At 43.3% G+C, this 57,160-nt stretch overlaps 1 protein-coding gene, 1 long non-coding RNA gene and 1 other non-coding gene across 4 annotated transcripts; 2 read left to right on the top strand and 1 right to left on the bottom strand.

Moving 5' to 3' along the window:
• Positions 1–17,673: 17,673 nt before the first annotated feature.
• LOC136754035 (uncharacterized) lies at positions 17,674–24,911 on the bottom strand. Its single transcript, XR_010817501.1, has 2 exons — positions 24,804–24,911; positions 17,674–18,355 (listed from the first exon to the last, which is right to left on the bottom strand). It is a non-coding gene; the product is annotated as an uncharacterized LOC136754035 (long non-coding RNA).
• A 5,203-nt stretch (positions 24,912–30,114) lies between these two features.
• Positions 30,115–30,186, top strand: trnaa-cgc (transfer RNA alanine (anticodon CGC)). Its single transcript has one exon. It is a non-coding gene; the product is annotated as a tRNA-Ala (tRNA).
• A 768-nt stretch (positions 30,187–30,954) lies between these two features.
• Positions 30,955–52,885, top strand: nr4a1 (nuclear receptor subfamily 4, group A, member 1). Of its 2 annotated transcripts, none has more exons than XM_066708233.1 (7): positions 30,955–31,729; positions 47,333–48,111; positions 48,651–48,780; positions 48,941–49,104; positions 49,742–49,944; positions 50,212–50,390; positions 50,542–52,885. In XM_066708233.1, exons 2-7 carry the CDS (start codon positions 47,335–47,337, stop codon positions 50,796–50,798), a joined length of 1,710 nt encoding a protein of 569 aa, XP_066564330.1. In that variant the 5' UTR covers positions 30,955–31,729; positions 47,333–47,334; the 3' UTR covers positions 50,799–52,885. The 2 variants fall into 2 exon arrangements, with proteins under 2 accessions (XP_066564330.1, XP_066564329.1); XM_066708232.1 differs by lacking the exon at positions 30,955–31,729 and adding an exon at positions 43,223–43,377.
• The last annotated feature ends 4,275 nt before the right edge of the window (positions 52,886–57,160 follow it).

Here is a 57,160-nt window from a genome sequence, read left to right as displayed (position 1 = left end):
AGTAAGTGATGCCACAAAAACTCGCTTTGCCCCCCCCACTTGCTTACATCATGGAATAAATATGCCATAACTGTCAGTGTACACATGGGTACACACAGGGTGATTACACATTTATCGAGTGATAAACATACACGTCTGTGATTAGAGTCATTTTAATGCCTGGTGTGCACAAACACATACAGCCTAGTTATTGTGTAGCTACTATGGGGCGCACCATTATGAGTTTGCCCCCTCCACCCTCCCCATCCTATGAAAAGCAACTGCCACCTCTTCCCCCCCCTAGCAAGAGATCTCTGGTGCCCCCAACTCAGGTTTTGAAGAACCTCCATCACTTTAGTTTTCTAGACACTTCTCTTTCTTAATTTTCTTCTTTTTTTGTAGTAGTAGTGGTAGTGGTGGGCAAGAACCAAGGTCTTAAACTGGATGTGTCTACCCTTAAATCAGCAATTTCTATAGACTGGGAACACAAGATAGTTACTGCTGAATGAAGCCACAGTTAGGGGAACTCTGGCCTTGCGTAAAAATGCTCCTGAGTTATTAATGATTTCTCAATGAAGCAAGGCATTGCCGGTGTGCGACAGTGGAAAACAGAGCCGGTGTTGATATAGGGTGCTGATCAATGTGTAATGAAATGGAGGCTGGCATTGTCACAGGTACACAACAGCCCACTCCCGCTGCCAACCTAAATTTCAGATCTGGAGGTGTTTGTTGTTTGTTTGTTTGTTTTTCCATGACGTGAATTATTTTAAGCAAAATTTATTTTAGGCGCTGATGCAGTCTTATTTTCATCTCTTCATATACGCTATCATAGTTAGTGTGTGATTGGTTCCTCTATTTAAAGGCATATTATCAGTCACCAACACGAGTTCAGCTTCCTGTTCTAGGGGTTCTGTGTCAGACTCTGCTCACAAGTTGCAGTTGCCTTGCTAAAACAAAACTTGCTGCAAACTGGGAGAGGAAAAGGTGTGAGGAAGCATTTTGGTGTTGCGCTCTAGAGTTGTACCAATGACCCCAAAAAAAGAGGTATAGTGCAAACACTAAATTTGCTTCTGGGATGCGTTGCCTGCATTCCAGACCAACACCGATTTAAAAACGACATCTTACCAGAGCTGACAAAGCAATGTCCCAACAAATTCTCTGCCACAAATACACACGGCAATCCTTTTCCTGTTCCTGCTGACTGAGCCCAGCCACGGCACACACTGTGTGGTTTGAGAGCTGCGTTTGGTTTCTTGAATCGGTGAATGGCAAGGTTAGCATTGATGCCTGTTTACAGTAAACGTACTCAGCACTTGTTGACTAGAGCAACAGAAACCGGGGTGGGGTTTTTCTTGTTTTGTTTCTTCATGAATCGGCAGTGTGTCTTACAGTGAAATTAGCAGCAGATGGAGAAAAGCCAGTTGTGCTTTTCCTTCTCTTAACTGACAGGTGCTGGGTGGGGGGGTTGGGATTGTTCAGCTGTGGTTTACCAGCAAATCTGACTACAGACTCCTCATGCCAACCACACTGACATGCTTGCTGTGTTGTGGTTTGCCAGGCCCTGTGTTTGAGCCTATCAGCATCGATCAGGAGTTATGAGTGATCAGCACAGCCCTTCAGACTTTTCTGATACTGTGCAATCTACCAAGTCAGACCCCTGCTGTTTGCTATCAGTCATTAAGTTACCAGGCTGACTTTGACCAAGGTAACCCCCCGTTCAATAAGAGTGACACACCAAATAGGTTTCCTGCTGTTGGTCTCACCCACAGTCTCTGTTAATGACTTGCTTTAAAGCATGACTAAATACCATTATTATTATTATTATTATTATTATTATTATTATTATTATTATTATAAATACCAGTAATCAGGTTCAGAATAAGGCACTGTGTACTAAACTGAGGCTATTTTTGCGCAGCTGATGCAATCGTGGAGATAGGGCAGTGACAGGCTCACGTGCACCACCATCCCTGTAGCATTGGCCTATAAATACTGGCATTCAGTGTTTTTCAAGTCTGTACAGTTTAGCTGTAGCTGACAGTTTATAGACGAGAATAACACATCAACTAGAAAAAGAAACTGTGGTAAGTTCTAAAGAGAACAATATCATGTCTTCAGCTCTTTTATAATGTGAACGGCATTTGAAAATGTCTAGGACAGTTTTTGTGGCACCACTGTATTGTACAACAGACGCCCGTGTAAACAGGAATATCTCTAGCCCCTTTCACACTAGCCTCCTCTACCCTGGTCGACCCTATCCAGGTTACGACAGTAAAATTTCACACCACAGTTTCAATAGGATCTCTGATCACTGCAGGAAGTCCACAGTGCGCCATGCCTTTCGTCTCAATCTACCCAGGTCAGCGCTGACAGGTTGGCTGACCCACCACACAAGGCGGGCTGCTCTTGACCCGCGTCGACGCACTTTCTGCTCGTGTCCATCCTTTCACACTGACGATCAGAACCTGGGTGGGTGCGCCGCTGTGAAAGGGGCTTAACACTGGGAGGGTGCAGAGGTAAGGGTAGCCTAGTATGACAATTTCAACATTTACTACATACCTGTCCTGTCAGTTGGATATTTTCTCAAAGTGTGTGTGCGTGTGCCTGTGTGTGTGGGGGGGTAGGTTAAAATGATGCAATCTGACACATTCTACAGGCCTACAGTCCAGTTTGTTTGGCTTATATCCTGGATTCTAACGTAGCTAAAACGCGACTGTTATGCAAAATGTAAGAGTGTCAGACAGAGCACTCAGCATTAATAGAGCAGTACTCTTGCAGTAGCCAAACCTGGCTTTTGCATCAGAGCTTTATCTGTAGCTGCTTCCTCCCACACTATCTAACCTGCCTGCTCTGTATTACAGATAATAACACTGAGAGATTGCAGTGGGGGCAGTGGCCTCTGACTGACAGTGTAAACCCAAACCCGGCATTCAAAACAATTCCATATTGTATCTGGATAAGTTGGAAGAAAGCTGTGGAGTTGTTTTTTGTATTTTTTTAAATTTTGCTTAGGCTTTGTTTAGGTTTTTTGTTTTTCACCCAGCATTTATGAAAGCCGTCACAGTCATTTACTATCCAGTTTGCACTGGAATTGTGTTACTGGTTGCTTCTTTCATGCTGTGTCAAACATGTATGTATTATCTGGCTGTGGTCCAGACATACAGATCTTTTTTGTTTTTTAATTATCATTATTCTGCTCAAATGAGGACATGAATAGCAAGAGTCCACACCAGTCATCTCTAGCCCAGCTCCTGAAGAGACCCAGCGTCAAACTAAATCAATTGCTAAAGACTGGGGACCAGTGAACATTATAGATTGGGACTGAGAAAAGCCTGTATTGCAAAAGACCACTCCAAAGACTCAGTGTATTGCCATTGTAATAGAAATGGTGCAATGTGTTGTAATCGTAACATTTGCATGGCCTGTATTTGTTTGTCTGTTTGTTTATTTAATAAATCCTGTCTCTGCATGTTAAAAGACTACTGAAGTGGCTTACTTCCTTAATTAAGTTGAAATGAAAGGCTAAGTGGCCTAACTTGTAGTACCAACAGAAGTGTTACATAGTCAAGTCCTGAAGACTTTTCAAATGCTGCCAACTCTGATCAATCGTATTCACAATCTTGCCTAATTTTCAATTTGACAATTGAAACTATAAAATAGTGATTGCCTTGCCTGGGGATCTGCAGGAGTTCAAATCCCTCATTTTCAAATACTGTCCGCCTGAAGGATTCCCTCTCTGCTTATATTCAGAGTGATATTTTGGATTTGGCCCTTCAAATGTCAGGAACCGCATCGGACTCCAACACAGGGGGTTCAGCCATAACTTGCATGCCAAGATTTGAACAGGGTGTGCTCAAATTAAATACGTTCCATGTTCTATTAACAAAATGCTCCCCCTTCGGCTTTTCCATTTTTAACTCTTGTGTCAGGTGGAAGACGTTCACGTGTTTCTGAACGCTAGCAGCTGAGCGTCATGGCAACTTCATTCTCGGTGGCTGTCTGTCATGTCGAGCATGCAGTTTTACTTCACAGTGGAAAACAAATGAAGCACAAGGCCGCCTCAGATACGCGTTCAACAATTACTTTTAATCGCAACAGTGAGAAAAGGGTGGGGGGGGGCTTGTCAGAAAAAAGGATGTGAGAGGGTGCAATACAACTGTACCGGTAAGAAAATTAAGTTACTTTCACCCCTGATGGCAACAGCCAAGTCAAATACATATCTCCGGAGATATTAAATATTTGATCAGTAATGACAACTTGCGATCTAACAACCATGGGCAGAGGCAGATGTTGAGCATGACAGATGGGGAGTGGAAATTGGGGGGTGGAGGTGGAGGGGGGAGGGCTAATGGTGAGGCGTTATCTGTAAGCTTTGTCTTTTGTATTAGTTTTCCTGTGCAGCAGCAGATGTGCAAATATTGACCTCCCTCCCTGGCTGGCAGTCTTGTGCAATTCCCCTTTGGCCAAACCAGCAGGAAGTTCTCTCCCTGTGGGGAACAGGTGGATGTATCATCGCTTTGCTGCACTGCTGAGGGTGTGCGTGATTTCTTTTAGGAAAGAGACCTCTGTTGTCGCTATCAGAAACAGGGATGGGCAACAACATCTCTTGAAGGCCACAGCACTCTACGGTTGACCTTCTGCCCCAGATCGTCATTACTCAATTGAACGGTGTATTTGTTTCAGGTGTAAATCGGTGGCTAATTATAAAGGGGGCTATCGAGACACCTGCAGGACCCCAGCTCTCAAAGTCTAGATCTGCCCACTCGGTGCAATTGAGAGCAATTAAAAATAGGCTGGGGACAATTATTTCAGTCAATCAGTGGCTAAGTTATTGAAAGGAGTATGAGAGGTTGAATTGGGCTCTCCTCTCATTGTCACTTGTCATATTTTCTACATGCTGAGACAGGTTCCAGTCAAGGACATGAGCAGCATCCAGTTGGTATTTAAAATCCCTATAGCTTGTAATTGAATCATTAGATGATGATATTGTGTCAAGATACTTTATATCCTGATCCTGGAGTACCCCTGTATCGGCAGGTTTTTGTTCCAGCGTACTTACTTAAGATATTGCTTTATTGGATCTATTTCAGGCCGGGTTTTAATGTGCCTGAGAGCTCAGCTGGATCAAAAGCCAGAAGATACACAGGTAAACCCCTACCCTACCCCCTCCAGGACTTGGAAAGGAATCTAAATGCTTCATATTTGTTTGCAGGGAAGGTGGGCAACAACCCCAGTCATCTTACGACGTAGTGTAAGAGGGATCCACCACTGTGCCAGATTCAGAAATCTGTGTTGCACTTAAAGGCTTTTAAAGGATGAGCCACTCTTATGCTGTATTTGTCTATTTTCTGGCTGACTGGGCACTTTTCCCCATCATACAACAGCTGGCTCACCCTGGCCTGTATCACAACACTGAGTGTGTGTGTGTCGCAGAGAGGACTACCCTCTGAGAGCGGGCAGGGGTTACTGTGGTGCTGAGTGCCGAGACTTAGCGCCTGAAACCACGGAACAGCTGCAGGGAACCCGTATCAATCTGCGCCTTCATGGACCCCAGTTACAGAAATGCATCCACCTGCCAGTGGGACAAGGGAATTCTTCCCAGACAAGTGACGTGTTTGTGTATATTCATTTTGCTGGATTGCTGGGTGCGTATCAGACGCCAAGCTGTTCAGCACTGTAAACGCAGTTTGCCTCTCAGCCCCTTAACTAATGTAACCCAACACCAAAAGCCCATATTGTTGCTTACAGGTTGACATTTTGTAAGAGTTGAATTGGCATATTTTTGGTAAACCTTTCTTTACTTGTAAATAACATAAAGGCATCAGAAGAACACAGGGATCTTTTAAGAGTTACAATATATATATATATATATATATATATATATATATATATATATATATATATATACATATATATATTTCTTCATATTTCATTATTAATAATTTAAATTGGCTAATTGCCATAATGCCACCCTAGTTACATTATCCTTAGATGTATGCCCCTATATGATGTCGTAAGTTTAGGGTCAATTGTAAAAACTTACCCTGTCTATAAAACTGACTAGGGAGAGACACTAATATGTTATACTCAATAAAGCACACATTTAGTGAGTGTGTGTGTGTGCGCACTGTTTCTTGGCTGCATTTCAAGTGCAAATATCCAGTTCAAGTAAAAGGAAAGGGCTGATTAATTAGGGGGAGTTTTTTTTAAACATAACTTTTAGAAAGTAAGACGTGATAACCACATCTGCTGCACAACTCATCTTGGTGGCAACGTCACTTCCTCACTCACACCACCGAGCCTCAGACACTTTAACGTGAAGCAGCCTTTGATGCGTTTTATCAGGAACTAAACACAAACTTTCCCCGGTTCTTATAAACTCAAGACAGGTATTTCCCTCAGTGTGCACAAAGTCTTTATGTCATAATGTATGTAGGCCTACTTGTGTCTTCGAGGCCTCTGAAAATGATGTCATCAGAATTAGGTCAATGTATCCTTTTCTGTCAAGTCCATTAATTAGCAACAAAGGAATGAAGCTGAGCTGACAGGTTTTAAGCCGAAAACAATGGAGGTCGGCACCACGTTGTGGAGTTGAGCAAATCCGCATCAATTAGCCAACACAGAAATTGGAGATTGCTTCGTTTTTAATCTAATCTAGTGTTTGTAATCTGTGTGAATGATGCAGGAGCTTCTGCTTCAGAACCACGAATCAGCGCAAGATGTCTGGGACATAAGCACAGCTGACGTCAGTGGTTTGATGGTCAAGAAAAATAATGAACACTGCATTTGTTCCTCAGAGCTGTGTATTAATTACTTAACAAAAAACAATTATATATTTAACTGGAAATGTAAATGGCTATCACTGCATTGTATATTCAATATGTTCCTGTTTTTTATTTTGTCTTATATATTTTTTATTGGCAGGTTAACTACCACTAACAACAGTGACTTTCTCCCCTCACGTTTTGCAGAGAAAGGGAGAAAAACTGCAGGGGAGTTGAGATCTATAATGTCTTTCTGTTTAATTTCTCTGCAATCAATCTGCCCCTGTGGTGTTAAACAAAAACAGGCAGAAAGCTAGCAGAGGTTAATGACCTTTAATACTGTACAGCTGGTAACTGGAGAGGGAATGTGGCCAACTGAAATCAGTCAAATGACACTGTCATAACTAGTATTGCTGTAAAAACAACACTTTCCCTCCATTTTAAACATGCTACCATTAAAGTAATGACCTGGCTTTGTGTGTCTATAATTATTATATATAGCGTTATTTAACCTAATGTAATTTAATAACAAAGAATTTATACATTTTGTACATTCTGTTGAAGATCTCAGTAAAATGAAGTATCTTACCCAAGGAAATGAATGTCTGATATATTAAATCATTATTCAAAACTGAAACACCCATGAGGAACTTGATTGTGATCAAACAAAATAAATGTGTGTGTATGTGTGTGTGTGTATGTTTGTGCATGTGTGTGCATGTATGTGTCGTGTGATTGTTTACCCTGATCGCCAGTGCAGTCTTTTTATATTTTCTTGTTATTTTCACAACACTTCAAAAGCATTCTGAAAAAAGGGAGTTCCAGACTGAACTGTAGTTGTTTTGGTGGGTTTATTTCTTTCTTTCTTATTTTTTTCAGTCAATGCCAACTTGTGGTTTCCTGAAGGAAACAATGGCAGATATTACAGTGTATTTTGGGAAACAGTGTCTTTGTTTCAAATAAGGATCTTGATGAACCGGAGAAGATCTAAGTAAGAGAAGGGGGAGGGGGCTGGCCTGCATGTGTTCACCTGTCCCGATCACAGTCTTGTGCTGTTCTTGTTATCAGTGTGTTTTTAATGCTTAGGCAAAACAACACACTGTACTTTGTCCTGCCAGTAAAGCCCATTTTTAATTTGTTTACATTGAATATAAGTTGTTTAACATTCTCCCCCCCTTCCTACATGCTGTGTTGACTAATCAGTGGCCTAATCCTGACAATGGTCATTATTTAATCGTTTTCATATGGGACTTATAACCTCAATGGTCTGTAACACTATACAAAATAATTAGTAAATTAGCTAATTGGGTTTTAGACCTTCTTCTAATGAATTGCTTTGTTTTAATTAAATAAATAAAAACTCTCTGTGAACTGTCCGTGAATAGTCTCTGAATTGGGGTCAAACTGTTAAGCGCACTCCATGAACTCTCTATATCTGAACTGAAACTGTCTCATCCCATCTGCACAACATAAATTGCTTACTTGAATCCTGGGCCTATCTACTCAACTCATGTCTCTGTATACTGCTTCTGTTCCTTTTACAGATTTTTGAAGCCCAACACCCAGAAATATACTTCAGCAATTGAACATACACAATCTAATGTTAGTTTAATGATGTAGACCGTGTCTGATGACCAAAGTGGACCAAAGTGGACCAAACTTAGCATCCGCTCTACAGTTCAGTGCGACTGCCAGGCATATCGAGTTCACAAGCCAAGTTTGTGTGCAAAAGTGAGGCTTACTAGCTCCCTCTAGTGGCAAATATATTCCCCCTTTATCTCACTCACTGGCAGAGTTGATAAGCAGATATGGATGTCTGGGATCAAAATAGTGACTTCTGGACTCACAAACACCTGACTGTGGCTGCGCTACTGAGCTCTATAGGTCAATATGGTCTTGTTCAAATCAGTCTTAAGGGGAACCACATTTCTTTTTTTTTTGATCAGCATTTTGTGTACTGTTTTGTCAAAGATTTAAAGTTGTGAACTGGTCATTTAGTGTGCTCTCATGAGGAAAAACAAACAAACAAGAAAAAAAACTAAAAACATTTTGATCCATGCACCCACCAGACTTTGTGCAGAGACCTGCTTCCTGTTCTCAGTCATGATTCTATTTCACACTTTCTCCTCCTGTGTGTGTTGCAGAATGGGAGGTCACAAATGTTGCGGTTTGGTTTTGTCTGTCGTTTTGTTTTTTAAGAGTTTGTGGCATGAGGGTGGCATGAGTTGCATCATGTTTCTAACTCCTGAGAGGGCTTTCTTTTATTGAAACATATCCTCACAGTGTCAAAGAGTTACAGCACACACTTCCCACTGAGTTATACAAAGCCTTATGCAGCAATGGTATTAAAGCATCATTAGACACAAATATCTTGAACTTTTGTTCCACACTCCCGCAACCCTCTGTGTAAAGATGTGTCTCCTGTTTTCAGATTTAAAGACACTTTCTCGCAATTTCCACTCTCTCTCTCAGGTTTTTGCCAGTGGAGAAAAAAAAATCCTAAATAGACACAGAAGACAAAGAAAAACAACAATCAACAACCCCCCCCGATGAACCGGCCATTGAGCAGAGAAGCTGGGCCGTGTTTTCCCTCATTAACACAATTGCATTGGGGGGCAGTTGCTGAGGCTTGCAGGGGTCAAAGGTCAGTCACTCCCCAGCAGGGCATGGGGCAGGAGAAAGTGAAGCGGCATCTCAGGCAGAATTAACAGATTCCTGACTCCATGTGTGCACGTGTGTCTGTCTCTGACAGCTGAGAATCTTACAGGGGAAGGAAATCAGTGTCGCAACCTTTGGGAAAGTAATGGTACGACATTGATATATGTCCCCTCTGCCCTATCAATATATCCCCTTCAATTGGACCCCCCGCTCTGGGATTACAACATGTTTCAATTAAGTACCCAAGAGCTCAGACTCCTGCTGTAGAAGGACAGAATTTTGATTTTTTAAATCTTAAGCAGGACAATGGTCCTATAACTGGACTGTCATTGAACTGTGATTGATCGGCTCTATGAATTACAAACTACACCACTGTAAATCAGCCGAGGTCTGGATGGTTGGGGCTTGTTTGTGCCTGTGATCTAGTAGCTGCTTATCCTTGAGGACGTTGGTCAGCATGCTGGTATTTCACTGATAAAATGTGTTGCAAAACAAGCTACTTAAATCTTAATCTGTGTGTATTTTCATTATTTTGGCTTTGGAAGATCATCTGGCTTCACCAGCAGCTGGGTGGTGGGGTGTTAGAGGTATATGTTGGGGTATATGTTCAGTTTTGAGAGGCTCTACTGATTGTAATTGACTGGAGAGCTCAATACTTTTTTCCATATTCAGGGGGATGTTTCAGTTTATGTCTCAAAGTCCCTTAAATCAGTACTCTGAGGTGGAAGAGATCTGGGGATTGAACGCAGGCAGTGTTGAGGGACACGTGGAAAGGGAATGAGATGCACACAGCTGGGGACAGCTTTGGACAGTTGTTGAATGCATGGGATCTTCCTAGAAATTCAACAATGTGGGGAGAAAAAATAATAATAGAAAGAAACCGGATGGGCTAAAATATTCTTGTTCTTATTCTTTTCCGGTGCTTGTAAATGAAAAGGGAAAAAAAACACTCTTGATTCTTTACTGGAAATGATGAACAGCAAAACTATGTCATGGTCAGGATCATCTAAAGGTTTTGTGACATCACTTAAAAATACATCTCTTTCCCTCCCTCCTTTCCACTGTCTCTCCCTCTCTCACTTTGTTTTGATTCAATTCCGGGGATTTCTATTTGCTGTGTGTTCCCTGGTAGGAAGCTACAGGGAGGAGAGTGAGAGAGCTAGGCTTTTGAAATCGGAGTGGATTGTTTTTTCCTGTTGGCCGGGAGAGAGAGAGGTTTTAGATCAGGGACATCCGCTGTTGGAGAGAACTTGCAGAGGGAGGCCAGGAGCGAGGGAGGGATGGAGAAACAGAAAGAGAGGGGGTGAGAAGGAGATTGCCTTCCAGCCAGCCACTTGCAAGGAACAGCTTGAAGTACTCAGTCGCTCGGCACGTCTGGAATCGCTTCTGAGGTTGTGTTTGAGGGGATGGGGGCTGGGGGGGAGTTATGAGTTGTTCCCTGTGCATGTGCATGTATGTTTTTGTATAATTGAATTCTTGTGTTGCCAGTACTCACGGAAGGTGACTGTTCAAGAACTTGTTTGGCTCCAGCTCTGGAAAGCTCTGGTGGTAGAAGGATCGCTTTGTCTGCAACGCTGCTACAGACTGGAGATCTGGGAAGACCATAAAGAAGGATACGAAACCAATGCATCTCCGTTCAGGCCTGACTTGTTCCCCATGGTGTGGTGTTGACAATGAACCGGGCGAACAGAACTGGGCAGCTTGTTCCATCCCTGCCACCCACTCCTCGCAACTCTTTGTGTCATGAATTAACTAACTATGAAACTATTTGAGGCCAAACTGTGTCGAGGGAAAAAATAGAGAGTTGCCCAATGATGGTGTTAAATAAGCATATAATACCTTTATTCAGCAGAAGCTGTAAGCCCTTTGCACATCTAGCTTTATATACTCAGCAAAAAAAGAAACGTCCCTTTTTCAGGACACTGTATTTTAAAGATAATTTTGTAAAAATTCAAATAAATTTACAGATCTTTATTGTAAAGGGTTTAAACAATGTTTTCCATGCTTGTTTAATGAACCATAAACAATTAATGAACATGCACCTGTGGAACGGTTGTTAAGACACTAACAGCTTACAGACAGTAGGCAATTAAGGTCACAGTTATTAAAACTTAGGACACTAAAGAAACCTTTCTACTGACTCTGAAAAACACCAAAAGAAAGATGCCCAGGGTCCCTGCTCATCTGCGTGAACGTGCCTTAGGCATGCTGCAAGGAGGCATGAGGACTGCAGATGTGGCCAGGGCAATAAATTGCAATGTCCGTACTGTGAGACGCCTAAGACAGCTCTACAGGGAGACAGGAAGCACAGCTGATCATCCTCGCAGTGGCAGATCACGTGTAACACCTGATCGGTACATCCGAATATCACACCTGTGGGACAGGTACAGGATGGCAACAACAACTGCCCGAGTCACACCAGGAACATTACAATCCCTCCATCAGTGCTCAGACTGTCCGCAATAGGCTGAGAGGGCTGGATTGAGGGCTTGTAGGCCTGTTGTAAGGCAGGTCCTTACCAGACATCACCGGCAACAACGTCGCCTACGGGCACAAACCCACCTTCGCTGGACGTGATTTCCTGCAAGACAGGAATGTCAGTGTTCTGCCATGGCCAGCGAAGAGCCCGGATCTCAATCCCATTGAGCACGTCTGGGACCTGTTGGATCGGAGGGTGAGGGCTAGGGCCATTCCCCCCAGAATTGTTTGGGAACTTGCAAGTGCCTTGGTGGAAGAGTGGGGTAACATCTCACAGCAAGAACTGGCAAATCTGGTGCAGTCCATGAGCAGGAGATGCACTGCAGTACTTAATGCAGCTGGTGGCCACACGAGATACTGACTGTTACTTTTGTTTTTGACCCCCCCCCCTTTGTTCAGGGACACATTATTCAATTTCTGTTAGTCACATGTCTGTGAAACTTGTTCAGTTTATGTCTTAGTTGTTGAATCTTTTTATGTTCATACAAAAAGAGAGGACATTTCTTTTTTTGCTGAGTATATATCAGAACATGTCTTCCAGGCAGTTGGTCTAAGAGAGGAAACTGCTGAAATAGGGGGTCTCAGTAGACAGAAAACACAGGGAAAGATTCCCTGGAGAGAGAGAAAGTGCCTGGGTATTTTGTCATGTATTTTTGCCTTCTTTCTCTATGCCAGCCCATCAGGAGGTGAGCTAGGGGGGCAGGGGGTGGGCTTTTGTGTGCGTGTCTGTGTCTGTGTGTCTTTCTGTCTTTCTCAGTGTGTGTCTACTGTGTGTGAATGGGATTGGTTCCTCGTCCATCAGTCCAGACAGTCTGCAAATGATTTTAGCTACACAGAGAAAGTGTGTGTACAATACAAGGCATGGACTTAGAACAACATACACAAATAGAGACACACCAGGAGGAAGTGAGGTTACTGTCCTCCCAGCGAGGACAAAGGGCAGCTATTTTCAGAGCGGCGCCGAGGCGAGAAGAAGACAAATGACGCAAGCAGCAAAACGACAAGGGGGTGAGAGAACACGAGGATAGAAGAGGAAGTGAGGAACCTCGGATCAGTTGAGTAACCTAGGCAACAGTTCAGAACAAGACCCTAAAAAGAGGAACCACACCACAGTGTTGTTTTCGAGTTTCCAGTCCCTTTTTGGAGCACTCTGTAAGTGTGTGTGTGTGTGTGTGTGTGTGTACGTCTGATCTCTGTGCTGATATCAATGATTAATTCCTTCCACAATCTTAAATCTGTCACAAGGATGGACAACTGGGGAGTAGGAAGGGGAGAAGGGACAAATTAGTGGGCATTTTTCTGGAGTTGTTCAATTGAACCCTTTCCCTTCACACTTCGCCCTAAAACTCTGACAAAGCTGGCTACATTCCAGATATGCTTGTAACAATATACCCCTGATTGTGTGTGACACTGAAATTCTTCCCCCCAGTATTTTCCTCATTCTGGGATTTCTTAGATCCTACCAGGCCAAAATCTACAATTTTTTCAAGGGTTGGGAGACCTCTATACCATGAGTTGGTCCAGACCATTTTCTCTGCAGTGTGACCCAATCTCCATGCGGGCCACTGCCAATTCATCACTGGAGGGCAACTGTAAGTAACAACATCACAGGCTGTGTTTACATAACAGTGTCAGTGGGGCCAAATGCCGTACTTTAAGTGACATGTTTTAAAGAGCTACGGTTGAGTGACAACTGTGTAATCCATGTCAATTTAGCCCAGAAGGGCTAGCAGTATTTCTCAGTGATGGAGCTGCTATCCAAGCTTTCCAGTTGTCATGCAGGTTGCCCTTAGAAGGCACTTCAAGCAGAACGCTTCTACTCCGAGAACACCATGGAACTAAGCCGCACTAAACACACACACACAGAAAACAACACGGAATTTATGATGTTTTTATTCCATCTTTTCTGATATAATTATTGGAGAGGTCGGCGCTGCTCAAAACCCGGAGGTCTCCTCTTTCCCCTCGCAGGAGCCCGACCCCAAACGACTTGTAGACAGACAGGGCAGAGATCAGCTACATTATGTCCGAAGATATAATCTCAAGTGCTGTCTAGGATCACAAAGAAATTTCATTTTTTTTAGCAGCATGGAGTAAAATCCACATACAGAAACAATTACTGCTTACAGTTAATATCTGAGTGTATTAAAAACTTGCTGAAAACAGATTTCACAGGTGTTGTTGTTCTTTGTTTTTAAAACAAAACACAAACCAAACCCACAATCGCTCTGCCTCCTCCCATAAGAGGGGATGGACTTCACAATGGCCAGGTTTTAAAAAAAGCTCTGGAACGCGTCCGACACGGCACGGAGGCAAGCCAGTGGAAACGAGGCATTCATTTGCCAGGTGAAATACATCTGTGGTTTGGATGTGGAGCAGGGGACTGATGTGGAACACATCTGCATCACAGATAAGAACTTCCTAGCTAAAGGATTTCATATGGGCAATGTAAAAACAAAATTGAATGCATATATACTGAATATATATTTTTAACTATTAACTTTTTCCCTGTGTATTCTCTGATTAGTTAATATTTTGGGGGATGAATGTAGTTAATTAAATGTCATTTTAAAACATTTTGACAACATTCCCTGAAGTCTATGAATTTGTATTGCCACATCTTGTTATACTGCATTGACCTTTTCTTGGCAATGTTGCCACAACGTAATTTGGGTACGCTGGGTGGTTCAGATTTTGTTAATAATTCAAAAAGGCTGAGCAGGATGCATACAATTTGTACAAAGATATCGAGGGGGGGGACAACAAAGCTGCTTACTTGAGTAATATGATATACTGCACCACAATGTACAGCACCACTGGCTGGGGAAGTAAACGTGGCATCAGTCGTCCAGGGTAAGCACCTGGAAGAGGGTGATGCTGCTCTGGAACAAGTTGCCGAAGCATCAGGCTCCGAGTCGTAGAATATCTGCCTGAAGATCATGGCAAACGAGACCGGGGGAGTGACAGGTGTCAAGGTCTTGCAGGCGACTCTGGAGACGCCTATGTCGGCTCGGTTTCAGAGGGCATAGCGATTTATACACCCCAGACTTACAATGGAAACCCACCCCCCACAGTATGGAATAGCCAGGGAGTTGCACTGAAAAGGCGGTGTTTAGTGAGGATGGAGGGATGTGAAGCAATGCATGCTGGGAAAGTCACATCTGAGGCCTGTATTTATATGTGCTTTGGGCAGGATTATTTATTTTTTAACTCCAATATTTCAGGGTATATACATATACACAATGCTGCTGTAGTTGGAAGTTGTCACACACTTCCTTTGAAAAAAATATTCTGTACATTTTGATAATAGTGTTTAGCCTGCAGGATAAAATGTTTTGCTTCTGACCAATTATTATTAGTAGTAGTAGTAGTAGTAGTAGTAGTAGTAGTAGTAGTGTAATAGTACTAGTAGTAGTATTACAGTTCATGCAGTATTTCTGTAAAGATCTGACTGCCACTACACAGAAATCAATGAAAGATGCAACCAAATCTCAAGATTAACAGTAAAGACGTAAAGTCTTCTGTGACGCTGTTTCCTATTGGTAGAGGAGTCCTGTGTTGCTGTAAGGACAGAGAGGACGGTGAACATCATCATGATGATTGTCCCCAAGGACTGGAGGGACTGCAGTCAGATAGACATCAGGGTCTGGAGGGAATCCACAAATCTGGAGGGACGTCACAGAGGCAGAGCCCGTTAGTGAGCACAGCAGGACACGTGAGACAAGAGAGACACTGCGCAAAGAGTCAGAGTCCAGCACATTGAAGAGGAGATCAAATATATACCCACAACAGATAGAGGAGGAGCAGTAAAGGGAGAGAGGGGAGGCCGAGGAGCAGAGTCCGGGAAAGAGGGAATGGCAGAAAGGAGGGAGTGGAATGGTAGTGGTTTCAGTTCCCTGCAGTTTTGAATCTAAATATCAATTTGGCATACTAGTCTTTCTCTGCTTTCAATGTAATTCATTGAATTACTGTACAAATACAACATTGCATTTTGTTGCAACTAAAGAACTGCTCTACTATTTTATATAGTATATTATCTCTAACTGTGTATTTCAATGGGCAACCTAAGGAAACAGCCACTAACTGCTAAATCATTTCCTATGGGTTACAATGCCTAGGAAAACAGAGACTGAAAAGATGAGTCTTCAGCCATGATTTGAAGGCTGAGACAGAATTACATAGACTGGAAGATGGTTCCAGTTTCGGGTCCTGTAACTAAATGCTCTACCACTTGCAGTTTTCTTGTGTATTTTAAGAAGGACTAAATAACCTGAAAACAAACTGAAAAATACATATTTAATTTAATCTTGTAAAAGGCAACACAGTCATTATAACAGTCATTATTTATAGGATATGAAGTTTTTACAAGCAACCATTGGCAATTCTGGCCCCTCTCATTCACCTGTCCTTAGGATTAAGATATGATCCCTCGCTTCTCTGCCAGTAAAGGTGTATTTGCGTCCCAGGGTGGTCAGTCTGTAAACTTGTTCCCTTGTGAAATTGAACAACCCCCCCCCCATATATATATATATATATACAGTGAGGGAAAAAAGTATTTGATCCCCTGCTGATGTTGTACGTTTGACCACTGACAAAGAAATGATCAGTCTATAATTTTAATGGTAGGTGTATTTTAACAGTGAGAGACAGAATAACAGCAAAGAAATCCAGAAAAACGCATTTAAAAAAGTTATACATTTATTTGCATGTTAATTAGGGAAATAAGTATTTGATCCCCTATCAATCGGCAAGATTTCTGGCTCCCATGTGTCTTTTATACAGGTAACGAGCTGAGATTAGGAGCACTCTCTTAAAGGGAGAGCTCCTAATCTCAGCTCGTTACCTGTATAAAAGACACCTGTCCACAGAAGCAATCAATCAATCAGATTCCAAACTCTCCACCATGGCCAAGACCAAAGAGCTGTCCAAGGATGTCAGGGACAAGATTGTAGACCTACACAAGGCTGGAATGGGCTACAAGACCATCGCCAAGCAGCTTGGTGAGAAGGTGACAACAGTTGGTGCGATTATTCGCAAATGGAAGAAACACAAAATAACTGTCAGTCTCCCTCGGTCTGGGGCTCCATGCAAGATCTCACCTCGTGGAGTTTCAATGATCATGAGAACGGTGAGGAATCAGCCCAGAACTACACGGGAGGTTCTTGTTAATGATCTCAAGGCAGCTGGGACCATAGTCACCAAGAAAACAATTGGTAACACACTACGCCGTGAAGGACTGAAATCCTGCAGCACCCGCAAGGTCCCCCTGCTCAAGAAAGCACATGTACAGGCCCGTCTGAAGTTTGCCAATGAACATCTGAATGATTCAGAGGAGAACTGGGTGAAAGTGTTGTGGTCAGATGAGACCAAAATCGAGCTCTTTGGCATCAACTCAGCTCGCCGTATTTGGACGAGGAGGAATGACCCCAAGAACACCATCCCCACCGTCAAACATAGAGGTGAAAACATTATGCTTTGGGGGTGTTTTTCTGCTGAGGGGACAGGACAACTGCACCGCATCAAAGGGACGATGGACGGGGCCATGTACCGTCAAATCTTGGGTGAGAACCTCCTTCCCTCAGCCAGGGCATTGAAAATGGGTCGTGGATCGGTATTCCAGCATGACAATGACCCAAAACACACAGCCAAGGCAACAAAGGAGTGGCTCAAGAAGAAGCACATTAAGGTCCTGGATTGGCCTAGCCAGTCTCCAGACCTTAATCCCATAGAAAATATATATATATATATATATATATATGTATGTATAATATATATAAATGTATGTATATATGTCTATTATTTCCACTTTTTAATTCCTGGAATTCCACAGCCATTCAACAGTCAATCAACAGAATTTAACAGTCATCCTTCATTTTCAAAAACTGTTCTACACTGTGAGATCAGGATCAAATTATTCTGGAAATCCTGAAACTCTTTCATTTCCCTGAAGTTACAGCAATTCTCAATTTTAAGTCCATCAATGATGAAATGTAGGCTGTAGTAGGGCTGTGGCAGTGACATATTTTTAGTACCAATAAAGACAAAGTAGTGATGATTTATTAACAATGGATGTACTTTTCCCATGTGGGCATTGGCAGCTTTGCCCGCCTTTCTAAGGTACGAGGGTACCCTCTCAGTGTCAATGCTTCTCTATCGGCAAAGGCATATTTGAGTCCCAGGTTGGTCACATTAGAAGCTCACTCCTTTTCTCACTGTGCCTGTTTTTCTGTGCCATTATGCTGGAGGAGATAGTTGCTGAAGTGACCCTGAGGTTCAGAGATTGGGCCTGGCTGGGCTGGTTGTAGCCAGGGGTGGTAGTTGGTCCTGCCATCTTTGGCCCATGAGGAGTCTGGGTGATGCGTGTGGCGCGGAGCTTCAGCAACTTCACCCTCTTGCTGACTCCAGTGTCACACACATCATTCCTCCTTTTCCTTGCTTTCCTCTTTTCCTCTCCTCCCATGTCATTTTGTCATTCTCTATGAAGGAATACAAAAAGAATATTGTTAGCAATTGATCAAATGTGCACTTTTACAAATAACACTACACTGATTTGTAATCTTATTTATACGTATAAAAACAAAACTGTTGTAGTTAATTTAATCCCATGACAAGAGTAATGTGGTATTGATCAATTAACCATGGCTACTGGAGCCTGATATCTCTGATGGCGTGTGTGTCTTAGTGTTCCCATATCATTTGTATATATAAATCAGGAGAATGACCAAGGAAAACAAGCTAAGAATAAACCTACACTATTCCTTAAAATAATCTACCAAGCAGCATTTTCAATTTCATACCTTGTCCTGGATCTTGTAGGAACGTTTCCTCCTGGAAATGTGTTTGGAAATGCATCTTTGCATTTTTGAGATTTCACGAATGGATCGACCCCTCACTTCTCTGGGCAGGCCGAGAGACGTGTTGAAGATTTTACTCATGTTATTGGGTATAGCTATAAGCCTATGTGTATACAAATAAGCAAACTATAAAACAAAGAAATCGAATTAAAAAAAGACGTTACAAATACAGCGTGACTCTGGTTTCTTTCACCCTCAGTATTATACAGTATTATATGCTGTCTGCTGGTGGACTAAACCATTCAACACAGGGAACGATACGTGGGGGGTGGGGGTGTTACGCGTGATTAATAACAATGAACAATCACTTGAATATTAATTTATTTGTAGATTAATTGTGGTTATTTACATAAAGTATGAAGATCGTGTATAATTGTATTAGTGATGTTAAATATTTTCGACTGATCTCCCAGTCAATCAACGCGATGTGTTTAATATAGCTGACAGTGGACTGAACTACATTGACGACTGCAGTGTTTCATGCATACATTAGGCCCGGGCTTCATAAGATTGATGAATATCAATATCAATATCAATACCCCATATATCCAAAACCCAAGTGTCCTTTATACAACATCGGTTTCACTAACACTTCTTGAATTGACGTTCCTTGGTTTTGAATATGGGTTTTGCAATTATGCTGCCTTAACTTGTAATAATCAAACTATATTATTATATTATTATAAAGTTTTATTGTAATGTATGAAGTCACATTGGTGCGATTGTTCTCCAGAACATTTAATAATATATGTATATATATTGAAAGCGGTCAAATATTGTTTACTGTTTACTCCCGCGCTTTAAGCAACCAAGATGGCGGACAGAAATCTCTCTCAAAATCAGCGGTTTGCACATCTAGTGCTATATATATCGATGGTGAAAACTGAAATATGGCGGGGAAGTACAGTTCAAGACATATCATATTTTATATGAATAAATATAATATATCTGAAACTCTTTCCATACATTTGGACATAAGTCTAGCATTCCCCTTTCAGTGGTCTAGTCTCTGATCCATTTCCAAGCCTTCGCATCCATCCATCCATCTAGCCATCCATTCATTCATACAGACAATACACAAAGTTCAGACTCTCCTTTTAGGCCACAAAAGCCAATTCCCCTTTGTGAGATTTAATACTCCGATGGCACAATACACACTCATGCATTCATATTAGAAATATGTGACTCTCATATATATATACAATAACTGCCTTGATTGCCTTGGTTTCTACTGAACAGATAAAGAGGGTTTACAGAAAAATAAAACACACATCTTTATGACCAAACCTGTGTCACTCTGTAAGGATTATTTGACTTTCCAAGGAACGTGGCAAGAAAAATGTTGTCATTTCCTTGTGTGTCACAATAACAAGCTACTTCTCTCAGCAATGGTCTGTGACTGGGAGCCATCTAGATGTTACGGCCGAATCTGATACACCTGCTCCTAGCTCTGCTGTCACTAACAGTGACACGATGGTCATGGACAGGTGCAATGAAAACCGGGCCTCCACAGGAAATGTGCTTACAAAAGAAAATCAGTGCTACAGCACCCTGTTCTTGGTGCTGAAAAAACAGCATCAAATATGGCATGTTTTCTTATTTCTTATTTGTAAATGTTTTCTTTCTTGTACATATAGACCTGCTTGATTCAATATACAGTGATAGTAATGCTTATTTGTTGGGTTTGTATAGTCTATGATTTGGTAAGGACATGGTCCGCCCCCCATGTGTAAACCCTTGCTCCGCCCCTGTCTGTTAACAGAGCTGGCTGAACTTTAAGCTTGCTTAGGAGAGTGGAAAATCCAGAGTTTATGCTAAGTTATCCTGAAACTTAGCCAGCTAACCTAGTTATCCATGTACAAAGAACGGACCCCAGGACTGTAGAAGAAAATAAACAGGATCTGTCATGTTTAGACTACAGCCAGTCTGTGGCACAGGTTTGTTTGAAACTTTGCCAGAGATGCCTGATCTTAAAATATGATGGGGAACAACCCTGCAGGACCCTTCAGTGCATGCTCTCTCTAGGCCGAAACTCCAATGTGTCACAATGCTATATGCTTCAAAGCTTCCCCTGAAATGATTATTAAAAACGGATCTAAGTAGCAGGAGAGAGAGCTTTAATTGTAATGGAGTATAAATGGACTTCCCTCCCTGTTGCTGACTGATCCATAAAGGACAATTAACACTGGAATCTGGAATCTCGGTTCCTATTTTTCTATTGAATAATCCTTTCTCAGAATCCTCAGTGTGTGCTACAGACCTCCTGCAGGAAGAAGTCAGTCTCCCATTAATCCCCTATTCCTTTAGCAGAAGCCCAGAGTCCGGCTTGTGCCTTAGCATGACATCACCCAAGCAGAGGTCGCCCAGGTTGAGCCCCCTATCACCAGGACAGAAGAACAATAGAACAGTGGCAAAAGAGAGGAGGTCACTGTGCCCTTCTATCCAGACAAGAATGTCTGAAAGTTAAAATATGTCATCTAGCAGAACAGGGTTTCGAAATGCACTTCCGATTGAAAGCAGAGCCACGGGGCACCTCAGTGACAGTGCTGTGAACGTGCACGCTGAGAAACAATAGGGGTCTGCTGTCTGAGAGCACGTTGTGTAACAGTGACAGCGCCGGCCTGGCTTGAGGTTGAACTCTGGCGAGGGATTGCGCTACACGGCCTGTAATCACAATCCCTGACAGAGTGTTCAGGAATGTGTTTTGCAATCCCCCCATCCCGCCCCCCTGCCCCCCGCCACACAGTAAACCCCCCCAGTCAGTGGGCCTCTCACTCCGTTTCCTGTCTCACTTCCTGTGGGACCCTGGGAAGGCTCGAAGAGAAGGCTCCCACCCAGTCACGCGCTTCCTGTACGAGGGGGAATTGGCGCTATCTAGCGACCCCACCAGCCCTGAAGCAGAAACTGTCAGCGCTGTGTATGGGGGGGCGGGCCTCAAAACTTTACATCAGCTCGTGCTTCAGGTCTTTGGTACAAGTGCACTGTGGTATACCAGTCTTGTGCCCAGAATTTCCAGTTAGTTCTTGATTTGCTTCGAGGATGGGTTTCACACTCACTGTCTCAGCCCTGTGTTTGGGGAATTTTTTCCCACCTCCAGCCAGTCTTCTACATCAGTTCCTCAAGGCCCAACATTCCTCAAGTCATTTTCAATATACAGGTACAGCCACGGGAAGGCATAGTGAAAGCAGTGCTATGTAGAGTTTATGGTAAACAGTGCAAACTAACTAAAATGCTCCATGGACATATAGATTTTGAGGGCAACTTATTCTTATCTTTGTGTTATTATTATTATGTATTATTATTATTGATTTCTTAGCAGTTGCCCTCACCCAGGGTGACCTACAGTTTTCACAAGAACCATTTTCAAAACATTACAAAGTGCAGTAATCTACAATCAGTACACAATACAATTTGGTATATACAATAAGCACACATCCCAGTACAACAGAGCTGCCAAGTGTAGACAAATGGATCCATGTGTTATGGAGTGCATTATTACACAAACTGACCCATGTGAACGCAACTTTCTCAAGGGAAGACTGGGATCCTTTGAGCACAATATCTTTGTAAATCAGTGTAGAAAACTCATATCAGAAGTCATACAAGAGCCTGGCATGAGCTCAGTGGAAATGAGATTAAATCAAGACCTCATTATATGTATAACTGGATTAAAGCACTGAATACAACTTACAAGTGGACGCAATGTGGTTGTAGATTTGACGGCTTTACTGTGTCTAATATGTTCCTGGATGACCCTGAACACGTTACAAAAATTATTTAAATAGACAGCTTCTTTGCTGTCTCATCTTACGGGAAACCATAGCCGAGGACTAAAAAAACAAGTTCTGCTTTCCTTGGTGGTGTCTCTTCAAGATCACTGTCTTGAGATACAGAAACTTGAGTGCCACCAAAATCCTTCCGGATGGAACTGCCAAACTGACCAAAGAAACGCTGCTGATTCTTGGTTCCATCTAATCTATTAAAAAAGTCATGTGTATTATACTTGCAAGAGCTATGGTTATTTATTTTTCTTTTCTTTTCTTTTCTTTTTTTAATTTACTGCATGTGTGGCCTATTAAAGAAATCTACCAAATAATGCATCTATTTTGACAAGACCAGCATTTCACATGAAATCTTCAGAAGCAACAGATTCAGTAATGATTGATAGAGTCCCCCCCTCCAAAAGAACAAAAACATTTAAAATCATTGTAACCCTTTGTGTTTGTCAGCATTTCATTGGATTTTTCTTATTTTATATCTAATCCATTCCATCTGAGAATGAAACACAGCCTAGTTCTGATCCACTTCGGCACTGCCAGACCCACTCCAACCAGACTCAAATGGCAAGAAGTGGTATTTCACTGTTGGGGACAATTATCATCTTTTCACTGTGCTAGCCCGTGGGAGTAAAAGAGATCGGGCGAGGGGGCGAGCTGAATGGACGCATTCTTGCAGGCCCAGCACAATGGACACCAACCTTGCCAAACAGTCTGCAAAACATAATTTTGAGTTATTATTTTCTAAAGCTCGTCATTAGCCCCTTTTATCGATCCAGGAATGTCAATGAGGACTTAAAGCGTATTTTCAAATTTGCCCTCAACTCGCAAACCACAGCGTTCAAAGTCTCCTCTTCTTCCCCCCCCTGCCCTCAATCACTTGTGTCCTTCTCTTCCGGGGTTGTTTGATAGTTGTTGTAATTGTCCGTAACAAAGAACAGAACGGACAGGATTCCATTATGATAATATAACCATATTTATCAATCATGTATTCTGCTTTTTAGAAAATTAATATTCTCACTTTAATATATTCACAGGGACGCATTCCCCAAGGGGTGGGTTTTTTCAGCGGGGCGACAAAGAGAAGACAGTGGGCAGAGCTGAATGAAACAAAGCTTTCTTATCCTACAGTACAGCGAGGGTACAGTATCTCAGTCCACTGCTGGAGGGTTTCATGCGTAGACACGCATGCTGAACACCGCACAATGCAGTCGTTCTTCAGGCATATGTGTGAGAACATCTGAGGTTCTTGTCAATGCATGAGCTGACTACAACCCATTGACTTTTAAGCGAGGCCTGGTTTTGAGTCCCTAGTTATGGTTAAATAGCTGAATCATTTACATTTACAGAACTGGTAAATATGGCGGTCTCTGGATTTTCTGCGAACTGCCAACCACTTCAACTGACAGGAAAGTAGTATAGTGAGGTATCTTTTCTTCCTTTTCTTTACAGTGCCAAGATAATGGTGCAATATTTATGTTTTTCTCTCGCTGGACAGTCTGCAGCCCTACTTGCTTGCCTACATCAGAACAAAACCTCGTTAGCAGTTTCGCAAGAGTCACTTTTTCTGTCTTATTATATTGTTTGACTTCATATTTTGCAACAGTATAAGGTCCCAGAGTGACAGTGGTGGTCTCGCTTGTAACATCAATGTAACATTGTTTAGCAATTTAACATGTTCAAAACGTTGTTATTACAAGTTACATACATTTGTATAGTTACACTATATATATATATATAATTAAATGTCAAGGATAATCATGACATTTAATTCAATCTAGTCTTTAACCAGAAAGCAGGACTGGGATGGTTACTTTTACTTTTGCTTATTTGTCTTGGGCGCCCTCTAGTGTTGAGATTTAAATGTACCGTTATTTTAGTATTAGCAATATTTTTTGTGATTGGCACACGTGTGTGGAGGAGTACCTCTGCTTTTGAACCTTCCCCTTATTCAAAAAATTTGTTTCACAACCTTCACACACCTATTAATAGAAAGCAAATATGCACTCGTACGTCACTGCAGAATGTGTACGCATAGTGATCAGTATAACACTGAAATGGGTTATACGTTAAAAAGAATAATTGTATTATTGTACTGTATATTTGTATATGGTATTATTATTGTTATAAATGTATATGTGTAGGCTATGGCCCAAGTCATGTTGCATTCAATAAGAAACTAAAAAGTTCAAAGGTTACATCATTCATCAATAATATCACTTTAGTAAAAGTTGATCTACAACCCTGGTCCTACAGACTCGCTGTGCTCTCGACAATAACGTTTTCAATCTCACCTGTAAAACCTGCTTTGTTTGTCCTTTCTTTCTCTCCAGGACTTGAATGGCAGTTTCCTGATTCCTGGGAGTAATTAACAATTATTGCCTAAGAGTTGTAAAAGGCCTGGGGAGATGGCACAGTATTTGAAGGCTATGTCTCAATATCGGATGCTCATAGTTGCAAAGCGGACAAGTTGCGTCTGGCTGATGACGTCTGCGTCTCTTCGCGGGAAAACAATGATCAAATACACAATGCACAGACATGGGCACAATCCACGCAAAAGGCTTAAAACACCAGGCGCACACCAGCCCCCTTTTAAACGTCTCTTTTTCCGACACGTCTATTTACTTAAACACATCCACTATTTTGCACCTGTAGCTTGGCCGCCATGCATGTACACTCCCGCAGGTTAAACATAGCTAAGAACACACCTGCAAACCAGTTCATATTTGACAAGTGCGTGGACGGTAGAAAACACAAGGCGTTTCAGTCTTGCGGGTGCAGTTACCTAGTGAGCCCAGAAGGTGGCGCAGTGCCGCCGTGGAGCAGCTCTGCCCTCGCTGCTGTGCCAGTGTGCTGCCAGGCTTGGTGCCAGTGCCGTGGCCGGCTTTGACACACTCAGGTCTGTGACACGTTGTTCCAGATCAGTATTCAGTGGCATAGTTCCACAGGCGATTTTACACATTTCTTCAGCCCTTGACCTACCAGAGAATGTCACACTGTTTTGACCCCGTACAACATGACACAAATCTGCAGGTTAACACATTGAAGCGACTGCAGCATATCAAAGCACATCTTGCTCCTAAATCATACCTGCCTGGCCGCTGTGGCTAACCTGATCTGATGCCATGTCTAAAGACAGACTGTCATCTGTCAGCACTTCTGCTGCGATTGGTTACAATGTAGGTACAGTTGCTCAAAACACACATATTACCAGATATGGTATGATAAATTCACACATTTAACTTAAATCTTGTGGGGGTTTTTCCACATTTAGTAAACACTTAATCCGTTTTTTTCCACATTTATAAAGATTTATTTTTAAAATAAATAAATACATAAATGCTTAATCTCCGTTTTTGACAAATAAATAAGTTTATATTATAAGATTTAACTAAATCCTAAATCTCGGATTCACAAAATAAGTAGATAGCTTTGAAATAAATATTTAGTCTAAATATATTTGTTAAATATAAATTTAAATGTTAAATGTGGAGTTTGTTTGGAATATATAGCTATCATGCAGATGTAGCCCCGCCCCTGTGGTCAGTCAGCCTCTCACGGCAGTGGGCGGGGCTTCAGTAACCTGTAATTGGCGCTGCGTTGCGGTGCGTCGGGGCATCAAACTGTCTGATTGTGTTTCGTGATGCGGTCAGCTAGTGAGAGCTAGTGGTCACTGATCCACTGAATGGACACTGCCCCCCAATAAAAACTGTTTTATTGGTAAAAGTATTTAATTAAACCAAACAAGTGCCTCAATAGTGCGTTAATATAAAAACAATTCGTGTTAATGTTTCCCCCTTTGAGACAGTGGCCCACAATCACACCAGCATATTGGATTGATAATACATAACACACAGTCCTGGTCATCAGTGGTCACTCATATTGGATTGATAATACATAACACACAGTCCTGGTCATCAGTGGTCACTCATATTGGATTGATAATATATAACACATAGTCCTGGTCATCAGTGGTCACTCTGTGAGAGTGGCCGGTCAGGCCTGTAACCAGATGCACTGTGGGACACTCGTGTATAAAACACTCAATATAGGAGAGATCGTGAGATTCAGACAGTTTAATTTAGAATGACTCGTAAAATATGCATTTATGAAGTTTCAACATGTTTTTAATTTCCCCAAAGTTAATTTCATAACAGAAAAACTGAGCTTTGTGAGCTGTGCTTCCTATGCACTGATGAAGCTGAAACATTTGCTGCTTTTTCTCTTGAGCCTTTAAGACCTGATTCCACAAAAAAATGTCTGACTTTGTTTCCTTTTCAATGCAGTGTGTGGACAGGAGCTCTCTTTTCTTAGTAACAGAACACATTATACATTGCACTGGCTGTCACTGCACTACACCACCGCCATTTAAGGCATCACACCCCCCCACTGGATTTGCATGTTAGCTATATATTTATTTTGCAAACTCCACATTTAACATTTATATTTATATTTAACATTTACATTTATATTTTATGTTTATATTTAACATTTATATTTAGACTAAATATTTATTTCAAAGTTAAATGCCCATATTTAGGATTTAGCTAAATATTTAATCAAACGATAAATATTTATTTTTCAAAAATGGAGATTTAGCTTTATTTAAGTATTTATTTAAACAAATGAAATATTTATAAATGTGGAAAACTTTGTGAAAAAACACACTCGAAAAAAGTGTGCTCTGTTTTACATTTGGCACCCATACATAGAAGCATAGGTTTGATTTCAGAATTGTGTGGGATATTATTGGGGAGGACAAAAACCTACAGCTATGGCTCCACATATCTTATGATGATTGCAGTTTTTGCAGAGAAATGGGCAGTCCCTCTTTAGTGAACTCCCAGGTAACAAGTAGCAGTGGCCTGTCTAAATATAGTGTGCAGTTACTATTTGGATAGTTGTGCCACGTTGTGCCATTGAATCCAACCACACAATCATATTTCTAAGGGCAACAGTATGACTGTAACCCTATACCTGGTCTGAAGGACTCAAGCAGCTTCTGGGCAAAGTTATAGTGGCCCCTGAGAGAGAGCTTCACACTCCACCAGCCAACATAAAAAAGACCACATATTCACTGGTTAGAGGCATGAATTAAAACAGTCCAGTCCATCTGTATATTTGTTTGTGTGTTTGAACTGGATGCAAGGATACCAGTGTTTGCAGGACCATATTTGCAAGTCCTCAGTCGAGATTAAGCAGATATATTCAGGCAGAAAGGCGTTTTAAAACCTACCAGACAGAATGCAAAGCTTGAGTATGCCATCCAAGGCCTTTTCCTAGTCTTTCCCCAGAGTGTTTGCAAGATCTCAATTTAAACATCCCTTTTAATCCAAACCAAGGACCTCAACCAAACAAACGCTGAAATGGAGTAGCAGCACATCACACAACATGGCCTCTCCAAATACAATTTCAGGGAGAAACTGGCATAACCAGACATGGGCTGACAACCAATGCAAGAGGAATACAGGCCAGAGTAAAACGTTTTATGGCATTAACCTACAACTAAGTATTTTTGTTTTCTTTTTTTATGTACACTGAGTGATTGACTGACCTCTGCTCTTAACAGGTGCACTGCTTCGTAGCACTTGATGACAGTAGGTTAATGTGTGTCTTTTAATAGCTTAGTTGAAGGTTGTTAGTAAATGTACGATTTGTCAACAGATCTGTGAGTTAATTGAGAAACGGACATGGATTCACACAAGCTAATTATAATTTGAAAGATAGGTAGGAGCTGCTGAAATAAATGTTGAAAAGTATCAAATCCAAACCTTTATAAGATAGAGAGATATGTGTTTATATTCTTCAATTGAGATGTAAAATATATGGTAATAAATGTAACATTAATTAAACTTATAGACAATTTCCCCACTTAATGGTAGGATTAAGAACCCTGTATTCAAATATAGGCTTTATTCACTTTCCATAGGCATATTAATATGTAATGGGGGAGAAAATGTCACAGACCAAAGCCTGCACAACTGAAAATGAATAATTTACAGTAAACTGCAATTATTCACGACCAATAACTTTACAGACTGAAAAAAATGAAAAGCTCCTATAATAAACCAATACTTGTCTTATATTACTAAATGTTTTAATTGAGAAGACCTACATTTTAGACACAACTGCAAAGGTGAAAAAAGTTTACATTACATCATCAGGAATGATAAATCATTGACAAGCAATATGGGGTTTACAGACTTAACATAATAAATCATGGAACTAAGTAAGGCGTTAGTACGAAGATTAAAGCTGATCACGACTATAGCAGGGGAGTGACTTCTTATTACAGTAGCCTATACGCCTATTTGAGATATTTTAGAAGCCTATGTCATGTGCTGAAAAGTGTATTTTTCCGTGTGCATCAGTGCTGGCCTGAGCTGCCATGCCCTCGGCTGGTCTAACAGGTGCTCTGGCGCGGTGCCCAGCCGCAGCCAGCCTGGCAGCGTGCCCTCCGAGCGGGCACCGTGTGCTCGGGCAATGGCCGGCTGCGTCACTAGGCCTGCGCTTCTCAAGGGGGGAGAATCCGATGCTCCCTCGGTGTCGGGGCCGGGGGTCGGAGCTGCTGCTGACAGGGCTTTAATAAAGTCGGTCTCCGGTGAGCAGTTGACGTTAATTAAAAACGGCAGTCACAGGCTGGTTTTGGAGACAGGTGAGCTCACATAGACGAGGGAGGCAGTTTTAATAGGTAATCAAAAATAATGTTTTTATCCAATATATATTAATGAATGAATTAAAATCGATCTAATCTTTTTTTTTTTTTTTTTCATTTTCCTAAGAAACAACGTCCAGTTTATGATAGGAGATTCAGGCCGCAAACCCAACATAAGCCTTGATGATGGACACAGGATGCCGAAATGACATAATGGAAACCTAAAGTAAAGAATAAATACAGCGAATAAAACAGCAAAGACTGGGATATACGCGCAGTGTTTGCGCAACGAGTGGCGGGTGTTTGGAGCAGATCGAGCTCACGGGGATGTTGAAGAGGCGGATTGTCTGCTCTATAACCTAGTTTATTGTACCCTTAAAGTGTATTAGATTTAATCACACAAACTAGAATACTTACCCACAGCTTTCGTATGAGCAGCTACGCTACAGAGATGGTGTATACACCCTGGCCTTGTGCAGCGCGCATTATACGGGTAGTGGTGTATGTGCTGAGCGGGGCTGTATGACAGGACTGCGCTGTCTGTGCTATACAGGACACTGGTCCCGTTCGAGTGGCGCAGATTTCCGCAGTTCTGCAACGCTCCACCAATGTGGTCGGTGGGGTTGTGCAGATCTGCGCAGGACTGCGGAAGTCTGCGCCACAAGAACGCGACCAGGGTTCTGGAATGTGAGTCGTGTCTGAAGTTAGCTCAGGTTCGGTGAAGGAGCGCGGTTCAGTGACAGCCATGTCGTTTCAAGAGCTTGAAACGTTGTAACACGACAGATAAGATATATATGGATAAACTATAGCGTTTGATATATTTACCGACAGAAGAAAAGTTTATTTGCAAAGTAAATTAAGCGCTTTTTATTAACTTAATTAAAATAATACAGTCGAGTGATAGCTGCAGTCGATTTTAACGGCCCAGGCCGCAGCTCTTGGCAGGTCGTGGGGATGTAGCTCAGTGGTAGAGCGCACGCTTCGCATGTGTGAGGTCCCGGGTTCAATCCCCGGCATCTCCACTCTTTTCCTTCCGTAAACTTTTAATATAGAATACATACAGTACATTTCCTGATAAGAGCATTAACGACTGAGAACAAATAGTAATACACAATTTTAATGAAATCACTTATTAATTGAAGTGATTTAGGTATATTCCTGATATTATTATTATTACACCGATTATGATGATTAAGATTACTATATAGGCTATATAAGTCTTCAGATGAGAAGCGCATCCGTCAGCACACATCAGTGAAGATATCTGAGCGTGATGTACACTGGGAACTCGCTCTCATTTCCATTATGAATGCGGTTACACTTCTGCGCTCGGAAATGAAACGTCACACGATGGGACACAGAGACTGTGCACGATTTTAAAGGATGTTTGGTCTCATATCGCGTCATTTATTTCTCTACGATGCGTGACACATTTATATAGAATCATTTGAAAGCAGCTTATTAAGTGGCAGCAATGAGGTTTGCAAGATTACCATGAAAACGAATAAATGCGCCCCTTTAGAAAAATACAGGTTCTTTATACTATAATATTTTGTAATCATCTTCATTATAATTGCACGTCACTGAAGTCTGGTTGTATAACAGCCTCTTCTGTAAGCATGGAGGCATTCTTACTGTTCACAAACGTACAGGTGCACCCACGTCACTCCTTGTCTTCTGGATAGGGAATGGGCTCTATTGTTGCGTGGCTGGTTTGTGAAGGGCCGTCACGGGGCGGCGGCTGCGCTCTCCAGAAAACCGGATTTCCCTTTTTTCCGAGCCGTGCTATTAATACTCTGGCGGTGGGCGAATCGAGAGTGAAGGCCCACTGCGAAAGAGAAATGCGCGAAACGCCTCCAGCCACATTGAAATAGTCGGAAGCCGAAACAAAGGGAAAATGCAAAACGAAAACGCGTTATTTAGTTTGGCCATATTTGCATCCACTGTAAGAGACTCTTACAAACACTGTGAAAGGAGCTGCGCTTATCCCTTTGTGTCCACGCCACAAAGCAGACAAAAATGAGTGTTTTTTTTTTTTTTTTAATTTCCTCTCTTCGGCTGAGCTATTTTTAGCCCCTTTCACGTTTGTTTTCACAGGCCTCCCCTGCAGCCCGCTGATGTCACCGCCAGGGATTCCACCTACGTCAATGGAGCCCTCGATTGACGTCATCGGAGAGACTTGCCCCTGTTGTTCTGCGCTAGACGAGCGTCTGCGCATTCTCCGGCGAGGGAAAGTGCAGCGGCGGGGACGGGCGACACGGCTGGAAAAACGCCGCCGTCCGGGGGCATCGGATTACACAGGCGAGCGGAGGAACTCCTTCTTTTGCGGCTCGACTGGTTTCCCTGATGCAAAGCGCAATGGCTAGGAATCTGAAAGGGCCGATTCAGAGACAGGGGCGGCATTGTGATCGCAGGAGCGCTCGGAAGAGAAAGAGAAAGAGGGGCAGGGAGAGGTAGAAAAGGAGAGGTGCAGAAAGCGAGCCAGCTGTGCAGGGAGAGACGCGGCGCTGGAGCGGTGCGTGTCCGGCCGGCGCTGTTAGAGCAACAATGCGCTAGTCTGAGGGAGTGAGTATGAACGGACTCCTCTTTTTTATGGACGAAATGAAATAAATACAAAACGTTTATGGGTTTTGAGAATACTGTATTTTATTGTGCTCTTTACTCTTTATTTAACTGTTGGTATTGACTTTAATGGCAAGGGTAAGCATTTTGACAATAATTCATTAATTCCATTGATTTATTTATTTATTAGTAGATGCCCTTACCCATCTCTCTCTCTCTCCCTCAAATATATCTAGTTCCAATCATCAATCAATCCATTTTTATTAACTATAACAGTCTTTGCAGGTTGACCACAGAGCCCTTTACAGATTGAATATAAACAAACACATACACATTATATATATAATGAAACAAAATAAACCATTCTTCATGGATGAGAGAAAATATAAAATCTCCTATTCATGGCAGATTGCAATAGGAGAAAATACATCTCTGGGGGTCCACGGTTTAAGGTCTAGGCCTAATGGTTGCCTCCCCTGCAGGCAATATAATTTTATGATACAGCAGCAAGGAGATCAGAAAGTTCTTAAACGGTGCTGCCAGCTGTGGTCTTGCCTCTGGGGGGGCGTCTCGACAGACCTTTGGGTCGCAGATGACACCCAGGTTCCGCGCCATCTCTTTGGGGATTAATTGATGGAGTCTGTTTGTTGGGTATGATTTAAACCAGGACAGGACATGGTGAGATAAGCCAAAAAGGTTTTCTAAACGGTATATCAAGATTTGATGGTCAATTGTGTCAAAAGCCACACTTATGTCTAGTAAAATAATAAGTGACACCCTAAATTGGAGTACTGAAACACGTCCTTTAATACTTTAAATAGGGCCGTTTCAGTAATGTGGCCAGAGCGGAAATCTGATTGAAATTTTTCATAAATGTTAGCAGAAAAGTTTGCAAATTTCTTGCAACGTCTTTCTTTATAACCTTAGACAGGAAGGGAAGATCTGAAATAGGTCAGTAGATTTTAAGTGAATTAGAGTCAGTGTTCGATTTTTTTTTTTTTTTTTTTTTTTTTAAGGAGTGGTTTAATTACAGCAGTTTTGTAGGATTCAGGAACAGCGCCTAAGGATAGAGAGGTGTTAATAATATTGTGTATTCGGTGGATAATGAATGGCAGGTAGGTATAGGGTATAGTGCACAGGTAGTGGTTTTCATATTAGTAATTAAGGAAATAAATTCCTGATGATTCACTAAGTCAAACAATTCCAAGGTAGGAAAGGACTGCATGTGCTAGCTATAATATCCGTTTCCACAGTCATCTCAGATGATAGTGGGAGGGATGACCTTTGAGGGATCTGCCTGCTGATTGGTTAGTGTAGCTATTGTTAAAAAGAAATACAGTTAGAATAGTAGGCAGTGTCTGTTGTTACACCAAGCAGCTCAAAGGTAATAAGGCAGTGATCTGAAATCATCCGGTTTTAGGGTGATGTTGTTAGGTTATGAATCTCAACCCCAAAGTAATAACTAGATCGATGAAGTCTAATTTCTACTTGATGAATTTAAAAAGTTGTGTAGATAGGTTTGGTGGACAGGCGCAGGTCTGTGTGGTAGATGGTCTATAGCTTTACTGGTAATGTTGCATCATTGTTACCACGGCATGTATAGATGTGGACCCCTGCAAAATTAAATTCTACTTGCATACATATAAATTGGAGATCATAATGCATTTACCCGGACTAGATATGCACATTTTGATATCTGTGGCAGTGGATAAAGGAAGCATGCAATAACATTATGGGGTGGACTCTAGAGCACAGGGTTCAATCCCAGGTGGGGGGCACTGCTGCTGTACCCTTGAGCAAGGTACTTTACCTAGATTGCTCCAGTAATGCCCAGCTGTATAAATGGGTAAAATGTAAAAAAATAATGTGATATATTGTAACAATTGTAAGTCACCCTGGATATGGGTGTCTGCTAAGAAATCAAGTAATAATAATCATTACTGGGCCATATCGATATCTAGCTTGTATCTAGCCACTAGACAGCAGTGTGTGAATACCACCATGCAATCTAAATCTTATTGACGTTTGCCAACATCTCTGCGTACTGTCATTGCACTAAACTATGTGTGTGGGAGTGAGAGATTCAATATCTTCAAAATCAAGGAGTGCCTTTTTTCTAATGGCTTTCCTTCAGGTACGGAAAGACAAGTTCCGAGTTTGAAACATTAAACAGGACTAGGCCAGCTTTCGTCTCGCACGACTTGTGAAATAGTGTTTTACTTGCTGTGTGTAGGTGTTTGCACTTCTGTTCTTCCATGAACCAGGGCACTCCTTTAACAGTCAAGTGAGTTCAAATTTGACTCAAATTACTATCAAATCTTAACACTGGATATAATTTGAAGATAATGTTATTCTGGGATTAATTTATGATGATGGTGATTATTATTATTATTATGTATAAACCTAAATTGCTTTACAGTTAGGGACTTGCTTCACCTTCCACGGCACTGATAGTGCCCCCAGCTCACCACAGTGCAGATCAGGCAGAGAGAAGAGACGCCACAGAGCAAGTGAAACTACAGGGTGATATTTTAATTTATTAAGCCATATTGAGAAAACTTCTTCTGGAGATTAGCCAGGATGCTGGGTGTAGGAGCCCTACTCTTTCAGATCCTTAACGAGTGCAGAGACTCAGGACCTCAGCTTTGTGTGTCATCTGAAATCGGCTTTGAATAGCTAGAGCAGATCGGAGCCATCATGCAGTCACACAGGAATATGAATAAATGTCAGTGCCTACATTAACTTGCTCTTGGCGATGGAAGAGCCAGCTTGGATGGCTGTACTCGGTGCTGCAAAGAGGACTGATCAGGTAGCTGTGTATTATAAGGAGGGGGAATCCCGCGGTCAGGGCTCAGCGGCTCGCAGAGACTCAGTTACTTCATTGCTATGCCCACATAACCCGGCAGAGACCCATATGACTGCCCGCTGTATGTGGAACACTAGACATCAGTGGGTTCGAAAGTCATATATGGCCAACTTCACACACAGCCCTCAAAAATCTTAACTTTTCAATACATTGTTTTTCTGTCTTAGAGTCAAAAGTCCATTGACTTTTGTTCAACACCATTATAGTTCCTTAGTGGAACTGAATCACTGCCTTACTAAAATAGTGTGTGACAATTGTATTGTCCTTCCTTCGACCCCATTTTGAAGACCTCCCTAGCATATTACCAACTGTCCCTCACAGATAGTTGTGTGTGTGCGTAGTCATCGCTGGTATGTACCGCCCCCTTGACTAAGCCAGTTCTGTTTACTGTTTCTCTTATGCCTGGTTACAGTATTACTGCAGCGTGAGTCTCAGGACACTTGTTTTCCCTGCTATAAATAAGGATATCATCACTTCACCTGTTACTGCATATTGATAAGTAGTAAATGGTGACTGGTTCTGGAAATGAGTCTGAAAACTAAAATCACTGTACTGTCCCTACTATTGTCTATGTATGTAAGGAGATGACCTCATCCAGGGCAACTTTCAGTTTACACTAGAAACATTTGTAAGCATTACAAAAGTGCTGTAATACAATCTGTACAACATACCATAAGCAGACATCCCAGTACAAAAAGGGTGCTAAAGGGAGGGGAAGGTGTAGGAGCAGTTACAATAAAACAATAGAAATGCTAACAATACATAAGGAAGCATAGTTTAAGAAATTGCATAACAGCAAAAGTGCTGAGCAGCCCAGGGTTTATTTAATACATAATATAAGACCTAATTAGTATAATAATAATAATTTATTCATTTACTAGCTATTTTTAGATGCCCTTACCCATGGTGATTTTCACCCTACGAGAGAAGAGTGAGACTAAGGTTTTGACCACACAGAGATTGAGGCCTGCTCGCAAATGGCAAATTACAGACTTTTTCCCTATTGCGTTGTGATGCATATGTTGGGGAAATTGGCTTCTGACAGTGAAATGAAACTGCCACGGGGTTTGGGTTTGTACTTTCATGCTTTGTTGGCCGGCCAAGTCACAACTCGAGCGCACGTTTACGCACTTTCACAAGGGAACGGCTGGGGGACCGTGGAGGCAGCCGGGAGGGATGCCGGACTGTAATGCGGTTCAGTGTAGCGATTGTGACCTAAACACACTGCTGTGTCACATACAAACATCCCGCAGTCCGAACGCTGTCAGACCTGTGTGTTTACTCCATGAGCAACAAGTGTATAAACACAGGGAGCAGAAACAGACACAAGCACATGTAGCAGAATACTGTAGGTGACCTTGAACCTGTGTGTTTTTTTTAATTTTTTTTTTTTAATTGTTACGTATACAGCACTGTCCTCCCAGTTCTGGAGATAGCTGGTTGGGATCCCTAGAGGGTCTTTGTCCAGCTGAGGCTATAAAAGAACTCAGTGATTCTCCCATTGGCAGCCTTTGGTTTATCCATGACAAAACAAGCAAAGAAGCAGGTCAAGGGATGGATTTGTTTACCACAAATTTGTTTTCAAACTTGTTAAACACTCATGTTTTAGAACACAAAGCGAAACCCAATAAGATATTATGGGTAGACATATTTCGGGTGTTGATTTTATTAATGCCAGAAACCAGGAGGGGATTGTACCAGACGTATCCCACAATGCAACCCGAGAGGTTCTTTGGGGATAGGATAAATTGGTCCTGCCGATCATTTTTCCACAGCACGGTGAGAAATAAGTCTGTAGCCGTGGAAAGGCAGTAAACAACCCTGCCAGTGTGAATCCCCAGTGAAGGAGCGGTGCGCGTGGTTGGCGATTCACTGGCCTGATGCACCCGGCCACTTTTAGCTCACGCCATTCTCTCAGTGTCCCCGTAATTGCTACTAAGTGTGTGGATGTAATCGCCAACACGGAGAGGCCTTGGGGCCTGCAGGAGGGCTGGCTGTCAGTGAAGCTTATTTAATACTGCTCCCAACAGAGAGTTACACTCAGGCTCAAATGTCAGCGTGCCCGTGACAGCTCTCTGAAACCGAATGCCGGGTGGGTTGGACCTCCAGGGAGATGAGCAGCATGCTGGGGACAGAAAAAAATTATTTAGATATATTTTTGCAGGCTGACCCTGTCCAGGACATTGGTATTTTAAGTAGATCGAGGAGGACACACTACACACCCCCACCCACGCACCCACCATAAAGCCACATGCGATTGGTCTCTCTAGGTGATCTCAAGTTTAAAGCCCCACTAATGTGTTTTTTTTTTTTTTACCGCAGCTCCGTGCTAGGAAGTCATGGGATGCACTTAAAATAACAGCTGTGTTGGCCTATACAGTATGTATGCCTGCCCTTCTGTAGAAGTATATGTCCCTGTGCATATCGACACACTGTTATGGCTCAAGTGCCTCTCTCTCTATGCAGGGTCATGTGCTCTGTAAAGGTTGTTTAGTTTTTTTTTTGGTTGTTGTGGGTCTTTTGCATGCTTATTGTGATATTTTGTATCACGTACTGCTGCCAGAAGAGATGTAATGATGAGGGACAATAACCCTCCTTAGCCATCTATCACCAGGATTGGAGCAGTCACAATGCCTAGAAATGACCTTTCTCCACATAACCCATACCCTATATTGTGACCTTTTATCTTGCATCTTGTGAGAGCTCAGCCAGTTCACTGAATTCTTTCGGTTACATTGAAAAAGTGCCGTGTGATAAATTCTGCCTGCATATGACACAAAGCACTGGCTTCGTCCTTCCAGACAAGCATCAGATTATACGTGCGATTGTTACGGTGATGTCACCCAACTACACTTGGTAGAATGTTCAAACACTGGTTTTTTTAGGGCCTAGGGGCTTTGGGGTCTACACTAGTTCCTCAGGACACTGGTAGCCACAATGTCCATTGGCTTGCATCGTGGCATCACTCTGATTTTCACTGCAGTCCAGTAGCGCTGAAGCTGAATTGGCCTGGATCACTTGTTTGCAGAGACCCTAAGTGGACAGTTGACAAGCAGAATCGCAGCAGAAAGGTGATTCCAGGCAGGGGGTTGGCGGGCGCTGTCGTCGAGTTAGAGGAACACTGTGCGAGCGCAAACATTGCCCCCAGGCTGCAGTGTTTTATTTCCGATGGGAGAACACGAGCAGCTGGCCTGCAGTTTGAAGGGCCAGGTCACCCTCATTGACACCCCCCAAAGCCCTCACTGACAGCCCCATGTACACTGTGCCCCCCGCCCTCCCCAGGCTGAGGTAGATGAGATTACGGCCCGTCCACACACCCACCTGGAGCAACACAGAACATTTCAAAGAGGATGCCCTCAGGGAATCTGGCGCTGCTAAAATTAGCTTCTCCATTTAAGGCATCCAGACGTATTGCCCCCATGGAGAGATGCCTCAAATGCCAGCCCGAAAGCATTATTCCACTTTAACTACTGGAAGGGCTGCATTCGAGAGCGGAGCTGAACCAGAAATGGCACCAATACTGGTTACATGCATTCCACTCAACATGGAGAATATTAACTATTTCAGGCAGTGAGATTATTTTCAATAGTATTCTATTGTGTGTGTGTGTGTGTGTGTGTGTGTGTGTGTGTGTGTGTGTGTGTGTGTGAAGGACACTGTTTGATACAACTGATAAAAATGTACAGTTAGGGCATCAGCCAAAAGTGGACTGACAATCGAATGCGAACAGACATCTTTTGGGCTTTTTCTGGTCACTGCAGCTCCCGTGACTCACAAGCCTCGCAAGGGTGCCTTACGGTCTTGGTCTCGCTGTCGGGTTGGCTGTGCATAGCAGGTGTACAAATATTGACCCATAGCTTCCCCAGCAGATGAGTGCCTGAGTCAGCAGGGTAAATAAGCATTACATCTGAATGCGGAGGCGTCCTGCAGGGATCTCGTGATGCTGCGTGGGAGTCCAGCTTCCATTGATAAAGGAAATGGGTTATTTTCGTGCGTTGTTCATACAGTATCCATGGTATGGGATTATTTGCTGGGCAACAATCAACTTTAGTACCTTGGTACATTTCTGAACTGTAGTTGAAGGGAGGGTGTGGTGTCGCAAGACTGGTGGAAAAACTAGTGGAAACCTGACCCCAAATGGCTACTTGGATTGCTTATTTTGAGAGGGGTCATTACATGTAGTGCACTGACTCACAACCCTGGAACTAGAGAGCCTAAATCTGTCAGGTTTTAGAAGTCTTTCCTCTTAACCGAAGTCAGCTCAATTGGATGATCGAGAGACTAGTTGGAATGGGTAAAACCAGAAGACCTTGTAGTTTACCAGAGCCTCAGTTAATCTAAAAAATCCAGTAGAAAAAGGTTTAAAACAGGGAAAAGAAAAAAAAGTTCACTTTCCCTAAGAAGCCAAAGGAAGAACAATTAATCAGTGTAGGATTTGGGACAAAAGGCACTTTTTTCTCATAGTATTGCTTTCCACCTCGGGAATACAACTCTGCGATCCAAGGACATGATTAGGGGGAGAAAAGTGGGTCAGGAAGTCATTTTATTACCTTGCAGATAGGCTGTGAGGTTCCCTTAATCAGCACGACAATGGGGCACTGTGCTGCGACGTGATCTGAATACTGCTCTAGTGCATTGCTTTGGAAAGGCAGACAAATAAAAACAACTTGGGAATCGTCCAACTTGTAACCAGCAGGCCGACCCAAAGCGTGGAATGAACAGGAAATGAGCGTGAAGCGCTGAGATAAATGCAGGCCTAGCCTGGCGTCTGTGTCCTTATCTTTTACCTAGCGTCAATGCAAATTAAGTCTCGTGTCCAAAGGTGCAGGAGCTGCTCAGTTTGATTGGAGAAGAAAATGCAAAGCAGTCACTTGGGCCTGTCGCCTCTGTTTTTAAAGCAAATATTTATGGTCACGTTGATTGGTTGTTATCTGTTCAGGAAGTGCGCGTTCGAGCGGGGTCCTTTTTCCAGCTGATAAGGCAAGGAGGGAAACCAGTGAAAAACTCCGTCTGACTGTGAGCTTGGGTTTCCGGATGCACTAATCTCAGTGCCTGCTGGTTAGATTGTTATTGGCTGTGTGTGTGCGTGTACATGTGCATGTGCGTGGTGTATGTGTAGGGTGCATCTGAACATGTGAGAGTGTGGAAACGTAGTAATATCAAAATGGTGACTAAATGTGGGAAAACCTCACCACAAGGATAGTATCTAATAAAAGCAGGCAGTATTGTGAGAACTTCCTCAATTTGCAAACTGGCTTTTAAACAATTAAATATACTTTTTTTTTTTTAACAAAGTAAAAGTGCCTGATTTGTTTCATTTCTTGGCATTAACCCTATGTGTAGTTTTGCTGGACTGGAGTTAGTAAATAAAAATAGAGTGATAGCCCCCACAAATATAAAAAGACAACATGTTTGCTTGTGTGTGTGTGTGTGTGTTTAAAATTCATGATCATTAATCATTTTGCCCCTTTTTTATGTGGACCCAGTGACTGCATTTTTCGCCAGGGCCAATTCAGCTTTCAACAACTCTGCAAAATACATCTTTGTTGAGTATACATAAAGGATCAATACATAGTAAATTAAATCAAATGAATCATTGAATAACACTGTTTCAAAGAAAATGTGTGAATACTTTTCAGATACAACTGTGAGTTCTGGGCCAGTAATCAAAGATTTTATCTGTTTGAACCACTAAACTGTAATTTATTTAACAGTTTTTGAAACAAGGTATTTGCAACTATGTATTTAATTTAAGAACATAAGAACATAAGAAAGTTTACAAACGAGAGGAGGCCATTCGACCCATCGTGCTCGTTTAGTGTCCATTAAGATCTAAGTGATCCAAGGATCCTATCCAGACTATTTTTAAATGTTCCCAAACTTTCAGCTTCTACCACATCGCTGGGGAGTTTGTTCAGATTGTGACGACTCTCTGTGTGAGGAAGTGTCTCCTGTTTTCCGTTTTGAATGCCTTGAAGCCCAATTTCCATTTGTGTCCCCGGGTGCATGTGTCCCTGCTGATCTGGAAAATTTAGAGGAACTAGATCATAACTTACTATTTCATGTGCTTTTTTTTATCAATCAGACTTTACTTTTGGGACCTATTTATCTATCTATATCTTTAAATTGGCTTAAATCTGATTTTAATTTTTTTCATGTCATTTCATACTGTATGATACCTTGTGTGCCTGTGTTGATGAAACTTGCATTACAGCATTTTGAGATATTGTTTAAAAGATATAATGATTATTATTATTTTAAGTTGCTAACTTTGGTCAGCAGCTGTACTTTGTGATCTGGGATGCTACCACAATAAAGGAGGAGACTGGTTTTTATACTGTCTTTCTTCAGATCAGGCTGTCGATGGCACAATGGGGTCACAAACGTTCTAGGCTAAATCCTAAAGAAGATATCATGCCCAGAAGGCCTGACATGTCTTTCTCGATTAATACAGAACAAGGCTGTGTGATTCCTTAATAGATAGTGACTGGAATGTAACAGTCAATCCTTGATGGGCACCAGAACTGTCCTGGGGCACCAGCTGGACAAAAACCCCTTTGAGTGAATGAAAGGCTCTTTCTGTAAGCAAGCTTCGGGGGGTTGTTGTGGTGTTAGGGAGTATCTGCTTCCTGTGACTTAGTTCTCAATGCCAAAAAATATGATGAACACAAAGATTTGATGTTACTGTTCCGATTCTTACTTGTATGTTGTTTGTAAGAAGTAGTTTGCTGGGGCCTTGTTTTTGCCATGTTAAAATGAGTTTATATCAGAGCAGTACAACACCTAGCACAAAATGAAGCAGGCACCAACACAGCAGTCATTGGAAGCTCTGCTTTGTGTGTTATGCAGGGCCTGCCGCAGATGCTTGGTTTGGGGTTGGAATACTTGAAAATATGAGCTCAAATGTCATGTGCTTACTATGACTGCACCTGGTGCCAACCTTTCCACTTTTCACTTATCACAGCAGATTGGCTACTACCTGCATAACAAAAAGGGAATGAAATAAAAATCTGAGAAGGCTAGGTGAAACACTTGTCTAATCTTGTTCTGTCTTATGTTTCGGTTGAGAGCACCTACCTGGCATATGTAGAGTGCCTCCACCACCCACTACCCCTGCCTCTCTGGCTGGTTACCTCTTCAGTCTCACATTGAAGTGAAAGGAGCAAGTTTCGGGCAAAGCAGCCTACGTCACCGAAAAATAGCTTTCATCACATGCACGCCAAGGCTATTGTATTTGACTGAACTCATTTCTCTAAATTAGTGCATACTGTACTGACTGTAATGCTGATTCATAGTACCTGGATTCTTAGTTCTTCTTTTGTCTTTTATGTCGTTTGAAAAAAATATTCTAATAACAGCAGGCAATATTACAGTTTTTCCCTAATATACACATTTGGTAATAATACCCAATGGATTCTCACTCAACATAGGGGTAAAGCGTCTCATTGCCCACAGAGGAAACATTTGTAAACATTTGCTTAGCTGTGTCATCATCGTGTTGGGATGGGAGCATTAGTGACCGAGTGACGCCCACAGACGCGCACAATACGAGCCTGCCATGAACACACACGCATCCATGTGCACATGCGGAGGGAGGGCTAATTCAACACAGTGTCGAAGTGTGCAAAGGGAAGCCCGTCAGTCGCATTGTTCCAACTGCGGGTTAAACTGTCACTTTTACAATCGGCACAGGCGAAGTGAAAGAAAAAAAAAAGTTTCCACTTCTTCATTTGCGCACATAGACATTGCAAAAGGACGCGACAGAAGCCGAAACATTCGTTGGCCGTTTATTCCTTGAAATATACATGTTGGTCCTTAAAAATAGTAAAGCGTGAGTCACTATTTCGGGAATAAGATGTTGTATTTAACCTGCTGTGTATTTTGAAGGAGTTACCCGTAGGCTATGATCTCAATAACTAAGCACGATATTGACCTCCTGGCTCTGTATGTGTGTGTGCTATTTTAGCTTTATTAATATAGGTTATATTCTATACATGTGGTTTTCCATTGTGTATTGTGATTTAGAATGTCCTTTTAACGAAATACGTGAACATCCTTAGAGACGAACTGCTCTAAGGCACTATATATGACATTTGTATCTCGCTAAAACACCGTAATGTAACACACTGCCCGTGGGCTTCACTCTCCCTCTTTTGTCAACAAATAAAAGCGACAGCAGTAACAGTGTAACAAGACGGGGGATCCCTTTGGATTCAGGACATCCTCGCCATCGCGCACCAAAACACTACCCTCCCCCTGTCGCGCAGCACTGTACTTCTATATTAAACACTTTCCCGTATTACAGTGTCATTCATTTGAGAGTTATCCTTTTTTTTTGCTTTCCCGGTGCCTATTTGTGTCATCGCTTGCCTATATTTAGCCCATTCCAGGCAGTAATAGCCCCGCGTGTGTAGCCCCGCCGCTCCGAGGCTATTTTTAGATCAGATAATCCGCCCGGCGCTTGCGTCAATGGAATCCCGAGTGTGCGTCAGTGACGAGGACGTCGGTCCCGGACGGCGCCTATTGGCCGGCGGCCGGAAAGCGTCCCCGCCCCTTTGCCTTACTTGGTGCGTGCCGCCTGGAGCGCGAGCGCTTGCGACGTCATTGGAACAATAAAATTGGCTGCGGGAGGAGCGCAGGAGCAGACAGCTGAGAGACGCCGAGCGGCGGGGAGTGTGTCACAGAGGTACAGAGGTACAGTACGGACAGTTTACATACTGGGGTATCACTTGGAATACGGACCTATTGCTTGAATTGCCGACAAAAAGAGGAATATATAAAGCAGGTAGGCAGCTATACATTGGTTGTTCTTTGTGTGCATCTATTGAATGTGTGTGTTTATGAGTATATGTATGCATTATGATTTGTCTAACTTACCAGTATGACCACTTCTTCATGTATAGTGCAGACCTTTACTGGACTGGCATGAATGGACTACTTAGGCGGTAGTGGGCAACTGTTTAATATAATAAGAGGATAACGAGAGCCTGTTAGACGCAAATAAACGAAACATTGGCGAAAGTTATGGATATTTACTTAAGTGATTCGGGTAGTGCAGAAGCTTTATTTTATTTTTTAAGAAAAAATAAGTTTTTACATCACACTTTGCAAGACAAAATAGTGTTCACTGCGCCTTTTGATAGATAGGACTGGCACACAGGTGAACACTAACCGACGCGCAGTATGCACGCAAGAAGTTCCTTACTGAAATACTTTTTAATTCAAGCTTGACATTGTGTTTTCATCGGTGTCTAATCCACTATTTGCAGTATTATCGATACACTTCTGAAAGCAAAGCAATAGACCGCTATGAATGTCGGCATTACCTGCGAAGGGCAAATTAAGGGCAAGACTGACCAGCTCTCGTTATTCCTGAGATCAGACTGAATATACGACAGGGGTGTTAGGTGACCGTGCAGTGCTACTGTTACCGAGGTGTTTTAGGGGTGTAAGGGTACGGTGCCCAGCTCGTGTGCTGCGGGTTTAAGCGCAGGAACGCCCGTTGCACAGTACAGGCGCAGTCAGCGAACCGGACCGCAGGGGCTGCGCTGCGCTGCGCAGGCTGACAGCTGCCGCTTGCGATCGGCTGGCAACTTGCACAGGATATAAACACAATGGACTTTGGGGGCGCTAATTGGATTGGTTGTATTTATTATTCACCAAATTACATATATGTACAAGTAAGTTTGAAATAATAACAATAATTAACGTTGAGGTCTGAATCTTTTTGTTTATCTATTGTTTGTTGTGTTTTGTCCGTCGGAAAATGCCAGTCCTACTGTGTGATTAATATGTAGGTCGTGGTTTGTGGACGCTCTACGTAGGCTATACCTTTTATTTATATAATTTTATATTCAAATAGATATAGATGGATAGAAATCGGCGGTTTTCTCTTGTAGATGGCAACAGGGCGGATGGAAATATAAAATATTACACCTGAAAATATTCTTAAGGAGCAAAGACAGGGTTTTATTATTATTATTATTGCTACTTCTTATACACGTTTTTTCAAAACGTGGAAAAAATCTCAAACGCCCATTATCAGAGCTTAATGCAAATACGTAATATCCGCACACTTCAGGCATCGGCTCATAAAAAAACTTGTATTATTATAACATGGAAATAGTTCAGCAATCTTAAACAGAACATAAATCACAAAGTTATTCTTTAAATGCGTGCATTATTTGTACTTGTAATAATGACGTCTTTATTCAAATTGCATTACTTCTGTACCGCGTACCTTAAAGAGTAAGGCGTGCTTATGTTATAATAAACCAAAGGCACGATGCGTAAACAATATGACGGATCTAGATCTAGATCGTGGGTGCACCTGTGTGTGTGCTTTATATTGAGAGTCCAGCATTGTTGACTTGAGCCTGGGGTTCCTGTCTGCCTGCCATTGTTATTGTTGGGAGTGTCAGTGTCCAGGGAGCAGCAAAGAGCACGGAGGCTTTATAAAAAAACACACACACACGCACCTCAGCAATATAATAAGCTACTGAAGATCTATATTAAAAAGCCGCTCTTGTCTGGAGCAGTCAACAGAGTATAACTAATCGCCCTGAGAAAGCCTCACTTGACTTTAGATTACACGCCCCAGTCACTGTAATTCACACCCAACATGTGATTAATTATGTCATATCTGTGTTACTGCGAGTGATTGATAAACGATTAGGTGGGAAATCCTTTATCTTCTCGCTGTCGAAGAAAGCACAGAACTAAGAGCTCAGGGTGCTGAAGAGCAAAGCGAGCAGGGAGGCCGGGCCAGACGCACGTAAAAAAGCCACACGAAAACCGTTCAGTTTGCAGATTCTCACGGCTGTGGGAGTGTTTTTAACGACGTGGATGCTAGCCCAGCGATCGGAAACACAATGGCACTTTTTCATCACCTTTTTTCTTTTTTTCCACTTTTCTTCTCCTCCTCTTAACCCCCCCCCCCCCCCCCCCCCCCCCCCACGACTCCCCCAGGATCCCTCGGTTTCCTTCAATTGATTTATTGTACACCCGCAGTAGGAGGCAGGTTGTTCCATTTTTGTGTGTATCTGATTTGTCTTATCGAACTCTAACTTACACTGTTTGCTCACAGGTCTTGTTGTATAGTGGCAATCTAAGACATTGCTCTTGTGTCCCACTGTGACAAAAAACGATTTTGACAGCCAAGGGAGCAGAGAACTTAACCGTATAGAGTAGTGTGCAAATCGGTTAGATATTTTTACAACTTCTGCTCATTGCATTTGCCGTGCTAATGAAAAGCTTAACCAAGAATCCCGGAAAACTACCCAAACTGGCCTAGTATTGATGGTGTGGTTTAATCTTTCATGTTTAATAATCTTTATTTAATAAGATTGCAGTGAGTTTAAAAAAAGTGATGCATTTTTGGTAGTGTGGCAGTTGCCAAAAAAGATACATTTTGAAGTTTGTACATGAAATTACCAAATCTACCAAATAGTATGTGCCCTGGCATTAAATTACTCGTCTGGTTCAAGTTCTTACTCTTATTCAATTAGCAAAAAAATATAATTTGTAATCGGAGCATCCCCATAGAGAACTTGTGGAGTATGGACAGCCAATGGGTATCAGCACTACAATAAGAATACTAAGCAGATAAGATTTTGTCAGATACTCTTGCTTTTGAAATGTACAGATCAGGGAAAGTATGATCCTGACCTCGGGGGGCAGGGGGGGGCACGGGGGGCATGGGTATCACTTTTCTATGTAGGTTAAAGAGGTGTTGGTGGAAAGTGGAAAGCCAAGCATTTTCCATTTTGAAAAAGTTTTCCCTTTTCAAGTTGGTGAAGAACTGAAGGTATTGAAAGGCAATTGATGTGGTGTAAATAATATAAGTTAAAAGAACCATTGTAAAACATGCATATATTTCAGCCTGTGCCTGTGTGTGTGTGTGTGTGAGAGAGAGAGAGAGAGGTGTGGGTATTGAATCTGGTTTACATTTGATCATGACAGTGACATTGTTCACACTTTCTGTTGTGTTGAACCGTCTGTGTGAGGGTTGGTAAGTGGGTGGTTCAACGGACCATTGAGGAGCGTCTGGAGCTCTCTGCAGTCTCATGTACAGTGCTACATCACACTGGTGAAGCAAACTGGCAGTAAATAAACAGCCTTCTCACTATAGAGCCTCTCCCCCTGCTCTCTGCCTACACCTCTCTGCTCCTCGAGCCTCTAAGCTCCATGCAGCCGGTCTGAAAACCAACCCCTCACTCCATGTCTTTTTATTTTATTTTTTTTGGGGGGGGGTGCTGTGTTTATAACAGCAGGCTTTCCACAACATAGGTGTGTAAAGCAAACCGCCACCCCTTTCCTCACTCCCTCTGCAGTCAGACACCCCCTCCCTCCCTCCAGCCTGATCCTGAGACAGCCTCTCTGCAAGGTTGTGTTGGAATCTCCTGGATGAGAGAGTAAATACTAATAAAACCTGAGCCCCAGAAATTGGCCCCCGGCAGTGCTGAGGGAGAGAAACTGCTAAACACGGCTCCCCTGCTGTGCGCTCGTTCTCAGCCGGGTGCTAATTTAACACCCCAAGCCTGCCAGCCGCTGCAGTCACACCCCACTGCGCATGAGGAGTGGCTCTTGTTGACAAACAGGTGCGGCACTTCTGCCTCGTCAGTCTGCCCCTGATGTGAAGGGCAGGAAGCACCAAACCGTTTCACACTGCGCTAGTGTGGCTCCTGAGCTTCCTCTCTTGACCTGCAGCCTAACCCTCCCTCTCTCTCTTTTCTCTCCAGAGATGCCCTGTGTTCAAACCCAGTATGCAACTCTGTCCTACGAGAACTATAACCCCGAGTTCCTGAACACCGACTTTAGTGGCAAGTTGGCCATGGACCTGAGCAGCCAGCGGGACCAGCTGTCTGCCCCCTCACTGCCCAGCTTCAGCACCTTTGTGGATAGCTACACGGGCGAGTTCGACGCCTACCTGTGCCAGATTGCCGCAGCCTCCACCTCCCCCCCTGCCGGCGCTGGCCAGCCAATGGCCTTTAAACTGGATGACTTCCAGGTGTATGGCTGCTACCCTGGGAGCTTCCTGGACGAGACCCTGTCCTCCTGTGGCTCAGACTACTATGGCAGCCCCGCCTCGGCTCCCTCCCCCTCCACTCCTGGCTTCCAAACCCAGCCTGTGTCGGCCTGGGAATCCCCTTTCAGCCCCTACTCTCCCTCCCCGGCCTGCTGGGGCACTGACAAAACCTCCCTCCCCCAGGCACCTTCCTTCTTCACCTTCAACCCCCCCACCGAGCAGCTCTCCCCCCTCGGTCAGCAGCAGCATCCAGCCCCGCTGCTGGAGCAGGACCCCTTCTCACAGCCCCAGCACTCCTCCCCCCTCTCCTTTACCCCCCTGGCCCTGGACCAGGCCTCGGTGGATGGCGCAATGCTGATGGAGGGGCCCCTGTCGTCGCCCAAGGCCCGCAGTCCCGGCTCCAGCGAGGGCCGCTGTGCGGTGTGCGGGGATAGCGCCTCCTGCCAGCACTATGGTGTGCGAACCTGTGAGGGCTGCAAGGGCTTCTTCAAGGTGAGGGCTGTGCAGACATGTCACTACTGTGGAGTTTAAAATGAGGCTTTGCCTGGGCAATCTCTCCCATCTGTCTTCAATTATTCATATAATTATGTAGCAGATGCCTTTCTCTAAAGCACAGTCACAAACATGCAATGTCCTACATACATAATGTTACAAGGGCACCATCATCACAGTGACAATAAATCCAGATGTGGTTAATAAAATTAGGATATAAAAGAAGATTATAAGTCTACGGGCCTATTCCAAATGCATCAAAAGGTGGAAAGACACAGCAGTTCTGAGGTAATAGCTGTATAGTACTTGGGGGCTTATTTGTTAAATTGACCAAATTGTCTGTCCAGTGCAAAACCCTATACAGCGGAATAGATTTAACCTGCCTCTTCATGCCGTTGAAGCCAGTGCTACTGAACACTGTGTAACACAAATATACTGTGCAACACAACTGGGAGAGAGTGCCCCAGCCCAGGTGAAACGCACAGAACCACTCCATACTGCACCACAGCTCTGATCTGTTTTGTCTCCGTCTTTTACAGCGTACTGTACAGAAAAACGCAAAATATGTGTGCCTAGCCAACAAAGACTGCCCGGTGGACAAGCGGCGGAGGAATCGCTGCCAGTTCTGCCGTTTCCAGAAGTGCCTTGCTGTGGGGATGGTCAAAGAAGGTACGTTTAGTTGCATGCCCACCTTTTCAATTATGAAATCACTCCATATGGGGGAAAGGCTATAATAGGTTGTGGAGACAAGGACAAGTCACCTATCAGTGAATGACCCCAAGGTATTGCCTGACTAGCCTGCTAATCAAACCCTCTCTCTCCCTTTCAGTGGTAAGAACTGACAGCCTCAAAGGTCGCAGGGGTCGGCTGCCATCCAAGCCAAAGAATGTCCAAGACCACCTGTCCACCGCCCCCCCCATCAACATCATTGCCTCCCTAGTCCGGGCGCACATCGACTCCAACCCCGCCATCGGCAAGCTGGACTACTCCAAGGTAACTAGACTAGCTGCTACTCAATACACACCTGTCCAGACTGCCCCTGAAACACCATCCCCCTCCTGGCCAATATGGCCCCCAACCTTGAATGCACCCTTTTAACCCTCACATACCTTCCCCCCACCTTGTAGCTTATACCTTTATTGCTCTCTTGCCTTTGATCGTGATGTTTGTCCCCACATGAACCTGTGACCTGTCACCACATTTCTGCTTACACTTGAACTACGCCCCCTCCAACACTTTCACTGTGTTCACACGACTTCAGTATAAATTACTGCAATTAGGACATATTTAACATAATTCTGTGTTCTACTGTCAAGTGCCTCTGTGAAATTTGCATAATGCACAACCTCTCCTCAAGCAAAGGTGTTGGCTAATGTATAAACAATAATAAAATGAATGAGAGTGCGTCTCCTCAGATGTCTGAGGCACAAAGTACTTCATTCCTGTAAATCACTGCACTACTACTAGGTTCCTTTAAGGTCAACACAGTCAAGTCAGGGCTTGCTGAGTCAGTGAGGTTGTTGTAGAGTAATAACGCCTGATCGTGTACATCTGTAGGTGTGAATTGAACTCCTACTGTTGTACTGCAAGTGTATTTCTGACTTCCTCCGGCTCCTCTCTCTGCCCACAGTACCAGGAGACGGTGGCCAGCCTGTCAGATAAGGAGGACGCCAGCGACATCCAGCAGTTCTACGACCTGCTGACTGGCTCCATGGACGTGATCCGCAAGTGGGCCGAGACCATCCCGGGCTTCACAGCCTTCTGTCCTGAGGACCAGGAGCTGCTGCTGGAGTCGGCCTTCGTGGAGCTCTTCATACTCCGGCTCGCCTACAGGTACGTCCGGATTTTTGCTCCCTCGCCATCCTAATCGCCTCCCTATGCTCCCATCAGCTCGGACACAAGCCCCTTTCACACTAGCACACGAACCCAGGTCCTGACCCAATGGACACCATGTGGTAGTATGGGTAGAAGATGCAGGTGTGAAAGGGGCTGAAGTTTGATGGTCATGGCAGCAGCTTAAAGAGTCTGAAATGGTCATGGGGCTTTGATTGGGAGTCACGGTTGGCCGCTGCTTGACAGCCCTGTTCCCTCTGCCTGCAGGTCGAGCCCAGAGAAGGAGCAGCTGGTGTTCTGCAACGGGGTGGTGCTGCACCGCATGCAGTGTGTGCGTGGGTTCGGGGACTGGATCGACTCCATCATGGACTTCTCAAACAGCCTGCAGCGCATGAGCATCGACCTGTCCTCCTTCTCCTGCCTGGCTGCCCTCGTCATCATCACAGGTGAGAGCAGAAGTTGTTCAGATACAGAATTGGCACAAATTGGGAATGAGAGTCCAGCTGAGGGGCAGGATGTGTAAATTGCCGCAGCTGTGGAGCAATGTTGATGCCACTATCCTGACCTGTGTCGTATTGCGATATTTCCTCCCTGCAGATCGCCACGGCCTGAAGGAGCCCAAGCGCGTGGAGGAGTTCCAGAACCGGCTGATCACCTGCCTTAAAGATCACGTGAGCAGCAGCGTGAGTGACCCTGGCCGGCCCAACTACCTGTCCAAGCTGCTGAGCAAGCTTCCCGAGCTGAGGACGCTGTGCACACAGGGGCTGCAGCGCATCTTCTACCTGAAGCTGGAGGACCTGGTCCCACCACCCCCCATTGTGGACAAAATCTTCATGGACACCTTGCCTTTCTGAGAGAGAAGGAATCCGCCATGCTTAATTGGAAAGCACTTACAGTTACAAAGGCAGGGCCCTGCCTCTCTCTGCCCCTCTGCGGAATGCACATGCTTACCTGGCTCCGCCTGTTCGGAATGCACTGACTGATTGGCCGAATGAATGACAGGTACCTTGCCCCGCCTCCTTGGGAGAAACCACTTTTACAATGAAAAGAGGGGAGGCAGGACGTTTGTTTTGACCTCTCATTTGTCACCTGGGAATTATAGTGAAACATTAATTTCAATTTTTTTTGTCTCCTTGCTGTAAAACTACAGAAGTGACCTTTTTTTATTTTTTCTCTTGGAGGATTACTTGAGGAATCCTGTTTGACAGTGACAGGAGGAACATTTTTGAGCATCTGTCTAAGGGTCAGCCATTGCTGGGCTTGAAAATGGCTACACACACTGCCGGGAGATGGGGGGGTAGGGGACTTTACAATATTGTACGCACAGCCTGCTGTACTCTGTGTGAGCGGACCATTAATTCAGACATAAGCAGTATTAGAGCTGGTACTAGTACAAATGGTATGGGCCTCCCCTCCCCAAGAAATCTGTACCAATCCTCTCGCTGCATTGGTACAGCCTGAGCTGTCGCACAGGGGACGGGGCCATAAAGATTTGGTGACGGGGTTCAGCCTTAGTAGTGGCAGAGTGGGTCAGTCCTGTATTTTCAAAGCTAGCCTTGTGTTTGTAGCTCGCTGTGTTTCAGGCGTCTTGTCTTTCAACACTAGAGAGTGAGTGACAGGGGTCACAGGACCAGAGGGGGCCTTTGTGCTGTGCATGAAAGATCTGTGGGCTGTCAGAGTTTGGCCTGGGGGTGAAAATCCAGACCAGATACTCAGCCCAGATCCTGCGCCTGTTTCTCAGGGCTGTTCACCTGTAACCAGGCAAAACTCACCTGCTGGACGGACCTGTCTCTTAAAGCTTGCAAACTGCCACTTCCAAGCATGCTGAAACATTGTCACAGCTGCCATTCGTATTGGAGGAACACTGCTCTTACCTGCTTATCTCGTTGTGCGGCTGTTTACAGGAGCGGGAGCTGCCGAGCACACACCCTGACATAGGCCTTGGCCCAGCCTGTGGATACAGAGTCAGTACAGTGGTGGGGAACCCAAATTGCTGGAGGGCCACAGCGGTTTTGCAGTATTTCCAGGTGGTTGGCTGAACGAGGTGAAAAGAGACCTAAGAAAACCTGCAGCGCTGATTTGTGCCCCCCAGCACCAGGGCTCCCCAGCACCTGTGCTTGTGAATCAGAGCCCTCCTCACTTTGAGAGATGCTCTCCAGGCTCTTTCCGCACACGCCGAGCACAAAGCAAAGGCAGAAATGTTTTTTTTTTTTTTTTTTTAATCAAAATGTTGTTTCTTTTTGTCTTTTATGTTTTGAAAAGTCTTTGGGACTCAAATCCCAGCCTCCTAAAACGTGAAGCAGAACCTTCCACCCTTTGGCCACCAAAACGAGCAACGTCACTGCTTTTTTTTTTATGATATCTTAACAGTGCCTTACTGAAATCCATTCAATACATTCTCACAGTCACAGCCAGTCTTTATATCTTGTGTTCGTTGTCAACTGTGCAGACCCCCCGATCTCACGCTGCCTGATTCCTCTGATCTTAGCCTGGTTCAAAACCCATTACTTAGTACTTAGCCACTGCTAACCCTAACTTAATGATTTTTTTTTATACATACGAGAAGATAATGGGGAGGGGGCGGAGGTACTGTATATTTCAAGTGTTGCCTTAACAATATTCTCAGCAGGAAGAATATGTACAATTTTACTTTTCAAAGGACCTTCTCAGACATCTGAGGTTGCACGTGACAAAAATGTGACAGACAAAGAAAAACGATGAGCAGCTATGATCACTTAGTACAGCATTTTGTAACGGCTTGTACCTTTGTTAAGACTAATATAACTTCCTTTTTTAATGTATGTTTATCATATAATATATAAAGTATTTGTTTGAATATATTTGTGAAAGTTTTTTCAGTTTTATGGTTGTGATATGTTTTTTTTTTTTTTTTTCATGAGTATATATTTAATATTCAATTAAAAAGTTTTTAAAAGACTGATTTGGGTTTTTTGCAAAGTGGTTTATTTCATTAATTGCTGTGTCATTGGGTTTTTGAGTACCTCAGATCTTGGCAGACAAATGACTGCAAAGCATGGTTGGGTGTGCAATACCACTGTGGAATACAAACATGGACTACATGAGAAGAAAATGAACACTATTAAAATAAAGACAGGCAGCATTCAAAGGAGCTTTAACAAGAGCAATAGGCAGAACTCCCAGATTTAACCGACGTAATTCTCTGCAAAATTTACAGAACCTCTACCCTGAGAACAGAGATTACTTTGTATAGATTTAAACCAGGTATTCAAAATCCTGTGAGGATCCAATCCAAGTAACTACTGCCAGGCCAATAATGAAATCAGAGCTAGACGTCTGCAGTCTGATGTAGAGTGAAGGACAGTAAAGAGGCAGCAATTTATGCAATGCATTGTAGGTGTTTACAACAACCTGACTGTGTTAGACATGCTGATCCACTGAGACCCTTCAAAAAGCATCTTGATGAGGCTCTGGGTAGGAAGGCAATAGGAAATTAACAACCAGGAGTTACAAAACCCATCGGGCGAGTAACATTTCTGATATTCCTCAGCACTGGAGTCACCCTTGTGTGCAACTCTTGTGCTGACTCTGTTTAGAGTCCACCATCGATATAGAGGCTCATTTGACCTGTGACATCTTGTGTGCCATGTGAAATGTGTACTAGTAGGGATTCCCAATTAGACCCAGACATGGTACGAGTAGAAAGTATGCAATCATCATCTCAGGCTCAGGGTAGCCTGGACACAAACGGGGGCAGGACACCAAAAGACTCAGGAAGCGAAGAGACCAGGTCTGTGCCAAACCTGTTCCCCTTAGAGCAAAGGGCACGGGACTCACTGGCACACTTTAAGCCTAGCATTGTTGCATCAGGGATACAGGCAGTGCGGCCCCTGTGGTCTGGCCTGCTGGACAAAAGGCACCGACTTGCACTGAGTCTTAGGATCTGTGGTGTCAGTCATCTGATAAGGTGCTGGCAACCGGAGTGGAAAAAAATGCAAATCTGGACGGCAACGCAGAGACCCTTGAATTCGAGAGGCGTGCGACAGGCAGCCCAGTGAAGCATTTGAACTCTGCAAAGAAACGGTGGGGGGGGCTATCTGCTGTGTACAGAACGGTCAGGCCCAATGTACAGATAGGCCCTGTACCCTGTCCTAGTGCCATGTGTGGGATAACGTGTGCCCCAGTTCTCTTCCTAAATGAAAGGGGGGGGGCTCAGACAGTGCAGGGCCCAATAAGAGACTGCTGCAGGATCCAATAGTTTCCAGTGATCAAAACTTCACCGTTTTACTTCTGGTCACATTTTGCCCCCATAAGTCTACCTATAACATAACAGTCAGTGATATCATTTGTGGGCAATGCCACCATAACATAGATTTTTAAACTTTAAAAATTCACCTTCCCAAGCATAAGAACCCATCAACAACTGCACTTTTCCCAGCATTCTCTGCTTTACATCCCATGTCCACCCCCAAACTTTGCCCCTACAGCAGCTCCTTGGCTCATTCCACCTAGTGGGATGGAGGGTTGGGTTCAGCTGGCCTGGTACTCATGGCCAGGTTATCATTCCCTCAGTCAAGTCAAGGCCAAAATAAACTTTCTACATATGTCTACTGGAATTGTCCAAACTCTGGAAAAGGCCCAGTGGGTGGAATTTGACCACTACTGATATACAGAAGTAAAGTGGAGACATGACAGTTGTGAGTGATGCAGAGTGTTGTGACCCCAGAGTTAATGGCTCTGTGGAAAAAAGGGATTTACTGCACTAGCTATCCAAGCTCCCCCCACCCAATCCCTTCTCAGTTCACAATGCTATGTGACTCATGATATTCTTGCTTTCATGTGTACACTGAAGAGCATGAGGTACTGCGGCCTAGGGCCCTGGCATGCACGTCTCCATATGTGACATGACTCTGGCCAGCTGACAAATATATTCGTGGCAGTTCTGTACCATAGGAGCCAGTGACAGGAGAGGAATGCCCAATACGTCAGAACCCTCGAGGTATTCCCAGCTGAGCTCAAAGTTCATAGGATGGGCATTCCACAGAGGAGTTATAGCGGCCACTGTGACCTCACAATGAGTTGGGGGGAGTCGTTCAGCTTGGGTTCTGCCTGGAGCTTCAGCAGCACAGTGCGTTTTGTACTCTGTGCTTCTCGGGTTTGTCTGAAGAGCCCATGACACGCAAAAGTCACTGAGGGCATTCGAACAGGACAGGAGGGCAGCTTTTACAGTCTAAATTCTTCCCCCAGAAGAAGACATGAAAGAAACCAATTTGTCTGGCAGATGAGGAAAGAAATGTCTATGTCCTTAGTAACTGCAAAACTGTTTATGGTTATTATCATTATTTATTATTATTATTAATAATAATAATAATAATAATAATAATAATAATAATAATTACACAGACAATTCAAGAGATAACCCCCCCAATCAATTATACCAATAGAAAATTGATGGCCATGGCTGTGGGGGTTTTCTCCAGGCAAGTGTTTTTTTCCCACATCCCAACATAGGTTTCTGCATAGGTTTACTGGCTATTGATAATTGTGCTGTTGTTGTTGGTTTGTGAGTGAGAGAGATACTTATCAACCCATCTGGCCAGCATGGTGAGTTATAACTAGCAATCCCATATGGGGAGGCCTCATCCGAACACGTCTGGCATGAACTGGATCTGCAAAACTGGGAAAGAGACTCAGACCAGTTTTACTTCCTGCTGTTCGCATCTGGGAAATAAGCTATTTTAAATGTACAGAAAGTCACCGCTTTGCACGTGTAAGTAGAAAAAAAGCGAATTCGATTTGATGTTTAGCATCTCCCTATGAATTAATAAACGATATTGAGTAATTTGCTGAATACATAAATACACCAATAGCAATTGAGAAAGTAAACTCTTACATTCTTCCAATCCTAAATATATTATTTTATTTTGTTATACTGTATTTTATTTATTTACGTTGACTTGTTTTAGTTACAGGTTGATGCAATACACCATCCACAAAACGTGCATGTTTTATTATACTGCACAAAAGGCACTGCAAACCTTAAATGGGAATGAAGCAATATGACGTGTGCAACGCAAATCTTACGGTATGAAGCAGGAATTACTATTTTGTGAGCCGCGGTGGTCGCTCAGTGAAAGCGGCGGAAATTCTCTTGTCTCTGGATAAGTAAGCGATACACTTGTCTTTCGGGCATCGCACCTGTCAGGCGCTGAAGGCGCTGGAAATAGCCGGGGGAACCGTGACCTCAGGGGGCTAGCGAGGACGTGAGCGGACTAATTCTGTCCGCCCGGCCGCATGCACTGCACTCCACTCGGGCCTGAAAACACGGCCCCCTGGACAGGTCACGGGTCTGCAATGTCTCGGTGTTTTGTTTCAGGAGCCGGGTAATCGGGATGATTGGACGGACCGAGCATTTCGGGGGAGAAGAGAGTCACCCTGACATTGCGGGTCTAATTTTAAAGCCCTATAGTTTATCTGCTGCAAAACATCTTGTGTGTTTGTACTAGTTAAAAATAGATTCAAAATGCACCCGGTACTATTGCGTCTACAATTACAGCTACTATTAATACTAAATAATAAATATAAAAATGTGATATTTAAAATTATGTATTATGATTATTATTAACCATTAGACTATATACACACACACAGTTAGATTAATGACATGTTTTGTGCTTGCCTGGTTTGGGGAGTATATGGCCAGTGAATGGGGATCAGAAATAGACCTACTACCCCTACTAGCACCACCAGGCCTATATTATGCAACATGTGGAGCAAGAAGTGTGGCATCATGGCATACTAAATTCCAGATGTTTCACATGCCCCCAGATCACTGCTTTCATACCCGGCTACTTGTCACTCGATATTGTCAATTCAGCTTGGGACTCCAACCGTATCAATATCAATATCAGTTTCAAGTGTCTTTTTGCGGTTGTTTGGTTTGTCATGTTGTTTTCTATAGAGATACAAAGGTACTAATCTGGTCCATTTAATCCTGTGATTTGGTGGGCTGCTGAGCTGCTGTGAACCGGTCTTGCGCTCTCCATGTGTGTGTTTGCATGCATGTGCTTTTTTCAGCTGCATTGCGGCTGGTGCTAACATACTGTTTGGTCTCAGCCTTTGGGACAGATGGTACAGAACTGGGAGCCCTGAGGATGATATTTTTAGACACCCCCCCCCACACCATTGTCAGAGGTAAGCTCTGAAACTCGAACAGGCCTCTCGCTGCCTAATGACA

Source organism: Amia ocellicauda, chromosome 7 (assembly GCF_036373705.1).
Source record: "Amia ocellicauda isolate fAmiCal2 chromosome 7, fAmiCal2.hap1, whole genome shotgun sequence".
Classification (NCBI taxonomy): domain Eukaryota; kingdom Metazoa; phylum Chordata; class Actinopteri; order Amiiformes; family Amiidae; genus Amia; species Amia ocellicauda.
This window is presented reverse-complemented; position numbering and strand designations above follow the sequence as displayed.

Bases quoted from the DNA above. Each gene is read 5' to 3' on its own strand.
- nr4a1 (XM_066708233.1), top strand. From the start codon at position 47,335: ATGCCCTGTGTTCAAACCCAGTATGCAACTCTGTCCTACGAGAACTAT. The intron at 48,781-48,940 runs GTACGTTTAGTT...TCTCCCTTTCAG, and splicing joins TGTGGGGATGGTCAAAGAAG to TGGTAAGAACTGACAGCCTC. The intron at 49,945-50,211 runs GTACGTCCGGAT...CTCTGCCTGCAG, and splicing joins ATACTCCGGCTCGCCTACAG to GTCGAGCCCAGAGAAGGAGC.